Source organism: Nicotiana tabacum, chromosome 3, assembly GCF_000715075.1.
Source record: "Nicotiana tabacum cultivar K326 chromosome 3, ASM71507v2, whole genome shotgun sequence".
NCBI classification, from domain to species: Eukaryota; Viridiplantae; Streptophyta; class Magnoliopsida; order Solanales; family Solanaceae; genus Nicotiana; species Nicotiana tabacum.
In genome coordinates, this window is record NC_134082.1 from 13,176,908 (window position 1) to 13,248,996 (window position 72,089).

At 38.5% G+C, this 72,089-nt stretch overlaps 3 protein-coding genes across 4 annotated transcripts; all 3 read left to right on the top strand.

Annotated features, from left to right (window-relative positions):
* The first annotated feature begins 27,896 nt into the window (after positions 1 to 27,896).
* Positions 27,897 to 29,726, top strand: LOC107795036 (E3 ubiquitin-protein ligase RDUF1-like). Its single transcript, XM_016617601.2, has one exon. It carries the CDS (start codon positions 28,216 to 28,218, stop codon positions 29,365 to 29,367), a length of 1,152 nt encoding a protein of 383 aa, XP_016473087.1. The 5' UTR covers positions 27,897 to 28,215; the 3' UTR covers positions 29,368 to 29,726.
* Positions 29,727 to 34,384: 4,658 nt separating this feature from the next.
* LOC107795035 (E3 ubiquitin-protein ligase SDIR1-like) lies at positions 34,385 to 43,167 on the top strand. 2 transcript variants are annotated; one of them, XM_016617600.2, is made up of 10 exons: positions 34,385 to 34,697; positions 37,552 to 37,738; positions 39,075 to 39,597; positions 39,757 to 39,811; positions 39,905 to 39,957; positions 40,072 to 40,300; positions 40,456 to 40,570; positions 41,922 to 41,970; positions 42,425 to 42,541; positions 42,842 to 43,167. In XM_016617600.2, exons 4-10 carry the CDS (start codon positions 39,769 to 39,771, stop codon positions 42,965 to 42,967), a joined length of 732 nt encoding a protein of 243 aa, XP_016473086.1. In that variant the 5' UTR covers positions 34,385 to 34,697; positions 37,552 to 37,738; positions 39,075 to 39,597; positions 39,757 to 39,768; the 3' UTR covers positions 42,968 to 43,167. The 2 variants fall into 2 exon arrangements, with proteins under 2 accessions (XP_016473086.1, XP_016473085.1); XM_016617599.2 differs by having other exon boundaries at positions 34,386 to 34,697; positions 39,075 to 39,186.
* A 3,558-nt stretch (positions 43,168 to 46,725) lies between these two features.
* LOC107795034 (zinc transporter 2-like) lies at positions 46,726 to 49,293 on the top strand. The gene is made up of 3 exons (XM_016617597.2): positions 46,726 to 47,156; positions 47,491 to 47,721; positions 48,642 to 49,293. Exons 1-3 carry the CDS (start codon positions 46,781 to 46,783, stop codon positions 49,031 to 49,033), a joined length of 999 nt encoding a protein of 332 aa, XP_016473083.1. The 5' UTR covers positions 46,726 to 46,780; the 3' UTR covers positions 49,034 to 49,293.
* The last annotated feature ends 22,796 nt before the right edge of the window (positions 49,294 to 72,089 follow it).

Below are 72,089 nucleotides of genomic sequence, written 5' to 3' on the forward strand. Positions count from 1 at the left end.
CATACATCAACTCGATCATGTGAGTCTCGTGATGCGCTGGCAGTGGGTTCTGATTGATGTTAGGTGCCTTCGGCGTCTGGACCTCGATTTTGTTAGCATCAATGAGGTCTTGTATCGCCTGCTTCAGTCTCCAACATTTTTTAGTTTCATGTCCCAGCATTCCTGAGCAGTACTCACAGCTTATTGACCTGTTCACATTTTGGGATGGGGGGTTTTGCTCTCTAGGTTCGACAGGACTCACCAAACCCAACCGTCTCAATTTGTGGAATACGGCGGTATAGGACTCTCCCAGCTCAGTAAAGGCTCTATGTTTCTGTAGCCTATCATTCTTAGCAGCTTGACTCCCTCGAAAGCCTGTCCCTGGAGGGTTCCTGTATGCTCTGGGTGGAGGGTAGGTACTTTGTGGTGGTGGGTAGGTATTATGTGGAGCTGGGTATGTATTGTGGGGAGCTGGCGCACGCCATTGTGGGCGAACCGGAGGTTGGGTGTATGTCTGGGCTTGATGGACGGTGAAATGCGGTTCTTGGGGTGGATAGTAGTGATATGGTGGGTTGTATGGGTAGCTTGGCCTGTGAGGTCTGGGTTGGTTGTAGTGTGGCTTGCCAGACCCGGACCAACTGCCTGCCTCGATTGTGGCAATTTCTTCTTTCTTTCTTCTCAGCGCACCTCCCGTGCCGTTCTGAATAGCCTAGGTCGTTGCCTTGAGTGCTGAGTAATTCAGGATTTTGTCAGACCTCAGACCCACTTCTATCATGACCCCTATCTTCACCACCTCGTTGAAGGATTTTCCAACCGTCGTCACCAAGTGACCAAAGTAGGTTGGATCCAATGTTTGCAAGAAATAGTCCACTATCTCTCCCTCTCTCATGGGAGGATCGACTCTGGCCGCTTGCTCTCTCCAACGGAACCCGAACTCGCGAAAACTTTCCCCGGGTTTCTTCCCGGTCCTCAACAACATGAGACGATCAGGGACTATCTCGAGATTGTATTGGAAATGACCTGCGAAAGCCTGCGCCAGATCATCCCAGGTGTACCATCTGCTGGCATCCTGCCTGGTATACCATTCTAGTGCCGATCCGCTCAGACTTTGGCCGAAATAAGCTATCAACAGCTCATCTTTGCTGCCTGCCCCCCTCATTTTGCTGCAGAAACCCCGCAAATGTGCCATGGGGTCACCGTGCCCTTCATATAAATCAAACTTAGGCATTTTGAATCCAACCGGGAGTTGGACATCTAGGAAAGGGCATAGATCTTTGTAGGCCACACTGACCTGTTTACCCAATCCGTGCAGGTTCCTGAAGGACTGCTCCAGGATTTTGAATTTTCTCAATACCTCATCTTGTTCTGGGGCTTTAACCGGCTTTTTAATTTCTGCCGGTACCTCCAAATGCGGATTGTAGGCATGTGGTTCGGGGGCATGGAATGTAGGCTCAGGGGGATAGTATTGCGTATCAGGAGCCTGAAACAATGGTTCGCTGTCCATTCTTTGTAGGGTGGCTGATGTGGGTCCCACATAAGTGGGAACATTTGGTGTTGGGAGAGGTTGATGCAGTGGTGGAGCTTGTGAATCGTGGGGGCTTCTTTCTTGATGATAACGGGGATTTGTGAGGCTTGTTGAAGGGCCGGAGTGATGGTATTCCGGCATGTGCCCCAGTGGCTCAGGGTTCTTTTGCGCTTTGGCTAAAGCTAGCTGCATTGCATTCATCTCTAGTCCCATCCTTTCAATCTTTTCCATCGCTTCTTTTAACAATTGGCTCATCGGCCTTTCTCCCTCGGTACTATTCTCTGAAGTAGTCATGCTTGTTGCTACTGGTCCTTTGGATCTGGTTTGGTAAGGGTGTGTTGCCAGAATTCTTTAACAACTAACTATCTGGATCCAGACAACAACAAACTTTGTTAGCGTTAGATATTAACAGATTTGATAACAACACATTGAGGATGCAATGCTCCTAGACAGTTAACCGTTTCTAACATGCTTTGCTTTAAACAACATGCGTCATTCCGGCTTGCTCATTTGTCCCTCTAAAGTACTTTGGAAACCCTGTATTTTACTTTATTTTTGTATTTTCTTCTTTTTTCTCCCTTTCTTTCTTTCTTTATTAAAGGCGGTCGAATCTTATGTGGATTGCCTATGTATCACGTCCCCGCATGAATCAGATCGGCGTAGTTCTGCCATAAAGTAAAGAAACACAAAATTCTTTTGGAATCATTAAATTCATTCTCAAAATTTTGCTATTACAAATTACTTCAAACAAGGAACAGCAATGGTACAGACTCCACAGTTCTTAACCCGATTTGACTAAAAGAAAAGAAAACAACATATGAGAAAGCAACAAAGTCAAATAAACAAGACTCGACCAAAGATTAATTTTCCAACTTAGGGGCTCGCGAGGCATCATTCGACCTTTCCGCGGCCCTTGGTGTGAGGTCTCTCTACAAGCTTTTCAACTCGTTCATAATCCGGTGGACGCAGCCCATGACGGAAATAAGGAGGGTCTTCTGAGGTATTTGCTCGCATGCTAGGCATTTCATGTAGATGTAATGCCCAATTTCGTCGATCCTTCTTCGAATGTTGTTCCTTTCAACGAACAATTGCTTGATTCCTCGGTTCTTCAATCCCAGTGCCTGAGCATTGTTGGCAAGTCGATCCTGGAACAACTCCATTTGTCTTTCCATGTAGGCCATTGCATCGTAACAATGTCTTCTGTCGGCCTGGGCATCTCGTGCTTGTTTGATGATCCGATCATGAAGAGTGGAGTTCGTTTTCCTTAATATCCCGATGCTCATTTCATAATCCCTTATGACCTGTTGCAGACGCTGCCTCCGGGCCATTGTGCATTTTGCCCATCTGACCTTCATCCTTGCTACGCAAGCTTCTGATTGTTCTAATTTTCCTTGGCTTTGGATGACCTGATTTCTCAAACTTGCTATCAATCTTTCGTCGGAGCAATGCTTCTGTCGGTCGATGTTACTCTTACTGGCTTGGCGAATGCGGGCTTTTAGTGTCTGGTTTTCTTGGGCTAACTTGTTCTTCTCAACCCGCTCGGAGGCGATTTGCACGTTGTTCTCAAATACAAGCTTTTCAACTTGTTGTTTTAGCTTCCCAATTTCAGCTCGGTAACCTTCCTCTCTTTTTAACCAGCCCCATTGTGCATGTGATGATTCCTCAAAGTCTTGGATCTGAGCTCTCTTAGTTGGTCTCTGGTGCTCAAGCTCTCTTCGGTACCACGTGAGGTATTTTGGCGACACTTTGCCCTTGGCCCTGTCTCGTACACAAGTATCTACCTTCAGGGTTTGACATTCATTCCAGATTCGCCGAACGATCGCCTCAAGGAACTGCCCACCAGGCCCGATTTCGATCACCTGACTACTGAGATCCTCTTCTTTTGGGATTATTTGGTATCGTCCCAACTGTCTCAACACTCTGCATGGTGCGTAGGGCTGGATACTTTGGAGACCCATCAACAGTAAATAAGATTTGGTGGCTGACATGTGTATGACTTCCTCTATGGGTAACCATTCGAATGTCCACTCTATCTGGTTTGCTGAAATAGAGCGCAGTAGCGTGACCCATTCGGCGACCCCTTCCGGCAATCTGAAACCGCCGATCCTGGTGGGAAACTCTTCTATACAAGTCTTTTGTGATGACCCATATTTCAGCAATTGAGGGTGATGACATATATGCTCTATCATTCACATTTGCAGTAGTATGTTACATCCTTCGAAGAAAACCCCTCCGGTTTTGCAAACGGTGAGTGCGTGGAAAATATCTGCTATTATCATTGGTGCTAGAGTGTTGTTTTCTTGCTTGAGCAAAGTGCTGACGACCCCAACGATTTGTATGTTAATTTTCCCATCCTTTCTAGGGAACACCAGAAAACCTAGAAAGGCTATCATGAAAGCAATACATCTATGCCACTCCCATTTCAAACGGCTTTCCCCACTGCAAATATTATTCTCGGGATTGTTGAACCCTCTCAGATGACCGTACCTGTCATACAAAAATGCAAAACTACAAAACCCTTTTGATAATTCTGGGTTATGTACCGTTCTGCGGATCTTTACGATGTCCAGGAATTTGTGTATGGTTACGGTCCTTGGTGCAATGAGATACTGCTCTTTCATAGGGATGTTAGGACATCCAATGTACCCTGCCAACTCCTCTAGTGTCGGGGTGAGTTCGAAATCTGAGAAGTGAAATACGTTGTGAGCCGAGTCCCAAAATGAAATTAGAGCCCTGATAACGTCCCCTCGTGGATCGATGTCCAGCAATCCAACCAAATTTCCCAAGTATATTTTGACCGTATCTTGCCCTGATCCTCCCAAGTCGTTCCACCACATGCGTAAGCCCAGAGGAACTTTGTTTATAATGGCCTCAGATGAACTCCTACTTGTGCTCATTCTGCACATTTATTAAGGTGATTTTAGACAAGAAAGAAAAGATTTTATTTCGACTCCAATTTGACTCCAAACATTTTTTTTAAAAGAAATAATATGTGTATATACATACATGGGTATATATATATATAATTATTGGTAAAACAAAATCGGGGAGTTGGACCCGATAAGGGTTGCCTACGTATCCCACATCCGGTGAGAATCAAACCGACGTAGTTCGGGTAAGAAATTTATCACGGTTTTCAAAAATATTTGGACACTGCCTTTCAAGCGAGAATTTTTGAAATTCCTTTTTTTCCTTTTTTTTTATTTCATTATTTATTTATTTATTTATTTCAAAATTCCCGTTACCACCTGTCGGTCAACATGCAAATTTGAAGCAAATTAATGCGATAACAGACAAAATGCCACATGATGGTCTCCCTTTTGTTTTGTTTCAGGTTGCTATTCCTGGACGGGCCCAACCCCTGTGTTGAGCCCCCTAAGTCAAATGCAACGTGATGCAAATAAGCGTTTTCCTACTAGGGATGAAGTTATGTTTTACTAAGCTTCAAACTGGGCTTTGTTCTAGACCTGGCTTACACGAGCGGACAACTCGAGTCGAGGAGGGGGCTACGTACCGGGGACCCGCGAGGTCGTCCGGCTTTGTAACTTATCCGAGCCTCTTTCTACTTGGGTATTGACACTAACAAAATAGGGAGTCTCGACCAGCGAGCTTCTCCCCGGAGGTAAGAAGAGAAGGGTTTCGGCACAGTTTATATACAGTTCAAATAATATCAAAGCGGTAAAAGCAGCATTTAGCACATTAGGCTCAAACATGTAAAAATCAGATAAAACCAAATATAACAATTTATCTAAGCTCGAATTTATAACCCTGAACCAGTGGTTCTGGGTTTTTCCCCAGCGGAGTCGCCAGAGCTGTCACACCTCCTTTTTCCGCACCCGCGAAGGTGCAAGGGAGTTTTTTCCAATTAAAGGACAATCGAAAAGGGATTTGTTTATTTATTTCAGAGTCGCCACTTGGGAGATTTAGGGTGTCCCAAGTCACCAATTTTAATCCCGAATCGAGGAAAAGAATGACTCCATATTACAGTCTGCGTACCAGAAATCCGGATAAGGAATTCTGTTAACCCGAGAGAAGGTGTTAGGCATTCCCGAGTTTCGTGGTTCTAGCACGGTCACTCAACTGTTATATTCGGCTTGATTATCTGATTTTATACAAATATGAACTTATGTGCCAATTTTATCTTTTAACCGTTTTTATCATTTAATGTTATTTTTATCAAGAATTGCAACATCGTGGAAAACACACCTCGAACCACGTTACAATCAATGTACCCGTGGTTAAAGCTACGTTTCAACTCTGTTGAGATTGGGATTTGGGTCACATAAATGTGCACCCGAGTTTAGGAAGATAATATTATTAAATACGCGCCTAAAGCAACTAGCGTATTGTTATTTTGGGAAAAGGCCGTGAAATTCGCTAAACGGTCTGTCCCGAATTCTAAGTATTTTAATATATACATTTAGAGGGCCCCGCAGCTTGTGCATTTTTGTTTGTCGAGGCTCGTCTCATTCATTATTTTTAAAAGAATTTGCAACGTCATGGAAATGCATCTCAGACCACGTCACAATCAATGTACCCGTGATTAGAGACACATTTCGATTTCGTTGAGATTTGGATTTGGGTCACATAGATGTGCACCCGAGTTTAAGGAAATAACATTATTAAATACGCGCCTAAAATGACTAGCGTATCATTATTTCAAGGAGGCCGTGGAATTTTGCTAAGCGGTCCATCCCGAAGTCTAAGAGATTTTAAAACAAATATTTACTGAGGGCCCCGCGATTTTTGTATATATTTTTTTTTCCGGCGAGACTCATCTTATTTTTATTTTTAAAGATAAACCTACAGCAACTACATTTTCTATTAATTTCGTCTCTAAACTAAAAGAAAAACTCTTAATTAATTACATGCTAAAAACGTGGCTTATTAGTTATTAGTTTATGGTTGATACAAATGGAAAATTGCAACGGAGTTTGTACAAAGAGATATTGCTTTTGTTCTCTATTCTATTATTCAAGAAAAATTGAAACATGAGATTAACGTACAATGATATCGAAGCAGATTATTTTAGGCGAAGAGATTAGACATATTCGGCCTTATTCATTGACGGGCATACGTACGAGGTTCAGTTAATTATTCCTTACATGCTTGATACTTGCAAACGAAGCAACTGAAACGAACCTATCTAACTTAATGTGATATTACTACATGTTTGACTACACGATTTTTCCTTTTGCTTTAACCCAGATTGCCCAGTGCATTCGAATTATGCATTACCAACTGATGAGTTAAGGTGAAGCTAATGCGAATAATGCATTTCAATTCAACAGACCCTATGTGAAACCATTGTTGGCCGAGTATCGTTGCTATCCAGCTAGCTTCTTCCTGACTTATATACAACAATAGATTACCAGACTAAATTCCTTATAGACTGAAAACTGTTTTATTACATAGTTTGAAAGTCAGACTTTACATGTTAAACACACAAATATTCTAAACTACAAGCAACAGAATAAAGGTAACCATGTTAATGTTTAGACTACCACACTCTTTATGCCCTTATTCAGCTCCAAACTCATCATTACATTAGTGAATTTAGAATGTGTACCTGGATGTTAGGACAATAAGAAGAGGAAGAGAAAAAGTATCAGCAGAAGGCAACCAAACAGCAACAACACAGCCACAACAATCAACAACAATGTCGCCAATAGTCCACAGACAACCAATCAGCAGTTTCAAACGACGAAACCCACAGTGGTTGAGCACCAGACAATCAATCCCAGAAACAGAGTAGTGAGGCAGTCGGGAAAACCAGAATATTTGATGCAATAGCAACAGAAATTCAATAAACACAAAAGCTCAGCAAACAACCAACAAAGCTTTGATAATCAGTGAGACCAATACTCAAATCCACAACATATAGAAACTCAGAATAGTAGTAATCCCAACAGAAAACAAACAGAATCTCCTAATGGAATAGTAACAGCCCCAGTTAGAACAACTGACTTGGCCAAGACAGCTTAACCAACTTAATTTCTTATGCAGCTTTGGACAGTGTTTAGTTACAGTGTTCTAAAAATTTCTTCCTGTTTTTCTTTCAGTTTTTCTAAGAAAAAAACCTCTCTCCAGACTCAAAATTCTCCTCCTTTTTCTGATGGAAGGTCTGCCGCTTTTATAGCCTAACCTCAGCACTTTACAGTGTGTTGGACAACTCAGAATTCCCCCTCCTTGCTGTTTTTCCACTCAACTATTTAAAATAACCAAACCTCCCATGAGATCCCCTGACAGCCCCTCTCTATCTGGTTGTTAAAGTGGCCTAATCTCTTATTTATTTAGCAAAGCATGGGCAGCAGGAATATAATCTGACAGCACATGCTGTCCAATTATTTAAATTCCTTAATCAGCTGACCAAGCACATGCTGCCCAAAATCTGAACCAAGTAAACATGCCATCCATTTAAGACCAAAGTCTGAACTGCCATTATAACACACCCCTAAATGTTTTCTGATTCAAATTGAACAAATCAATAGGCAACATACTTCAGTTCCTAATTGAATTCAAATACGACCACAGCAGAACACAAACAACATGAATCAAATTGTTACCATTTAATGGCTGAAACTAATTGACGACATACATCGACTCGACTATATTAATTGTGATACAGGACAAGCAATCAACCCAACAAAACAACACAAAACAAAGTGTAACAACGTTCTTGGCAATTTGCAACGATACAGGAAAATAAACGGGCATTATTGGTTTGACGAATACCAACTGAATTGAAATAAGCACACTACCACATGAACTTAACATAACAGAATAAACTAAACAAAAGGTCTTGTATAGATGGGGAGACAAACTGATAACAGAAATCCCAGAGCTAGACAAACAACTAAACATGCTAATAAATTAATCTAAATAACAAAATGGACGATAAAAGGGACAAATGAACAAACCTGAAAAACTTTAAACATAGCTGAACCCAGGCCCGGGCTTGATTTGCTCGTTTGAAGTCGAACAAATCCTAACCGAGGTGTTCTCGATCGAGAACACTTCGATTAGGGTCTACTAGACCCCAAACTTGTTTACAGACCCCACAAAATATTTGTGTTCTAGGGTTCGATTTTTTTTCCAGATTTGATTTTTTGGATTTGTGGGTAGAATCGGACCAAACCAAGTATGGTTTGGTCACGAGGGTGGTCGGGGGAGTGCCTGGCATGCATTTGGGGTGGTTTGGTGTAGATCGAGTTTTGTCTCGAATCTTCGAATGAAGATTCGAGAAGGCGGGGGAGGATTCGAGCCAAGCTGTTGGTGGATTTGGATTCAGGGGGTTGAGGTGGTTCTAGGGCGTAAAGGGGGTGGTCACCGGCGTCCTTGTTGCCGGGTTTAAGGGTGAGGGAAAAGGGGCGGCGTTAGGGTTTCATGGGGCTCGGGTCTGGTGAAGAAGACGACTGAAGGGGTGCTTGGATAGGGGGCAGGGTATGATATGGAGGCTTTTATACGGGGTGGATGGTTGGGTCTTGGCTGTTAGATCAGATGATCTCAACGGCTTGGATCCAACGATGAGGGACGGGACGGGGTCGTTGGGTATGGAAACGGGGTCGTTTGGTTTAAGTGAGGGGTTGGGTTGGTCCGGGGTTAACTGGGTCAGGTTTGGAAACGGGTCGAGAAAAGGGGTCTAGGGCCGTTGGATTGGATTGGTTGGAACGGCTGAGATGAGCCGTCCTTAAAACGACGTAGTCTTGGTGTTGAACTACGTCGTTTTGATGGCCTGGGGACGGGTTGCTTGGGCTGCTTTTTGGGCTTAAAACATTTAAAACAAGTAGGCCCAAATCCGATTTTCTGAATAATTTGCACTCTTTTCTTTTGTTTTCTAATTTTAAACACAATTAAAAATAAAATGAAATAAAGACACTCATTAATTAATACTTAACACATTTATCACACATATGTTAAAAAAAATTAAAATAGGTTAAATCACATCCTAGAATAAAAGATGCATATTTTTTGTGAATTTTCTTTTAATTTTCTTGTAATGACCGACTCACGGTTCAGTTACACATATAAGATTAAATAAAAAAAAATGGACAGAACCACAAATGACTACCAGCACATGTCACGTAAAATCGGAAAACTGTACAGCGAGGCCATTTATCATTATTTTTTGATTTCTTTTTGGAGTGAGCGTCCGTGAAGCAAAAATCACGTGCTTACAGTTGTCATTTTCCACCTTCAATTTTTGCGGTCCGCAATGTAATTGTGCAGGCGCAGAGCACCTTTTTACTTCAGCAACCATAATTATGCGGTCCACATAATACAATTGCAGTCTGCAATTCTTTCCACATGTAACCAAATTTCTGGGCACAATTCTTGTAAAGCACGCGCATCCCTGCAACACACTCCAAATCCAGTTAGCACAAAAATAGAATCTAACTAAAAAGATGAAAAAGAAAAGAAAAGAAACATGGGTTGTCTCCCAAGAAGCGTCTGATTTAACGTCGCGGCACGACGCAGATTACCATCATTTGAAATGAATCACCACCACAATGTTGCCATCACCAACTTTTCCCAAATAGTGCTTCACTCAGTGACCATTGACTCGGAATACCTTATTGTTTTTGTTCTTCAAGTCCAATGTACCAAAAGGCGTCACACCCACAATTTCAAAGGGACCACTCCATTTAGACTTTAGCTTTCCGAGAAACATCCTCAACCGTGAGTTGAACAACAACACAAGATTTCCCTATTTGAATTCCTTGTTCTAAATGTACTTGTCATGAAGATATTTCATCTTCTCTTAGTATGAGGACGAACTTGTGTATGCATAGTATTGGAACTCATCCAATTCATTCAAATGTGCCACCCTCAAGTTAACGGCTACATCCTATCAAGATTCAACTTTTTAGAGCTCACATGGTTTTATGCTCAAGTTTCACTGGAAGATGACATGCTTTTCCAAACACCAACCGGTATGAGGACATTCCGATATGCATTTTGAAAGTTGTCCGATAAGCCCATAGATCAGTGTCAAGTTTCTTGGGCCAATCCATCCGGTTAGTATTCACTGTTTTGGATAAAATATTCTGATAGGGAGTCATGACTTTATGAGTGACACCATACTTGGTAAGTAAGGTTTCGAAGGATTTGTTGCAAAAATGTGACCCTCATCGCTTATGATAGCCCGCGAAGTGCCAAACATTGTGAAAATGTTCTTTTTCAAGAATGCTACCACACTTCTCGCCTCATTGTTGGGTAGGCTATGGCCTTAACCCATTTGGACACATAATCAACTGCAACCAAGATATAGGTGTTTCCACAAGAACTCACAAAAGGACCCATGAAGTCATTACCCCACACATCGAAAATATCAATCTCCAAAATAGTGGTGAGGGGCATTTCATTTTTCTTTGAGATTCCATCGGCCCTTTAACATTCATCACATCATTTCACTAGATCATTTCCATCCTTGTAAAGAGTGGGCCAATAAAAACCGCAACTTAGCACTTTGGCTGTCGTTCTTGCTCCACCATGTTAACCACCATATGGCTAAGAATGACAAGCCCCAAGAATTTTACATTGCTCTTCTTCCGGTACACATCTTCTAATCACCCAATCTATACAAATCAGAAAAGGTACGATTCATTCTAATAATAGTCTTCACAATCCCATTTGAGCTTCTTCCTTTGGTTTGAAGATAACTCATATGGGATGATACCACTCACAAGGAAATTTTCTAGATCCACGAACCATCACACATCTTTCATTGAAATAGCCAAAATTTGCTCATCGGGGAGGGAGTAATTGATTTCAAGGCCATCATGCGGCCTCACTTCCTTCTCCAAATGAGACAAGTGGCTTGCCACTTGATTTTCACTCCCTTTTCGATCTTGGATGTCAATCAAACTCTTACAACAAAAGTATCCATCTCATCAACCGAGATTAGAATCTTTCTTGCTCATAAGATAATGAAGTGCCACATGATCTGTGTGGACAATCACTTTTGCACCCATCAAGTACGGGCGGAACTTCTCAATAGCAAACACAATGGCAATGAGCTCTTTCTTCGTAACGGTATAGTTGAATTAGTCATTATTCATGGTATTACTAGCATAGTAGACTAGATGAAAAATCTTGTTGATGCGTTTCCCCAAAACATCCCCTACCGCTACGTCACTAGCATATCATATAAGCTCAAAAGGAATACTCCAATTTGGAGTGGTGATAATAGGAGTAGTTGACAAATTGAATTTTAACAATTCAAAGGCTCTCGTGCAATCATCATTGAAGTGAAACTTAGCATCTTTCTCTAAAAGCTTACACAATAGGTTCACCACTTTAGAGAAATCCTTGATAAAATGCTAGTAAAACCCTGCGTGGCCTAAGAAACTCCGCACGCCTTTCACCAAAGTTGGAGGTGGAAGTTTAGAAATCACCTCAATCTTTGCCTTGTTGACTTCAATTCCATTCTTTGAAATTTTGTGGCCAAGGACAATGCCTTCCTCGACCATGAAATGATATTTCTCCCAATTTAGCACCAAATTTGTTTCTTCACATCTTGCCAACATTTTATCCAAGTTTGCGAGACAATCATCAAAAGAATTCTCAACCACCAAGAAGTCATCCATGAAAACTTCAAGGTAATTCTCCACCATGTCCGTGAAGATAGCCATCATACACCTTTAAAAAGTCATTGGTGCATTGCACAAATCAAATGGCATCCACTTGAAAGCGAAAGTATCATAGGGACATGTAAAGGTTGTTTTCTCTTGATCCTCCGGAGCAATAAGAATTTGGTTGTTGCTGGAATACCCATCAAGAAAATAATAGAAAGCGCGGCCGGCCAATCTATCAAGCATTTGATCTAGGAAAGGAAGTGGAAAATGGTCCTTCCTTGTGACTTTGTTGAGCTTACGATAGTTTATACACAGTCTCCACCCGGTCATCGTTATTGTAGGAATCAACTCATTCTTGTCATTGGTGACCACCGTCATGCCCCCTTCTTTGGGCCACATTGAACTGGAGAAGTCCTCAAACTATCGAAAATAGGGTAGACAACCCCGACATCCAACCACTTGATGATCTCCTTTTTGACAACCTCTTGCATGGCTTCATTGAGTCTCCTTTGATATTCAATAGGTGGTCTGGAACCTTCCTCCAAGTTAATCTTGTGCATGCAAAATGCGGGCTTATCCCTCAAATATCCACCAATGTCCATCCAATAGCTTTTTTCCTCTTTTATAGCACCACCAATGTAGAATCTACCTGCACGTTAATCAAACAAGAGGAAAGAATAACCGGTAAAGTAGAAGAAGGGCCAAGAAATTCATACAGGAGATGTGGAGGCAATGGCTTTAACTCCAAGATAGGAGGCTCTTCGATTGAAGGCTTTGTAGGAGGAGGAGTCCTATTTTCAAGATCCTAGGACAGTTTTCGAGTTTCATAGATGTACGACCCCATTCCTTGTAGAGAGTTCACATATTCCACAAAGCCATCCATCTCGTCATCATCAAAGTTGAGCAAGACAGCCTCCAACATATCACCAACATTTATCATAACACTTGTTTCATCTACAATCACATCGGTTACTAAGTCTACAAAAGAGCACACTTCATTGCTATTGGGTTTCCTCATGGACTTACACACATGGAAAATTACTTTTTCATCACTAACCCGGAAAGAAGTTCTCCGGCTTCAACATCACAAAGAGCCTTCCCCGTAGCAATGAAAGGTCTACCAAGAATAATCGGCACCTCATAATCAACCTCACAATCTAGAATGACAAAATCCGCCGGGAGACTGAATTTATCAACACGAACCAAAACATCCTCAGTCACTCCCAAGGGTCTCTTCATAGTGTGATCGGCCATTTGCAATCTCATAGAGGTGGACCTTGGTTGCCCAATTCCCAATGTCTTGAAAATCGAATAGGGCATCAAATTTATACTTGCCCCAATATCACAAAGAGCTATTGCAAACTCGGTACTTCCAATTGTACATCGTGAAAGCACTGGGATCCTCCAACTTGGGAGCCATTGAATGCACAATTGCACTCACTTGATGAGTGACTTTGATAGTTTTAAAATTCATCGACCGCTTCTTTGTCACAAGATCTTTCATGAACTTTGCATAACCGGGCATTTACTTCAAGGCTTCAACTAATGGCACATTGATTGAGAGACTCTTCATCATTTGGATAAACTTCTTGAATTGGTTTTCACCATTTTTCTTTGCAAGTATTTGAGGGTATGGAGGTGGAGGCTTAGGCAATGGTGCCTTAGCCTTTTGCACTACCAGTTCTGGCATGTCAATAATGTGATCCCTAGATAGGTTCACCTCCTCTTGAGTCTCTTCCACACTATCATCAGTATCAATCCGAACCTCATCTTTAGATTGCTCAACATTGTTCGGGATCTCTTCTTCTTGTACTACTTGCTCTTCATCCACAAGTTGCCTTTGGCTTGAGGTGGGTGCATTCCCACCTTTTCTACTTCTTGTAGTAATGGATATGATATGGCCCTTGTTGTTTCCACCCTTTGGGTTCACCATTGTATCACTTGATAGTGCCCCCTTAAGACGAGTATTTAGAGCTTGAGAGATTTGCCCCATTTGAACTTCCAAGTTGCAGATTGATGTATTGTGTGAGGCAATTTGGACATCGGAATCGATATTCTTCTCCATCATTTGCTTGAACATATTCTCAATACACCCCATTTCATTGTTGGAAGAACCTGGACCATGGGAATGATAAGGCAGCGGGTTGCTCGGTTGTTGATACATCTGGGGACTTTGAAACCCCGACCCTCGGTTGCCTTGATTATTGTTTCATCCCCCTTGATTGTTACCTCCCCAATTTCCTTGATTGTTGCCACTCCAATTTCCTTGATTTTTGTTTTTATACCAATTCCTTTAATTGTTGCCACCACTCTAATTACCAATGCTAGAATCTCATCTCTAAGAGTAGCCATATGCCCGGAAGAGAAGAACTTGTCAATAAATATTTCCGCCAACTCATCCCAAGTACGAATGGAATGGTTTGGCAATCATTCCAACTCCCCATAGAGATAAGGGAAAAAGCCTTAGCCTCAAAGCATCCTCGGAGATGTTTGTTTATTTACTCCCCCAAAAAGTGTCCACAAACCCCTTCAAGTGTTTGTATGCATTTTGACTTGGACCCCCGATGAAGAAACCTCGTTGCTTTAGCAAAGTGAGTATCACATTGGTGATTTGAAAGTTGCCCGCCCTAATACGAGGAGGGACTATTGCACTTGCATACCCTTCAATCGGCAACACTCGGTGTGGAGCCGCTCGTGATAGAGGTGGGGGTGGAACTGGTACATTGTCATGAGGCGCCCGACCCCTTATATTTGCTTGAGGTTCAAGAGGAACCTCTTCAACTTGGTCATCCTCAATGTCCGCATCCCCCAAAGGCATGTTCCCAAGTTCATTGTTGTTCACCGCCATAATTGTACCTACAACTGATTCACACAAATTAGTAATACGGAAGGAAAAGAAGATAATCCACATACAAATTCAAATATATAGCTAATACCATTTTTATCTCCCTGACAACGGCGCCAAAAATTGATCACGTCCAAATGCATGCCTTTAAAGAGGTATGATACGGTCGTTTACAATAATAAAATCCAACAAAGAGTCAGGATCAAATCCTCAGGGATCTAAGATGGGAGTTACGAGTATATCTAGATTGCGCTTCCACAAACGGATTTTTGTTTCTACTTCTAAAATTAAGCTAACGATTGCAAATTTAAAGATATAAAACTACAGATGATTGGTTTTTGAATGTTTTCTAAATATATAAAAGGCCTACGGTTGTGACCATGACCTAGGTGTTTGCCTAATGGGATAAAAACTGTTATGCTTGTTTTATTGACTAGGGTGTATTATAGCTCATAGCACTACGTTGCCCACTCAATACCTCTCGGTCAGAGAGTGGTTTTTTCCAATTTGGCTTTCTTAAGACCAAATGAGTATCTACCAAAACGATTGATAAGAGCTCAAGTCGGGTTGTTATTATCTCTAGGTTGAACCCTTTAATTGGGTTAGTCAATCTCTCAATTGGCCCAATTCCTTGTTAGCTAAGTTAACCTAGACTGGGTCCCTCTTTCTCAAGAAGAGACTAAGTCAAATAGGCATGAATCAATGTTTGCAACCATTAATTCTACAATTGAAGCATAAACTAAGCTAAATAATAAACACTCATTCATAAACAAGCATAAAATTAATCACCCATATGGTTTACACACTAGGGTTGGGTCACAATCCTAGTAAAAATCTAGCTACTCATAGTCGTTACCATTTTTCCCCTAAGAGTTATTCTATATAAAATCGATCTATCGGGAAGGCTGGCCAAGTAGTCCATCGAGCTAAGCGATCACGATATCATGTATCAACCACGAACAACGATAAAATCGCAAGTGCTCGCCGGCTTTGCCACAGACTTCAGTGCAAAAATAATGCCTAAAGCTGATAAGGAAGCCATATGAGCCTCTACCCAATACACCGATGATGCGTCTAACGCCTCCAGATCCGGATTGGGAGTCGTACTCGAGATCCCTACTGGCAAAGTAATTTGATAGTCCATAAGATGCCCAAATATGACTAACAACGAGGCCCAGTATAAGGCCGTAATTGCAGGATTGAGGCTAGCACTCAAGCATGGGGCAAAGAAGTAGAAACTCCGTTGTGATTCCCAACTCATAATCAACGAGGTCACAGGGACTTTTCAAATCAAAGAACAAAGGTTGCAAAAATATCAAACCAAGATCTATAAGATGTTGCCTGAGTTCGATGAATGCCAGCTCGTCCAGATCCTGTATACATAGAATGACGAGGCAGACGGCCTCGGCAAATTAGTCCCAAAAGCATCACGGTCGGGGATAAAAACATAGGTCACCTCCTCAACTCATCGCTAGACCAAATCAAGGTAAAATCTGTAACCCTAGTTTGGGATTGGTGTAACCATATTATCGCCTATTTGTAGGATGACGCACTCCCAAACGACAAAAAGGAAGCCAAGAAACTAAGAATGCAAACAGCCAGATACAATCTCCTCCATAGCGACCTGTACAAGAGGATATGTGGCGGCGCTCTAGCAAAATGTTTAGGCCCAAACCAAAGCCAGTGCGCCCTCGAAGAAGTCTATGAAGGCCATTGTGGCACTCACTCTGGCAATCGAGCACTCGTTAGGTGTCTCATACGGGCATCATACTATTGGCCTACTATGAAAAAGGACACTTTAGAGTTCGTGAAGAAATATGAGCAATGTCAGAAATACGCCCCAATAATCCACCAAGCAGGCGAACATCTCCACTCAGTCACCTCTCCGTGGCCGTTCATCAAATGGGGAATGGACGTCATAGGCCCCTGCCAGCAGGGCGAGGTAATGTACGATTCGTTTTAGATTTAACTAACTATTCTCTAAATGGGTGGAAGCAGGAGCGTTCGCCCAAATACGCGAACAAGAGGTAATCACCTTTATATGGAGGAACATCATTTGCCGATTCGGCCTACCCAAGGAGATCAGCTGCGACAACGGACCCTAGTTCACATTAAAGAAGACTGCCAAATTCTTCGAGAAAAAGAATACTAAGATGATACTTTCAACCCCGTATCATCCAGTGGGTAACGGCCAGGCAGAATCCTCCAAAAAGTCAATATTAAACATCATGAAGAAAATGCTCGAAGATGCCAAGGGACTGTGGCCGGAGATATTGCCAGAAGTATTATGGGCGTATAGAACTAATCTGAAGACAAGCACAGGAGAGACGTCTTGCTCTTTGGTCTATGGGAGGAGGCAGCCATATTATTCGAAGTCGGAGAGCCCAGCCTAAGGTACTCCCACAAAAAAGGTACTAGTAATGATGAGATTAGAAGGAAGGAACACGATGAAATCGATGAACGAAGAGATATGGCGTACATAAGGATGGTCGCCCAAAATCAGCAAGCAGAACACTATTACAAAAAAAAGGTTCGGCCGCTCAGAGTCGGGGACTACATACTCAAAGTCAAAACTCAAGCAAAGAAAGACCCATGGGAAGGCAAACTGGGAACAAACTAGGACGGCCCGAACAAAATTACAGCCAAAGCAAACAAGGGTTCGTTCCAATTAGAGACAATAGAAGGAAAGCAATTACCGAACAATTGGAACATCAGCCACCTCAAATACTTTAACTTCTAGAGAGGAGAAGTTTCCCCGAGCCGTACTCTTCTTACTTCACTTGGGTTTTGCCCCATTAGGGTTTTCTCAAGGAGGTTTTTAATAAGGCGACAAAGGGGACACTTCGAGTTGAAGAATGCGAGGAAAGGACATTGTTTCTCTTTCATTACCCGACTCCTCAATACTCTCCAAGTCAAACAATGATAGGACTAGATATACTTGGACTGGAACGTGAGACAACACCCAAAATTTGTAACTTTCTCCAATCATGTAATCATAGCACCAACATCAAAGTAATAAGAAACTTGTGTTTATCATAAATGCCTTTCGGCCTTCGGCCGTATCTTAATAAAAGGTTAAGTTCGACCCAGTTTGAACAACACCTTTTGACCCTCGGTCTCATCTTAATAAAATGTTAAGTTCGACTCATCTCAAACAACACATATCGGCCCTCGGCCGCGATTAATAAAAGGTTAAGTTAGATCCCGCTCGAACAATACCTATTGGCCCTCGATCTCGATTAACGAAAGTTTAAATTTGACCCCGATCGAATAACACCTATAGGTCCTCGCTCACGATTAACAAAGGTTAAGTTTGACCCAGCTCGAACAACACTTATCAGCCCTCGACCGCGGTTAACGAAAGGTTAAGTTCAACCCCGCTCGAACAACACCTATCGACCCTCGATCGCGATTAACGAAAGGTTAAGCTCAATCCAACTCAAACAAAACCTATCGGCCCTCGGCCACGATTAACGAAAGGTTAAGTTCCACCTCGCTGGAACAACACTTATCAACCCTCGACCGAGATTAACTAAAGGTTAAGTTTGACCCCGCTCAAAAAACACATATAGGCCCTCAATCGTGATTAACAAAAGGTTAAGTTTGACCCCACTCGAACAATGCCTATCGGCCCTCGGCTGTACTTTAATAAAAGGATAAATTCAATCCCGTTCGAACGATACCTACCAGCCCTCGGCGGCGAATTATAAAGGCTAAAATTCGACCAAGTTCGAATTACACCTATCGACCCTCGACCACGTTTCAATAGAAAGTTAAACAAATAAGAAGCTAGGTCCAACCAAGTTCAAACCTAATTGATCGTCCCGTAGACATACTCGACCTGTACGGACAAAGGGATAATTCGACCTGTAACTACTCGACTCAAAGACTTCGATATTTTCAAGAACGCCGACAAAAGTATGAAGGAGCAAAACACGCAAAGTGCATAAACTAACCACGACAAATAACAACGGTGCAAATGAAAGCAAAACAACCTGACATTTATACACAAAGGTTTCTTACAAAGGCTCTCAAAGACGCCAGCAAAAATACACAAAAAATGATAAAAAAAACAATTGCAGCCCATCGCCTTCACGACCCATAACATTCTCATCCTCGAGGATATCTACTACATCCTCATCGTCCTCATCTTCTTTACCGGGACGAGGCATAGTCGGGTCGTAGCCACAAGCAACCCGAGCCTCGCAAGCCTTGACCCAGGCATCCTTAAAGTCCGCGACAAGAATGGAATCCGCCATATGCAACTCACAAAGCACATCTAATCAGTCCTCATCGTTCCACTATTCATACAGCTCGCAAGAAACATTGGGGAAGCCAGAAGTCGTAGATGAAGAAGGTCGTGCAAGAAGCTGGGCCTTCTCGACCTCCAGGGTGGCAACTCGATCATAAAGATCGAAGGTCTCTTTCTCCAACTCTCCAATAATTTCATCAAGCTACTCCTCTTTAAGTCTCTTCACCAACAAGTCATTTTCTCGCTTAGAAAGGAGGGTTAGATTCACCACTTCAAGGAACTCCACCATCTTCTGAGCCTCCGACCGAGCAAACATCGCCTTATCGAGCTCCTCCTACTTCTCGGTGACCTTGATACTAAGAGCATCTGCCTTGAACTGGAACTCCTTGAGTTGGCCTTGCAGCAAGACCGCTTGGGCTTGAAGATTACTTCATTGGGCCTCTTCTCCCGGCAATCACTCTCTATCTCCAGAATAACCGTCTACAAACAAAGAAAAAGAATAACTTACGGAAGAAAATGAATCATAAGGAAAAGAACAGACGTCAGTCGTACTTACCCGGAGATCAAGACCAACAATATTATTCGATAGAATGTTGTCATTTATCGTCTTAAGGGTCATATCCTCAATCTCAGAACAAAGAGGACTGAGGGCAGGAACTATTTCCTCGATATTTACAAGAAGATTACGATCTGTGGGGATCACAATAGTCCTGGAGCCTCCTTCCAACCTCACTTCGAGTTGGGTAAGTCCCTCATCGATCATCCTCAATTCGTCAAGGTCCATGTCGGAGTCGGATCCAACATCCTCCTCATCAACGGCTTTCTCTTTGTCATTAGCCGCAGATAGGAAATCCACTGTGACCCCAAAAAATGAGGCCTCTTCTTGCCGCAGAAGGGCAAGTCCATCATTATGCACCTCACCTTTGACCGCATCCCCCACGGGATGCATCAATGCACTCACGTTCAACTCTTCCAAGTGCGATACTTCAGGACCTGCCTCGGGGCTCTCTCCAACGTACACGGTGTCCGTCTCTCAAAGAACGAAGCCGCATTCTTCAAAGTCCACGGCTACCGGCCTTTTTCCCTTGCACCACGGCTCTCCTCTTATGGGGCATTAGACCACCGTCATCAGCGGAGATGTCATCCTCATCAACCAGCGAAAGGAGTTGAGAAACATAAGTAGCATATGAAACAGAGATGGGCTCTCGAACTACGGCAGCTAAGGTTGGGACCGATACGGAAGGCGTTGTAGTCGCAACAGGGGCAGAAGCTGAAGGTGTAGCAGTCTTCCTCCGGAAAGAGGGCATTGGCACCATTGGCGCCTCGACTTCTCCAAAAAGATTCCCTGCCTGGGAAAAAGATGCAACATTGAGTTAGAAGGATGAATCCGCACACAACAAGAAGCGAAGCGGCTACGATCTAAGAACAGAAATTACCCGTTGAAGGAAGAACCGGTTTAAATCTCTTGAAAAAACTCGTCCAATCACGGATTCCACGATATGTGGGACGAGTCACTCAACCCAATCAGAGATGTGTGCAACCAAAAGAGGAGGCTAGCTATTGGCTGCAAGAGAGAAAAATGAGAAATTAGAACTCAGAACCAAACAAAACGAAAAAAAACAAGGAACTTACGAGTATAGTTCCAAGCCTCAGGAAAGCCGTTGACATTGGCCAGGACGTCCTAAGTTCTGACGAAGAAGAAGTTAAACCAGAATTGAAGACTAGCCTTGTTATCTATCTTCAACACCAAACATTTGCCTCCATGGTGGCGAAGGTTCAACATCGTTCCCATATAGAAGTCAGGGGCGAATAGATGTACTAAGTGTCGCAATGTCAGTTCGACCCCAGCCAACTCGGCAAACTTAGTCAGCATCTTGATAATCTTGTAGCCATACGACACAAGCTAAGCAGGACAAATGTCGTAGTTATGACAAAATTCCTCCACCAATGCAAGGAGGGGGAAAGAATAGCCGATGAGGAAGGGGTAGGTGTAAAGAGCGCAATACCCAGGGCGATGAACCTGTATCACATCCCCTTCGGCCGGGACCAGCTCGACATGGTTTGGAAGGTCGAATTTGGCATTGAGTTCCGCCAATTCCTTAGGAGTCATCGTCGATTGAAAGACTCCAGGCACGACGCCAGGTACTTTGGTGAGGTTGGACCTAGAGTCAGGATTGCAGGGGATTATTCCTCCACTGACGGGAATGCTTCATCCTCAACAATAGCGGAAACGCTCTTCCCATGGAAGGGAAACACCACTGTCAAGAGAGCAACATGACTCCCTTTGCCAGCGTCAGAAGATATGTTTGACATGATTCAAGGTAGTGAAAGTAACAAATGGGAGAGGATGAAAAATGGTGTAGGTCAATGAAATAGAGAAAGGAGATTCAGAGAAGAGAAAAGCAGGAAAAAAGTTGGTGCTTCGAAACATTAGAAGAATAAAACTTCAAAAGTAGATCTAAGAATCCCTATTTATAAAAGTTAGGGAACCAAAATAAAAAACGGTTCATCATAATTGGCACCAAAATCAAAATAGCAGGTCTAATCAAGGGTCATACACGAAACGAAGCTACGCATTGGGAATATGCGTTATCAATGACGCATGATATCATGACGTCATTCTAACCCTTGGACAAGGTAACTCCAACAAATCACCCGGGAAAGTTGAAGCATTTGAATTATGCGGCTCACAAAGGGCTACGTTGCCCCTTCACTACAACAACTATGGCTCGTATAGTCTGCTTGATAAGCTCGACCACAAACGACATTATCCGCTCATCAAACTCGTATGCGAGGTCGACCTCAATAAGCGGAGGGACTAACTGTATGGGTCAAAAATTATCTTTAATATGCTTGATTCATGATAGTATTGGTAAGGCATTCACATGCTGCCATCCGTAACCTATGTGACTCAAATAGACCTGCCCAAGGACGAGGTGGTTCAAGATGCAACGAAGGTCGCAGTCGAAGAGTCATCAAAGATCAAGGTCGAGGCCGAACATCCTTGCCAGAGTTATAACGATTAGTTTTAAGATAGGATATTAAAGGGAATATTCTAGTGGATATTCTTTACACATGTACTATTAGGGATTTTTAGGAACTTGTTCCCTATAAATAGAAAGAGATACAATGATAGAGGATATGTGATATTCATTTGTAAAAACACATGTGGCTTTATAGAGAGAATCCGGTCCTATTGCAAGCATACAAAAATAACTTTTTTACTAAGATTCTTGTCTAACATTTTCATTGGATCCAAGAACAACCTAAGTGTTCAAAGGCTTAACAATCATTCATCATTGTCAGAAAGAATATCCACTAATCTCACCCCTTTTCAGGTGACTCATACGTTTTATTTACTTAAATGACATTTATTGCTAATTATTACTATTTAATGGCATATTCTATCTTTTTAGATCATTGAATATTGTTATCATTATTTATATTCATTATCATCTAGACAAAATATGACACCGATAACTTTATTTTTTGAATATTATTTTTAACTAAGATTAACTCTTTTTCATATAAATCTAATTTGTTGAAGCATAATCTATATTTTTGATCTGTGTATCGATCACTTGTTAGTCAAAAGTCGCTTATGACTTTTTACTTATTATAAACACTCTTGATTCGATCAAAATTTTATTAATTTATCCATAATTTCCTTTTGAAATCCCTGAGACATTATTCCCCAAAAAAACACTGCTAACTCTATCTCCATTTCATTTCTGCCATCTGTCTTTTCCATATAGAAATACTTTCAAATTTTTTTTTTTTTTGTAAATAGTTTTAAAAACATTTTAGTCTTTTTAATAAAAAAATATTTATCTCCATGTTTTTATTAAATATTCCAACAGATTCCTAGACATTTTTAATGTATAGATTTTCTCAAACAGATACCAACTGAGTGAATCACCAATTATAAAAATGTCCTTCAAATTCAAAACCACGAGCCAGTCTAGTTGTTTGGTATCAGTCTTACCTGACCTATCGCTTGAGTAGAATTATCAAAATCAAATTAAAAGGATCTTTCAATAGAAATTATTATTGACAAAGATACAAAGATTGTAGTACATAGTAATAGTCAAGTTGCACAATTTTATTGGGGGAGTAAACATGCAATACCCAAAGATATTGACCATCCAACAAAAATTAAGACGCCAAGAGGTCGTTTGATACGTGAGATAAAAGATAATACTCTCGGAGTGGTTGAATTTTTTATTTTAGATTAATAATTCCTGAATTATTAATCCCCCATTTGGGTATTTGTTTTGTCCCACAGATTAAAATTATAAAGATGTCCTTCTCCAAGGCTCTTCCCCCAAAGTTTAAACAATCCAGGGTTAAAATTAAAAATAAATGTTTATCCCAACTTACCTATAATACGCCGAACACTTTTTTTTATTATACAATATATATTTTATTTTCAGTCCAATAAACCAAACATCTTCCAATAAAAATATATTTACTAAATAATTATAATCCGGGATATCTTATTTTCCTACCAAACAACCCCCAAAAATCTTCATTATCTTTAGTTCTCTAATAAAAAATTTATAATGATAAACTCTTAACTTTAAGTCAAATGTTTAACATGGGAGTCGAAATTTTAGCAGTTTTTTCCTTCTTTTTTTTTTTGGGTTGACAATGACATACTATTACACGTTGGGACATGTGGACACAGGTCAATGTGCAACTTGTAATGTAATTGCTGTATGCTGTATGCTGTATTTACTTCATCATCTCCTTACTATGGAGTCATGGACGAACGCGGCTTCTTTCTTGGCAGGAAAAAGGGGAAATCTCGTGTGCCCACTTATAAATTAATTAAAAAAAATTATAACTTTACAAAAAATTTATTATGTTAATTTATAGATCTCACGAGTTAATGTTACTGGTCTTATAACTAAAATAACATTTGTAATGGACCTACAAAATTAAATCTCTCGAGAAAAAGTAATCTTGTACTCATATTATCTGTCTTTTAAGATTTTGAAATATTTCATAAAAAGATATTTAACAATATTAATCATAAAAATATTACTCTATCTAATAACAATTAACCTTTTCTTGCATGACTTACTTAATTAATAATTCACTAATTAAAATAATAAGGATAGAAAAGATGATTATAATAATTTTTTGTTTCCCATAGCGTTAAATAATTTGAAAGAATCAATTTGTCAAAACACTAATATTTGGAAGGAGTAGTACTAATTATCAGCCAATTAAAACAAAATCTTAGATATTGGCTGCTATATAAAAGCCATTGCTCCCAAGATGCTGCAGCAATATTGAGGTAAATGACAAATTTAATTTAACCCCCCCAAGGACAAATATGATATCGAAATCTGTAATTTAAGAAATTAAATAAATCTAAAAGCTTTAAAGTTATGGTAACTTTTGTACATTAATTTAAAAGCAAGTGGAGAAAATTAATTTGAGATTAGAATGATATTGTTTGAAGAAGAAATGGGCACTGGGTAAACCTAATTCCTGTATCATAAATAGCCCGCAAATTATACATGAGGTAAATTATACTAAGTAAGCCCGGTACAACGAGCTTGATCTAGAAAGTATGCAAATGGATATCCCATTTAAAAAGTTTCATGGTCAACCAACTCGACTATTCTTGTTAGGATATACTATTAACCATGCGGTTTAGCTATAGTATTGTGTTTTATTTTTATGAAACAATTGTTTATTTGATTTATTCGATTCAATAAAGCATTATTTAAATAGATCATTTGTTACATGTGTGTCTTTTTAGTTATGCAGTAGACAATCTAGCGTATGAAGTCTTAGCTCATGCACAGAAGATTAAATTATCAGTTCTCATAATTAATAAATTATGTTCACAATCGAAGATATTGTTGGGCAAAATATCTTGATAATTGTAGCACAAGATTAAAGTACAATTTATCTTGATTATAGGAGCGGTTTTACTCCAACTTCTTACGCTAGTATACTTAGTGTATTTTGAATGGACCAAGTAGAGAAAAGATATTTTTTTACTGAATATATATAAAATATTTCTCTGATTCATTAAATGAGCTTATACTCCTAATCTTGATATAATTATTATGATCAATGTGATTTGTTTATTGTTTTGATTTATCAAAAAGTACAACTCTATTCAGTTAGTGTATGCCTAATAGATTGGACAATAACGAATATCATTTGTGAAATAACAATTACTATTTGATAGAATCCATTACTCGACTTTGAGTTTGGTGATAACCCTTTATGTAAGCTTATCAGTTTTTATGTGAAAACCTGACAGGTGAATTTTGTATCCGTCATATGGAATAGTTTAAGCGGAATTATAAAGGATTTAATTAGTTGATTAAATTAAATTATTAGTGATTTAATTTAATTAACTGGCATTTGTAAACTTAAGAAGGGGAGTTAAAATAAGTATTAGTGAATTTCGAAATTTATATTGAGAAGTTCAATTGCAGTTTTTAGTGGAATAAACTGCGATTAATTATAGTAGGATTTAGGTAGCCTCTTATTAATTATGTGGTCCCTGCTATACATAGTAAAAACCTTGACATACTTGGGGAAAAAGTTATCTGTTTGAGTTACAGTAGGATATATTCTACTACACTAGCAGAATCCTACAGGATTTTTAGCATATTTTTTGGCTTAATTTTAGGTCTACAAATAGAAGACCAGTTTCACCTATTAACTCACTCTTTAGAATTGTATTATTTATCCACTCAAATAATTTTGTCCAAGATTTTACGAGGAGCATAGTAAAAAACCGCAGTCCTGGATTCTTGTTCTGTAAAGGGCTTGTGTAACAATTTCAAAAGAGTGCTTAAATCATTATCTAATTTAGATATTTGTAATACCTAAATTTTATGCTTGTTTCCGTTGCGCATGTTCTAACCATTACGAGGGGTTATATTATAAGATATATAGCTTGTTTGGCCAAGCTTATTTTTGGCCAAAAGCACTTTTAGCCTCAATTTGAGGTGTTTGACCAAGCTTCCGGAAGGAAAAAAGTGCTTTTGAGGAGAAGCAGAATCAGTTTTGGAGAAACAGAAAAAAAATAGTTTCTCTCCAAAATTACTTTTTTGAGAAACACTTTTGAGAAAAATACACTTAGAAACAGTTTTTTAAAGCTTGGTCAAACACTAATTGCTGCTCAGAAGTGCTTTTCAAACTAATTAGCTAAACACAAACTGCTTCTTATCCAAAGTACTTTTAAGAAAAGCACTTTAAAAAAAAATACTTCTCAAGATAAGTTAAATTTTGCAGCTTGGCCAAACGGACTAATATTCTTGTCATATTAGTTCTAGACGTATTTTAAATGGCATACAGATTGGGATTGATGGTGAAATTGACGAAGACTTTAGGGGAATTTAAGCTAAATTACACAAATGGAGCGCGTAAATTATAAGGAATCTAAATTGACACTTGTTTAAACTCCCCGACTAATATTGTGAAATAAATAAAGAATAAATCAACGACTATACGGACCGAAATTATTTCAAATTCGGCGTTCGGAAATTCAGTGGATTTCTTGTCAGGTCAACGTTCTTCCTAGACGTCTCTAGACTGGCTTCATGAATTTGCCAAATGCTCCCTTCTCAGTCTTGTTTTCTTCTATATTGCGATTTGGTGCCTAATTATATAGTTAAAATAGCACGTGCTAGTCAGTTTTCGGATTGATCATTTAAAAATAATCCGCGTTTGTTAAGTTATTTAAAAAATAGCTATTATTTTGCTGTAACAGAGACTGATCCAACATAATATATTGGAGTTTGGTGCAATGGATCAACTTCCAGCAATTATATAACATTTCTTGTTTAAGTTGAGTTTTAACTCTAATCTCTCATATTTTTTATTCAGTTTGTTAGATCGTTGTGTCAAATCCTTGATGCTATCATATTTACCATATTAACAACATTCAACTATTAGTATACTCCACAAATTTCACTGAAGGATGTGGTGGGACGATAATAGTCACTCCTCCATCAGTGAAATATACATTATTTATTACAAATATTGCTAAACATAATACTATGTTGGCCCCGGGCGTAGCACGGGCTTCCCCTACTCTAGTATATTGTTATAATTCAACTTGTAAGTAAGTTTGAGTTTGGATTTGTGAGAATCTATATCCGAATTCACACTCAAAATTACTCAATTAACTTTTGTAATCCGAAAAGATTTAAACAAATTAAAACAGAAGGTTCATTTTTTTTATTGCAAATATTTTTTTCCATTAACTAAGAGCCCGTTTGGCCATGAAATTTATTTTACTTTTTTTCAAAATCAGTATTTGGTCATAAAATTTTTAATTTTTACTTTAAGATGAATTTTGAAATTTTCTGAAATTTTGAAAAACTCCAAAAAACTATTTTTTAAATTTTTTCACTCAGATCACTCATAAAAATTCAAAAATAACCCAAAATTATATTCATCCCAAACACAACTCTAATTTTCAAATAACATTTTCACTTAAATTTTTTTTTATATTTGTTTTTCGAAATTTTACAATTCTTATGTCAAGCACCCACCAAATATTGTTCAAACGTTAAAGACAAAGAACGGAAAAGAGTAATGCTCCTTAAAATGGTGATCAGTCAACTAACGCCGTTAATCTCTCTGTTGCCAGTTGCCATGTACACCTTCCCACTCTACTGATTATGCCACCACTCCCGTTAACAAACCCCGCTCCATTCAACGCGTGGACCACACGCCTACAGTAAAAACCAAAAAAAGAATACAACGCTCCTTCCTCCGCCGTTCACACCCCCCATCATTACCCCCGCCCCCAAAACCTACCCAACCCACCCCCCACGCTTCTTCGTTTTTATAAACTCAAAAACTCTTTTCTCTTTTCTTCTTTATTATAGCTTTCACATTCTTCAACGCTCCCCTCAAGTTTTCCTCTTTTTATACTTCAGACCGAGCTTTTTATTCCGGTGAAAACTCCAAATCATCAAATTCGGGTTCTGATTAATCGGATCTAGTTAACTGGGTTTATTATCGGATCGAGTTCGGATCTCCGGTCTAGCAGATGTCTTCATCGTATTGGTGTTACCGGTGTACGCGATTTGTTAGGGTTTCAGCTGGGAGCGACGTTGTTTGTCCGTACTGTGATAGTGGATTTATTGAAGCTGCTGAGGCTAGTAATATTGGATCGTCGCCGGAAACTCGCCGGCGATTGAACGGGCGGCCAGAATCGGAACGTAGTGTTAACATGGGATCTCGCCGGAGCCGGCGTAATCGCGGCGGAGACAGATCTCCGTTCAATCCGGTTATTGTTCTTCGTAGTCCGTCGGAAACTTTAGCCGGAGATGATGAAGCTGCAGGAGAGGAGCGGAGTTACGAGCTTTATTATGACGACGGCGAAGGTTCTGGTCTCCGGCCGTTACCTCCGACGATGTCAGAGTTTTTAATGGGGTCTGGATTTGACCGGTTGCTCGATCAGCTAGCGCAAATCGAGGTGAACGGATTTGGCCGGCCGGAGAATCCGCCGGCTTCGAAATCGGCGATTGAATCGATGCCGATCTTAGAAATAGCATCTCATCACGTGAATACAGAAGAGCATTGCGCCGTTTGTAAAGAAGCTTTTGTTTTAGGCTCTGAAGCACGTGAAATGCCATGTAAACACATCTACCATACCGACTGTATTCTCCCGTGGCTGTCGCTACGCAATTCGTGTCCCGTCTGCCGGCACGAAATACCGGCTGAATCGCCGGAAACTACAACCTCCGGCGACTTTGTTCGATCGAGAAACGATGAAGAAGCGATGGGATTGACGATATGGAGACTCCCCGGAGGTGGATTCGCCGTGGGGAGATTTGCCGGCGGAAGACTGGGAGCGGAAAGAGAACTTCCGGTAGTGTATACAGAAATGGACGGCGGGTTTAACAATGGGGTGCCTAGAAGAATAGCTTGGAGATCAAGGAGGAGTAATACAAGTCGAAATGGCGGTGGAATAAGCCGAATTTTCGGCAATGTTGCATCGTTTTTTAGAAGATTATCGCCTTCTTCTCAACGGCGGAGAGCGCTCGAAATACATTCGAGCAGCTCGGATTCATCCGGGTCCGGATCTAATGTTTTTCGGAGTCGGAGCGTTTCAAGCACTTCAGTATTCAGTAGATATTTGAGGAGGAGCAGTAGAACTTGGGTACCGGAAGAGAGTAATGGAGTAACCAGATGGTAATTATTTTGGAAAAAAATGAAAAATATATCAATTTTCAATTATTATTTACTGAGCAAAAGCACTAAGAAAACAGAAAAATCGTCATAGAGCAGTCGATTAGAGGTCGAACACAACTTATCGAGAAATATGGCATAATTTCTCGAGGATTATCTATCGAGTTTCAAACAGTTGGCGAGACGATTTTCGGTGATAAGAGAATTATTGTATAATTTTTCTAATTTATCTTGGGTTCATTTTGTGACAATGAAATGTAGAAAGTTGGCCATTTTGGAGGAAATCTGTAAATAGAGAAGGCTTTGATCTGGAATTCAATATACTTTTTATTAGTAATATAGAAAGATAAATGTAGGCTCTTTAAATGGTTTATTTTTATTTATTTTGGTAGCAAGTGCAAGAAAGTTTAGCTGTGAAGAGTCTTTTTGGATTAGTCAATCTAAACTTTTCTCTGTATTTTTCTTGTCTAAGCTACTTGGAGAAACTTTTATGTGAATTTGCAGCTTTGCATGGGACCATTTTCTTACTGCTACTATACTCAAAGAACGAAAACTGTGCTAATAATTTAAATTTCTTGATTTTATGGTCATTTAAATAACCATCGTACTTTCTTTTATTTAAATTAGACTGATTTTCTAACTGGGTTTGTCTCTGCCATTAAATTCTTCTTTCTTCTGCCTTTAATTCGGACTTTTCCTAGTTTGGGCAGTGAAAGTCACATTTCAGACCAAAAAGAAAAAGAGACAATACTTATAACTAAATAAAAAAGAGAATACTTTTGGCATGCGAAATAAACAATGATGTTTAATTTGTGCAAGTTTTGGTGGGCAAAATCATTTTTTTGTGCTGGTGAAAGGCATCAACTATTTGGTGTGAAATACTATTCATTTTATGGCTCTAAGTTTTGGTGGATAAAACTACCTGTACCTATGCTGTTGAAAGATAATATATATATTTAGTGAATTAGTCAAAATACGCCCACAAAACTAACCATATACTTAATAAAATAATCAAAATACGTGCAATCTATACAGAAAATACTGTCATCAGAAAAGAAAAAGAAGCAGCTCATAGTCCAAGGGTGATGCTGGAAGATATCAAATTTCTATGCTGATTTTCTTCTTACCTAATCTAATTCTTGTCTCTACCATATTTGAAATCTCTTTAACGTAATGAGGTTTACTGAAGATTGGCTGGAAATTAGTGGCAGTTTAACTTTTGAAAAGATGTTCCCAAAGGGAAAACAGCCAAATATACCCCTCTGCTTCCCGATATTATCTACATTTAACTTCTGTTATACTATTTGGTCAAATTTATTCTTATTATTATATTATTCGGCGATATTTATCCGTACCATCATCAGCAGACTTTTAAAAATTACCCCTTAATGTTAGGTAATCCAAAATTTCACAATTTTCTTTTATTTAAATTAGTTATTATTTTCTTGCTCTACTATTTTCAGAAATTATTATTGATGTGATTGTTAAAGATACTAGACTATACAAATTATTCATGAATATTTTTTGTTATCAATGCACCAACTTCTCTTCTTGTGATAATGAATTTGGAATTAGTTTAAAAGTTTGGTGATGGTAGGGGTAAATTTGACCGAATAGCATAGCATATGTTAAATATATCCAAAATTAAAGCGGTATATTTGGGTCTTTTCCCCACGGTAAACCTTTGCTTTTGTTTTTTTTATAAAAAAAAAGTCTTGGGATGAGAAAAAAAAGTGAAAATGATGCTGAGCTTTCAATGAAACAACCTCATTGGATAGACAAATATCTTGAAATTGGAGGTTGTTTCAAGGAAATTACAATAACAATAGCATAGAAAAGCTTCACCACATATTCAGATTTCAGGCTAAGCAGTTCGAGGTTTTTGTTTGGGCCACTGTTTTTATTTGTACAAAAGCTACTCGGTATTAGACTTGAAAACCATTATTTTTTGTCTTTCCAAAATCTATAGAAAATTGACAAGTAATTCTTCATTTCGTTTTATATAATCATGTTCCATCGAAAACGTAATATGGTATTTTATACATAAGTTAAACTTATATTGTACTCGAGCAAAAATATTCTTAATGCCTACTCAGAGACGAATTCAAAATTGTAAGTTTATAGATTTTAAATTCTAAAATAGATTGTTTACTTAGGTTATATACACAGTAAGTAGATATCTTAGCGCAAATACAATGATCTTCAATATTGTCATTTCCATTCTTTTAAAAGAACCATTAAAGGGTTGGGATGGTTGAAATTGTTTTACTCTTAATTAATAGTCTCGAATTTGAGCTCCAAAAGTGAGCGTTGAATACCTCTCGATGAACCTACCTAGCACGAATTGAACTAATCGGGTAAGTGAATTTCAGATACCTAAAGTCTCAACCATCTTTTTTATACGTAAACCATTAAAGGGCAGTCCGGTGCACAAGACATTCCGTATTTACACAGAATCTGGGAAATGACCGTACATAAGAGGTGTGATATGGACAACCTATATTAATACAAACACTAATAGCTACTTTTATGGCTCGAATCCGTGAACTAAGGTTAGACAAAGACAATTTTGCCGATGCTTCAAACCTTTGAGTAAGTAAGCAATTCAAGGTAAAAAACTAAAAATAAAAATGTTGAGGGGGTAACGTGTACATAGGAGGTTCCCAATTTTGCATCTTTTTACAATTGAAAAGAGTATTATGTACGTTGAAGAGGAAGTGGGGCCTAATTCCAATTAAGCCCATGAAAGTTGGAATGTGAAATGGGGTACTGTCCTTTTCTTTGAATAGAGAGAGAGTTTTAATGGAGTGTTTTGACTAAAGAATTATGAAGTTATTATTTTTTTTGATTTCCATCCGGTGTTCGGTATTTATACTGGGGCCCGATTAAATCTTGATTTGCACCGGAAAGCCCCACATTATGGGAGTAAAGTGCTCCTTAACAAATACAACTCTATATTCAGGGGCTCAAACCCGAGATCTCCGGTTAAAGATGGAGGAGTACTTACCACTCCACCACAATCCTCGTTGGTACGAAGTTATTTTCATACACATGACAAAATAGGCTTTGGATCCCTTCAATATACAGTTGGATTTTTGCGCGTGAAATTTGACTCTACTTTTGGTTGCCTAGTCAGTCAATTGTTCATGTACTTTTCACCTTTTTTTTAATATCAGAAAATATTTTGTATGAACCCAAAACTTTGAATATTTTACACAAATCTTGTAGTCAATGTGTTTCCTTATGAATATATATGCTTATGAATGTGCAAACATAATATGGAGATATTATACACTAAACAATAGTTTTCGGCTTCTGCTTCTAGAAACGTCAAGGTTGTCAATTGCTTTTATATGGTATTTTTTCCCATGTAAATCTACTAGCTCATTGAGAAATTAGGAAGACTGAACTATATTCGTTATAATAATAAATTCAAAGAATTAATTTATATCACACTACTATAACAATAAAATCATTACACTTTATCCATATATAGAGATTGAACTTTATACATTAGAATAATAAATTCACAAAATTAATTTTGTCACAATAAAGTAATTGTACTTATCTTTATAATATATTTACAAAATTAATCTTTATCAAACTAAAGTAACTGAATTTTATCTACTATAACAATAAAGTCATTAAACTTTACCTCCGATAACAATAAAGTTACAAAATTATTTGTTGTCACCTTAAAGTGATTGAATTCAACCCATTATAACAGTAAAGTCAATATTTTTGCTATTATAACAACAAAGTCATATTTTTTTTTATCATATTAAAATGAATGAACTTTCAAGGAAATGGAAAGATTGACAAGAATGTCACACGTTGTATTGGAGCGGAATGAATAAAATAGAATCTTGGATCCGGTGTTCTATGTGATAAGAATATGCCCACAGAACATCGAGGACATGATCATTAATAGGATGATGTAGATGTCGAGAATTAAGGTAGAAAGTTTATGGGCAGACTTGAGTTTTCCGTGTCCACATCACTAGTATTAGTGTTAGTCTTGTAGTTTCTTATTTTTAGATTTCTATTACTACCTATTATTTCTTTTGCTTCGACTTTCTTATACTATCTTGATATTAATAATTCTTGTTGCTAGTGCTTCTTTTTCCACCTGTCATTGAGCCGTAGAAATGTGAGCGACTGGCTGTAGTGGGCACGCGGAGAGGTAGAGGAAGACCTAAGAAGTATTGGGGAGAGGTGATCAGACAGGACATGGCGCGACTTAGGATTACTGAGGACATGGCCCTTGATAGGGAATTATGGAGGTCGAGCATTAAGGTTGTAGGTTAGGGGAGAGTGTGAATATTTCTACAGCGCAATAGAGGGAGACTATCCAGTTAGGAGTTAGACTAGGAATGTCATTGGTCGTCTATTGATGCAGGGCTTTCCCTTCTAGTTGTACTATACCAGCCATCTATTTCGTATTTCGTATTTTGTATCCTGTATTCCATATTTCGTATCTCTTATATATTGTTGTTGTTATTGTTGTTATTTTTATTACGCATTTCTATGGTACTAATATATCATCTCCTATTGCTTTTTTGAGCCGAGGGTCTCCTGGAAACAGCCTCTCTACCCTTCGGGGTAGGGGTAAGGTCTGCGTACATATTACCCTCCCCAGACCCCACTTGTGGGATTATACTGGGTCGTTGTTGTTGTTGTTGTTGTTGTTGTTAAGCACTATCTTAGCTCAAATAGGAAGGATTTTCTGTTCGTTCCAAGTTTACTCAGCCAAACAAGTAGAGAATCGTTTGGTATAAGGTATAAGTAGATATAGTGCTGGTATAAAAATTTAATATCACATTAATAATTTAATTGATTAGCAAACCTGATATAAGTTATCCCGAGATTAAAATTAGTATCGGGATAACTTATACCTTGTAGGGTGGGGTAATTAATGCCGTGTTAACTTATACCTTCTTCTTGGAAATTATGCTATTATCATTTTTAATACAATATTACTAGGATAACTAATCCCAACACAATTTATGCCAAAGTATTCAAACCAAACGACCCTTAATGTAATAAACGTTGTTTTGGTGCAGTAACCAGATTGAAACTCAGAATTCAATTTTTCGCTAATTATGCCGGAGAGTGGAAACAGGATGGCGACGCCAGTGCTCCATTGCTGCATTATACTTCTGCTCTTGGCTTTGGCTCTCATCGTTGTAAAAATCCAATCTTTTTTCCCTTATGATTTGGGGTTTCCAAGTGTTAGTCCCAGATTTCTCTCTGGCGTCACTGATGTGTCTTAGTTGTTGATAAAACTAAAATCAAAATTATGCAAGATCAATGTTCCAATCCCAGAAAAAAGCTTAGGTAATTTCTTTCTATTTTAAGTCTTAATAGACAGGCTACTTTATATTTGTATGGGGACAATGCTAGTGTGTTTTATAGAAATTGTCCTTAAATTATCTACATTGTTGGAGCTCGAGAGGGTGGTTCCGATACCAAGATGCTTGTATGTTAATTTCAAATATGGTTGGGCAGTTTATGCATTTCCAATTTGTTACTTCAAAACATTGGTTGGTAGTTTTGTTTTCTTCTCAGGAAACTGTGAGATAGCTATGAGATGTTAGAGGCTGATCCAGTATATGAAAGTAGTGGATGCACCACTTAATATATAATGTGTTTTATGAAAATTGTCTTTGGATTATCTTACATTATTGGAGCTCGAGGTAGTTGTGCACGTGCACCTACTGCTTATATACTGGTTCCACAACCGAGACGTTTGTATGTTCGTTTCAAATGTCATTTAGCAGTTTATGCATTTTCAATTTGTTACCTTAAACACTTTAGTTACTCGGCTGTGGAACCATTTCTCTTACAAGCTGGTTCCACAACCGAGACGTTTGTATCTTCATTTCAAATGTCGTTTAGCAGTTTATGCATTTTCAATTTGTTACTTCAAACACTTCAGTTACTTGGCCATGTATCTTCCTTTGTGAAACAAATGTGGAAACAACCAACCATCCATTGTTACATTGTGAACGTGAATGGTCCGATGAGATGTCAATATCTAGTCTTCTCGTTGAATTCGATATTGATTAGAGTTGGATGAGATGGTTATATGAATTACAATCAAAATTTGCTAGATTGATATCATTCGTTTATGGAGTTTGTTTCAATAATTATCACACTTTCCTTTATCATTGACACAAATTTTCATTTTATGGCCTTGCCCTGCACGCATGCTGGCTTTGGATGCCTAATTATTTTCTTGCCGGGTTATCATTTGCTTTGAAAATTGAAACAGAATAATTTATTGTAAAGCTGAAAGCAATTATTGAGGAAAATTTTCTCGATCTGTTGGTTTTCTTGACAGTAGACTGTAGGACGTTCAAGGCTGATCTATTATACAAAGGATAGTGGTGCTAAACATTTTCTTTAAGTCATTACTCATTACACACATATATGCTGTTTGAGCCTAAGGCAGTGCTGCGTGCACCCATTGCTTATATTGTGACTCTACTTCTGAGACATTAATATGTTAATTTCAAATGTGGTATGGTAGTTTATGCATTTTCAACATGTTAATTTAACACATTTGTTGCTTCGTCGTGTACATTTATTGTTTAGATTTTAGATTAGCAGCACGTATAATAATGAGATGTCAATGTCTCGTTTTCTAGTTGAATCTAATATTGATTACAGTTCAATGAGATGGTTGTTTGAATTGTAATCAAATTTGCTAGAATGATATAATTCTTTTTATGAAACTTTGTTTCAATAATTGCACTTATTGTTAATGTAGACACACCGTTTCCTTTTTTGGAAATACGAGGGTGAATTTTTCCCTTGGTCCATAGTAAGACGGGTGACAACATTTCTGCTTTGCTGAAATGTAAGCTAATGAACAGCACATTGTTGGTAGTTGTTTTTCTAGTTATTCACATTTGCAAGGTTTTGAACTAACAATACTTGTCTACATTCAAGTGTTTCTTTACTATGAAATCCCATTTGTGAAGAGGAGCTTGGAGATGCTGAATATTAAATAGCATATCAACTTGGGACAAAGGAACTACTTTATCACCTTCAACGCTAATCAATTCTTGCTCGATTGTTTTGATTGAGTTTGATTCCCACTACACCTCGTGCTTGCCCTCCCCCCTCTTTGCATTTGTTAAAGAAAAATCACTTTGTCTTCTATTTATTGTTTGATTATTATTAATTGCTCATCTGCCTGAAAAAAGAGTAAAGGATGCACCACATCTCCTAAGCTGCTCAATGAACTAATTATTAATTGCATGTTCATAGCTCTTCGTGCGCTCTTGCCAAGCATATATGGGAACCACTTTCTCTTTCTGTCTCTTGTTTATCTTTGTATAACAAATTTTCTTGAGGAGAAAAAAGGGAACACAGAGAGGATACGCGGAGATAAACCTTTTCATTTATCTGCTGCTGTTTATCTTATTCGAGCGAGCATGCTTTTACCATTTCTCTTACAAGCTGGAATTTCATCATGTTATTGTATCCTTTTTATTGAAGAGATTGCAAGTATGACAAATGTATACTTACGTTGATAAGTTAATTTATAGTTATTTAATATTGGAGTGAAATAGACCTAGATAGAGTTGAATGGATATAAAGTATCCATACTTTCAAAATAGAAAAAAGAAGATATATAGTATTCATATAGTTGACCCCAACTAAATTGAGATCGAGGCAGTGGAAATAACTGTTTCAACTATTGTTGACTTTTTATCTTATTCGTCTGAGCACAATCCTTGCGGCTTTTAGTAAAAGGGGATAAAATACCGTTTCCTATACATGCGAGTATTCCCACATGTCCTTGTATCTCTTTCAATTAAGAGATTACAAGTGTCACAAATATCAACTAAGATTCATAAGTTAATTTGTGATTATTTAGAATTGGGATGAAATGTATCTGAATAGAATGGGGATATGGAGTATACATATGGCCGAATCTGGCTAATTTGGCATTGAAGCACAGTTGATTGATTGATTGTTGTTTTGATACAATATTTGTATATTCGGAAACACTATTAATTGCCATTTGCCAATACAGGCATTTCTGGTTAGCCATGGTTTGCCATGGAAGACATTGGATTCCATGCTCTAAAAAAATATTATTAGTTTTGTGGAGTAGTTAATTTATCTTCCTAAATCCTGTATTCAATATTCTTATTGCTTATGGAAATTTTCGTGGCAGTTTTACTTCCAAAAGCAATGCTGACATGTCGGCCATTGGTGATCTTGAAGATAAGATTCATGCAAAAGAAACGTTAAAGCAGCGAATCAGACAAAAAGAACAGTGCACCACCACCGACAACATCAATATATATAGTTTAGTTCGGATTCCTCGATGCTGCACTTCTTTGTGGCCTCTGGCGTTGGAGGTACTCTTTCTTTTTCTTTTCAGGTTTACTAGATTTCCATTCCCTTTATTGCTATTCCTCTTTCTCATTTTTTCCTCTTCAATTTTGCCTTACAATTGGTAAATCATCCTATGTTATGCCTGAAGGGTTCTTGTGATTTCTGATTCTTCTAGTTGATTATGTTTGTACTTCATTAACAAATCATTGGGATACTTGAAATTGCTAGTTGCCCTACCTGTGATTTGGCAGTTTCAGTAGTTTACTAGTGGCATGCTACCCCCTCATGCAAGGATTTTTTTTTCCAGAAAAGAACCTGTTTGAGCATGTTGAGTGTCATCATGCACTAGGCGAAGATGGGTGATTGCAGTATAGGACGAAGAAACAGAATCCACAAAACTTAATTAACTCTTGTAGAGTTTTCTTTCGTGCTATTGGTATCTCACAGAAGGGCTCAATTCGTTAAGTTCGGTGAAATCAGAGGTCTTTTATTAGTAAATTCATTGCACGAGGCTAGAAGGTCCATCCCCCCTACACTCTTGCCATTAATTGGATTCTCTTTATGTCCAAACTTCCATACTGAAGATTGAAATACATATTGAAAAAAGGAAACACATTATTTCAATTGAACTTCCTTTTCTTTTTACCGAACTTCTTATTTACCATATCTAAAGCAGGCCAAGCTGCAATGTTTATGAGCTAGTCCCTTCTTATTGTGTAGAAAACCTATCAATTATAGCATTTATTTGAGTATTCCTTGTATCTTAATGGTTAACCAAGTATATCCTTAAAGTAAAAGGATTCATCAACTGTTTCCTTGGTCTGTTCACTGATCCAAATTTAGTTGTTAGAACCTCGTAGTGGACAATTCAAATACCCTAAAGCAAAGATTTTATATATAATTAGTCGCTTGATGTCTCCTATATAAAAGTTGATTATATATTTTTGGCATCCTTCTAGCAGTTTTCCTTTTAGTTGGAGCCTCTGGAATCATCTCTATCCTCATCACTTCGGATTGCATTACATATTTCTAAGTTCTAAAAGAGATGATTTTATTAGTTTGAACTATAAGAAGATAGTTCAGATGTCGAGATTGACTTAACATAAATTGAGGAGGATGAGCGTTCACAGCATAAACTCTTAAACTTCTGTGCTTGAATATGAAATCAGTCTGGTCCTTGTCACTTCTGTCTTATTTTATCTTTACTCATGGCCAACTACTTATCTCAATGTTTAAAGATCTGATATACCTTTTGTGAGATACCAACTGAGGCCGGGATGATCATGCTTTCTTTTGAGAAAAGGGGGTAGTGAGAGGGAGCTTAATATGGGCTAACAATCTTGTACTTTGAACCCACAGACATCTTCGCTCTTAAAGGACGTGAGGAGTCTCATTGTAAGGTTTTCCTGAAGCCTCGACAGATCTTGGCAATTTTGGGCAGTAGCAAGCAACAAGTATTATCTCGACAATGGTAATCATAATTTTCAGAATTAGTAAAATTACAACTCACCATTCATCTCTTCTAGAAGTTATGACGGTGTATATTTAGTATTCTTTGTTTTGACTTGCACTCATCTTTATCAAGTGCTTCCTTTTAGCTCCACAATAGTTTTGACATCTTAAATTAAGCACTGGTATGTTTCTGTGCATTCTTTTGAGCGAGGGTCTTATCGGAAACAACCTCTCTACCTCACACAAGGTAGGAGTAAGGTCTGCACACACACTACCCTCCCTAAATCCCACTTGTGGGATTACACTGGTATGTTGTTGTTGTTGTTGTTGATGTTTCTGTTCATTTGCCATTTGTCTACTTTGAATCAAGCAGTGAAATTCATGCAGCCATGAGTGCAAGATTTGCTGCAGTGTGTCCTTAGTGGCTGTGGTACTACTTGTATTATTCTTATCTTGCATGTTTTCCAGAATGGTGATCCTTTTCGGGTACACCAGAGTAGTTGTTCTTTATACTTGTATAAAGGTCAAGAGAGACTTACTAGTACTTAATCTAGCCTTATCCTGACACTGGAACTTCTTTCCTTACCAGCATAAATTTTTTATGAGTCCAACAAAAACGGCCTGCGTCGTTCTGTCTATCTTAGGTAAAGTTTCTGCGTCTTCTTTTGATTCTTTTCTTGCAAATTTGTTGTGTGATTTCTTTCTACTAATTAGCCATCCCTTAAACTGTTTGGCAGTTCTTTTCCTATACACTTTAAGGCCCGCTGATGACACGTCTATGGTCTTCATGGTAACTTCTGTCCTAATACCTTAGCTGAATATTCTTGAGCATTTCTATTGATTGATTTTAACCATTCTTGGTGGCATAATATTTTGAGGTAATGTTGTTAATTTTCACGTCTAGGGCTGCGTTTTTGTGCATGTAAGCATTATTATGGCATTTGTTATGATATATGAAATTTGTTCTACACGTCGAGCTCGAGGCAGAACAAGTAGTACATCCGTTAACCGCTTGATTGGTTGTGATACACTCCATCACTATGTGCCTTCATCAGAAGCTTTTCCAACCAGAAGAAGATTGCAGGAGCTGAGGCTCCAAGTTGCTCTTCTAGATCGTGAACTTGTTGAGTTTGGTATGTTTGCTATGGCTATCTGTTAAAACTTTTCATAGCAATACTTTTGCTGTCTCTATGTCCTTGGGATCACTATCACAGACTGACCTTTGAAGATTCTTTCAAGCAAATAAAAATGATCTCTTTTCTTATTATATGGTTGTTTCCATGTGCAGAAAACGTAACCTTAAGTGAGTTGCCTTCTGCTATTGTTTTCGGAATTCCTTCCATGAATGAAGAAGAGATAAATGCCTTACCTGTTCACAATTACAAAGGCATTGGTCTAGAGAGGTAAGTTACACGCATTCTAAGTTCATGCCTTTTCTTTTCAAGCCTTGGATTTTCTGGCATTCTTGTGCCCTGAAGAATGACGATTGAACAACTGAAGGTAGCCTGTGATTTAAATTGACAGAACTAGATGGTGACAGAATGGATAAATTGAAAATATGTAATGACATGGGATGAGTGAGTTGCAATTCTATATTTTGTTTTGCTTCATTTTCTTTTTGGTATTTTCTTTGTAGCAGGTAAGGGTGGGAAAAGAAATTGATGGAGAGCTATTGCTTGGATGCAAATTTGTCTTTCAACTGTGTTTGGCACTACAATGTGATGTTTAGTCTTCTGTGGGATTACATGGCTTGGTGCTATTTTGACCAAGGTCCTTTGGTTGAGGCCAGCATGCGCGTTGCTGTTTCTCAGTGGAGGCAGAGAAACATAGCATTGCTGCCATTGACCGATCCTTGGCCTTAGCTGTAGATGCTTCATTCAGAACTAGGCTAATCCTTGTTGAATCCCCATGCCTTTGTGCATCCTATCCTCTGTCTACTACGGTTTAGTCCACAAGTGGTATTTAACTTTTACCACTCTAGAGTCACAGGAAAATATTTAGTCATTTGGATGTCTTAATAGCACGCATTATATGTCAACACTTGCGTGTGTCTCCCAAGCCTGTCATCACTTGGAAATACTGGGGAAGTGCTACTTACTATAAGTGATTATGGAAACTAATATTTACTTTTGGTTAAAAAGTTATTGGCAAAAAGACATAGTTAAAAGAATTACTTTTCTTTTATTTGTGTTCTTGGTCTAGTTGAAGTGTTATTACATGGTAAGCTTATTTTGGTTTGACATAGTCAGGATCAAATTTAAAATAATGGAAATTTAAAGACTAAGTATGAACTCGAATAATGTTGAAGTACAACAGTAATATTCCTCCTGTTTGGATTCCGACTCAGTGATAAGGACACAGCTTGGAATCTGTGGATTGAGCACTGGTCACAAGTTCAAACCCATTTCTTTAATAGGAAGCTTGGTATTTAAGTGGGAACATGACAGAGAGTGGGATGATACTCCCCCGAGTTTCACATCCGTGGACCAACTATGGTTTGGCCAATTAACTCACAGGGGACTTATCAGTTATCCAAATAGAAAAAAGAAAAAGATACTAGTTCATTTGCTGAATTGCATAATTGTTAGAATGTAATGATCCTCCTTCATTTACTCTATTAAAATCCCGCATTCTATCATTATAGTTATTATAATTTACCTCAAACCTAGCCCCCAGGGATTTGGTCTAGTGGTAAGAGCGAAACACTGGTTAGGAACCAGTTGTAATTCGATTCCATATTGGTCTTTCTTGCAGTGAGGATGCACCACTGAAACAAGGCTCATTTTCTGCTGCCTCAGCTAAGGTACTTTCTTTCAGATGCTCAAAGGTTATGCCACAATTGGCTTAGCTATCCATTGTTTTTTTTTTCAGTTGCTTGTTGCCTTCTCTTTGTTGGATAACTATAAATTTGCTTGAGCAGAATAATTATCCGAATCCAGAAGCAGTGACATAAAAAGAAATTCTCCCCCAGCTGGATTTTATTAAGTTTCAAGAGGGGGAAGGGGGAAACAGCTAAAAAATCTCATGATAAATGTGTTTACAGCCCGTGAATGAGAATTTTAACAGTATAAATTTCTAGCTTCACGATATACTCCTATCTGGTCACATTAGATGAATCTTTCCTATGCTGTCTTCCTGTGCTTGCCTTTTCAAAGTCCTTCGTTCACTTGCTTAAAACATAAGATTTGGTCTTAATATTTTCAGTGTGCTCCTTTTAAATGAAGATTATTTATATACTCCCGTCTTAAATGAAGCAGGGATATTGGAGGATAGGTATAACAGAGGATCCCTCATGTGACGAATCGACATGTAATATTTGTTTCCAGCAAGTTATAAAGGGAGACCTTGTTCGTAGCTTGCCATGTTTACATCAGGTTTCTGCCTATTCTATCTGATTTTTTCTTCCTTCCCTCTGAAATACATGATGTACTTCCATTTTCCTAAATCACCTTATGGCAGAGATTGATCTGAATTAAAGCTCTATGTCATTGGTTGTGAATGAATAACTCAATGGAATTGACTGTAATTACCATTGCCTTGTCTTTGATGCTTGAATAATTACTAGAAATACAGTGATTGAGAAAACTGGGCTACTAGTCTCCTAGCAGCAGGGCAAATGTTTCCAAGTTCAGATCTTGGCACTTCCTCTAATTCTAAACCGCATTTTTTGGCAGTTTCATAGGAGATGCATTAACCCGTGGCTCGCAGTGAATGCTTCATGTCCAATCTGTAAATTTATGCTGGGGTCAGGAGCGCAGCAAAGCATCGAGAGTGTGATTAGTGATGATGAAATGGTCTGAGCACTTGAAAAACTTTAAGATATGTTTGAATTCTATTTCCAGTCTGCTTTTGAGAATAAAAGAATTCTTACAAGAATTCTCACTGCAGTTTTAATAACTTGTTGCTGCAGTATGTAAATAAGATAGAAGACTCTACTATGTGTTGCACTTTTCTCTTCGTTTCTAAGTTCTGTGACCCTGAGGGTTCTGTTACTGTGAAATGCATGTTAAAACTTGTCTTAGTAGTAGTAAACCATACTTTTTGCTAATTTTTCATGCTAATCATACACAAAATGTTGCATTAATTGCTTTTCGAGCAATCTCAGAGGAAATTGGTTTTAATTGTACTCTAGGTTTGAGATTGTACTCAGGAACAAGATTAAGCTTTTAAGCATGCAGTGTTTGTTGTCACTGTGAGTTCCGTGGTTATACTGGCACATTACTCTATGCCATTTGTAGCAGAGTCACATATGCTCAAGGGTGGTTGGTTGAACACCTTTAGCCGGAAAAAGTAGACTGTATATAGGGCAAATATTACTTTCTATATTCCTATATATTAAATCTTGAACATCTTTAGCAAAATTTCTGACTTCGTCAATGCATGCCATTGAATGTTTGTTGGCGCAAGAATGGTGGCCTGAGCAATGTTTCTACTTTTGAAGTTACGACTTTCTGCTTGGGAGGTCATGAGGGTGGGAAAATTGTCCCCTTTTTTTTTTCCGCCTAGGAATGTATTCCCTCCGTTCCAGTTTATGTGAACCTAATTCCTTTTTGATCCGTTCCAAAAAGAATGACCTCTTTCTAAATTAAAAATAATTTAGCTTAAACTTCAAATTCTACCTTTAATGAGAATTTTTTATAACCACACAAATACTCTAGACCTCTTTTTGACTTGTTTAGGACCACAAATTCAAAAAGTCTTCATTTTTTTTTAAATTTCGTGCCCAGTCAAACAGGTTCACATAAATTGGAATAGAGGGAGTAATAATTATGTTCACCAGTCAAAACCTCACATTTGTAGAAGATAAAAGTAGCAGAAATAAGGATGCGTAAATGGATGTATGGGCATAGTAATAAAGATAAAATTAGGAATAAAGATATATGGCACAAGGTGGAAGTTGCCTTCGCGACAGACAAGATGGGAGAAGCAAGGTTGAGATAGTTCGTGCATGTGAAGAGGAGGAGCAGAAATACATTGGAGGTGCGAGAGGTTTTGCAATGATAGATCCAAGGAGAGGTAGAGGTAGAGGTAGACCGACGAAGAATTGGAGAGAGGTGATTAGATAGGACATGACACATCTTCGGTTCACCAATGACATCCCTAGATAGGAGAGCATGAATGTCGAGGATTAGGGTAGAAGATTCGTAGGTAATTGAGCGATTTCTCTTTTTTCTATGCGAGAACATGGTTCTAGTTTAGAGAACCTAGTGTGCTCCCTCTTCTCGTTTATCAGTAATATTATTATTATTCTATTATTATCTTATTCTTCAGATTTATTACCACTGTTGTTTCTTTTACTGTAGTTATCTTTACTATTTTGGTTTGAAAATATTTTTTTTTGTTATGAGTCTATCGGAAATAACCACCCTACTTCATACAAGGTACTTGCGGGAATATATTGAGTATGTTACCATTGTTGTTATTTGAATATATTAATTATGAGGCCTTATCTAGGTTGAAGGTTCTGCGTGGCAAACCATGAAATAATTCAAGATAGTAAATTAGCCTTCCATAAAAGAACATGATCTGTATAATAGAGCCAAGACTGCTTGCAGTTGCCGTCATTCATGACGAAACAAGTTTTTTGGACATAGTCTGCATACCCAAATGATTGAACAACATTTCATCCTATAAACTAATGTTATCTCTCAACACGTTGTTTGTTTTCTTCTTTTAGATATAACTTTTGATAGTTTCCAATCTTGAATATGACAGCTCCGATCACATCCATGAATATATAATTTCAAATGATTAATGATTCGGTGAGACGAGTATGCTGATGGCGAATTGCAGGTCTTATGCCTTGGATACATATATAAGATATCGAGTGCAGACTTGGATTCAAAATGGATAATATCACGCTAAGTTAATATTATTTTCGGACTGGTGGAGAGGTGAGGAGTCGGGGCAACCCCTTTGAGAAATCTGTAAACGGTTTTTGCCCCAGCTTATTGGCTAATATGTTACCTTATAAAATAAATAACCCAGTACATAAAGTATCCCGCGTTCAAGTAGGGTACATGGGGCCGTACCCCAAGGGTGATGTAGACAGTCTACTAAGGCTTGCTGCTTCCACGACTCGAACCCGTGACCTATATAGGTCATATTGAGATAACTTTACTGTTTTCTCCAAGATTTCCCTTCCAAGTGCGGCTCAACACTACTAGAAAACTGCCTAAAACCGTCCAGAAATACCGACCGAAGTCGGTCGAAAAACTGAAAAAGCCGACCGATTTCCGACCGACTTTAATCCGTCGAAATTAAGTTGGTTGGTAAAAAATAGCGACCGAAGTCGGTCGCAATTTTCGACCAATTTCAATCGGTAAATTAATTTTCACAAACGACCCAAAAAGAAAAAAATATGCCGCTAGACTATTGGTATATTTTGGTTTAAGATTTTCTTTTAATTTATTTGTACTCTTTAATTGCATTTTCGCGCGAAAATAACCGACCGATTTCGGTCGGTTTTATTAAAAATATAAAATTACCGATCAAAGTCGGTAGTTTTTCAAAAATGACTTCCTGAAATAACCACTGATTTCGGTCGATTTTTTGAATATTAATTTTAATTTATTTTATATGAAAATTCGACCGATTTCAATCGGTTTCTTAAAAAATAAATTTCGCAGGATGCTAAAATAGTTTTTTGAATTTTTGTGAAAAAAAATAGACTGAAGTCGGTCTATTTCGTAAAAAAACCGGTCGGTTTTTCAGTCGATTATTAAAGGTCGTTTGGTTGACTGTGCTCGGTTTTGGCCGAATTTCTAGTAGTGCAACAACAACCGAGGCCATAAAGCAATATATATATATATATATATATATATATATATATATATATATATATATATATATATATATATATGGTAATTATTCCTCTTTTTACTCTTAATAAGATGATTTCTAGGACAGAAATTTCTATGATTTATTTTAAATTACAAGTTTCAAAAGTCTTTCTTTATTTCATAAACTCCATGTCTAATCAAACATTTTTATATAAATTGGGACGAAGAGAGTATAATTTATATAAAAATAAATAAATAAGTTAGATTATAAGATATAATTACGTGACTAACTAATGTATAGAGAAATATAATTCAGTAAAAACATAAAATAAGATTGACATAAAACTATTTTGGTTATATTAATTACCGGAAGAAATTGAGTTATTTAAAAATTAATATATGACAATAGAGAAATAAATTTATCAACAATAAGAAATAATTATATAAATAATATATTGCAATATATAGAGAAATAAGGCCTAAAGTAAGTGCTTCACTTGCTTTAGGGTCCAGCCGCCCCTGTCCCTTTCACTTATATGTTAAACATCATAGAAGTTTATGTTCACCACACTGGCACTGCTATATTATTTAGTTTTCTGGGCAGATGTTACTTAATATAATTAACAATATCCATTAAGTAGTCAACTCCTAAGAAGCCAGCCAGGCCAATCTGCAGTTTTGTACAAACATTTTTGTACTACAATCTCATCCAAAGTCAAATTTGTACTGCAAAAATACTATCATCAAAATTCTCAGTCTAATTATACCTTTTCTTCTTATAGAAGATTAACTAACATAACTAACTTCATAGCACAACACAATAACAAGAAAATGATCATGGCTTCTATCAACAAGTCAACTACTTTGTTATTACCACTAGCTTTGTTCTTGTTCTTGCAATTTTTCACTATCAATGGTCATGGTGGTGCTGATCATGATTCAGATAATGAGAATACAAATTTGCGCGCAAAGGGATTGATTCTTGTTAAAGTTTATTGCTTGATCATAATGTTTGTGAGCACATTTGCTGGTGGAGTTTCGCCATATTTTTATCGATGGAACGAGAGTTTTCTATTGTTAGGGACTCAATTTGCTGGTGGTGTTTTTTTAGGGACTTCTTTGATGCATTTCTTGAGTGATTCTGCTGCAAAGTTTGCTGTACTTACTGAGAAAGAGTACCCCTTTTCCTTCATGTTGGCTTCTGCAGGTTACCTTCTTTTACTTTTTTTTTTAAACTAAAAATAGAAATTATATAGCAACAACAAGTTGGGGACGGCTATATGTCACTTCTACATTTAAGCTTAACTTATATTGTCGCCATACCAAATAAAATAAAAGTGAAAAATAACATTAGAAGTTCTCTAACACTAAAATCTATTCTTAATTAGTCGATATCACATATATGGATCTTATTCTTCCATCATAATCTATCTTTACCTAAGTCTGTATTGACTACAAGAATGAGAGACTTGCAACTAGATAAAATATGTGAATTTTTTTTCATTATGTAATTCTAATAATAAACTGCATTTTTTTGGCAGGCTACCTTCTCACCATGTTTAGTGACTGCATTATCATGTTTGTGACAAAGGGTCATGAATCAAGTGAGGCCAAAGTTGAAGTAGAAGAAGGAAGGTCAGGTAATAATACTGAGGAGGGACATGGGGAAGCAAATCCTTTTCTCAAGACAACTTCACTTGGGGACACAATACTTCTCATTCTTGCATTGTGTTTTCACTCTATTTTTGAAGGCATTGCTGTTGGAGTATCAGGTAATTAATTAAATAAACTACTCCTACTAGTATATGAATTTAGGGAATTGAAATTTTTTGACTTTCATGCATTGTATGGAGGGAGTATTTCTACGGGGTCACCCTACAATAACAACATATCCAATATTATTCGATATATTGAGGTCTGGGAAGGGTAGTGTGTACACATAACTTACACCTACCTTGTAAGGATAGAGAAGCTCTTTCCAATAGATCTTCAGCCCAGGAAAGCATAAGCACCACATTAATGGAAATATAGACAAGAATGAACATTACCAAAAAGCCATACAAAAGCAGAATAAAAATAGCAAGATAGTAAGGTAATCCGCAATGAAAGAAAACAACGGTTAGTCATACAAACTTACTAACAGCAGAAAGCGAAACTGCGTGTCAGTACTACTGTTATGTACACTCTATACTACTTACTATACTACTCTAATCCTCAAACTCCATATTTTTCTATCAAGAGTCATGTCCTCGGTCAACTGGAGCTATGCCATGTCTTGCCATTTTAATTTAATCAGATATAGCAAATTATTTCTTTAACCTAATCTCATGGTGCATATATTTTATATACTATCAGTGCACAAAATATATAATACTCATAAATAAACTTAATTTTACTTGGAAGTAGACCTATTACCAAGATTATTGCCAGGTAAGCTCAATTCTCTAACTATAGCTCTTTTGATTGTGAATAAAATATGGTGTAAATATGTTAGTTGTCTTGTCCTGCATGTGTAACAAATTTCTTGGATATTCTAGGTTAATATTTATTCACAACAATAATATTTATCAGGCTACTGATTATTGTTATCATAAAAATTTATCTGTAATTACCTTATAAATATTCTGATTGTATAAATACTTTAAACCGTCAGTACATAAATTTATTATACTCAATTTGAGAATTGTTTCAGCTACAAAGGGAGAAGCATGGAGAAATTTATGGACAATATCATTACACAAGATATTTGCAGCAATTGCAATGGGAATTGCACTTCTAAGAATGATACCAAAGAGGCCATTTCTACTTACTTGTGCTTACTCTTTTGCCTTTGCTATTTCAAGCCCTATAGGTGTTGGAATAGGAATAGCAATTGATGCTACAAGTGAAGGAAAAACAGCAGATCGGACTTATGCCATTTCCATGGCAATTGCTTGTGGAGTTTTCATATATGTGGCAATAAATCACCTTATATTAAAAGGTTTTAGGCCAAAGAACAAATGTTATTTTGACACTCAATTCTTCAAGTTTTTTGCTGTGTTTTCTGGAGTTGGGACTATTGCTATAGTCATGATATGGGACTAAGATCATTCGTTTTCTTTAATTTTACCGGCTTTGATTTGTTAACCTTTTTGTGTTTTTTCTTCTTTTGAAATTCAATTATGTTATCGGAAACAATCTCTTTACCTTCACAAGGTAGGGATAAGGTCTGCACACGCACTACCTTTTCCAGATCCTACATATGAGATTACACTGAATTTTTTGTTGTTGTTTATTATAAATTCAATTATGTGTGGATGTATTTTTTACAGTATAAAAATAATTGTTGTGTTTTTATATACAGATTTCTTGAGCAGAGATCTTCTCATTTATTGTGCTATCACAAATCATATTCATCAATATACAACCGTTTGAAAGGGAAAAAAATGATGGCTTGCAAAAGGAGATTTTCTCAAAGAAAATAATATTCTTGAACTATTAAGAGAATGGACTATAAGCCTTACTCAACGTCAAAATAGCATGGGCTAGTCAGTTTTTGGACTGATAATTTTAAAATAGCCAGCGTTTGCAAAGTTATTGAAAAATAGCTCCTACTTTGCTGCAACACGAAAAATTCTAATATAATATACTGGAGATTGGTGCACATGTGTATGAACTTTCAGTATATTATGCTGGAACTCCAACACACGGAAAGTTTCAGCATAATATACTGGAGATTGAAGCACTTGTGTATGAACTTCTAGCATAATATGCTGGACCAGTATATTATGCTGGAATAATTTCCGAATTTTAAATAGTGTTTTAGTTCAAATTTATCTTTACATAAAAAGTGGCAAAATTTTGATTATTTTTTAAACTATGACTATTTTTCAATTACCACTTATAAATCTGACTATTTTTGAATTTCACCCTTACTCAACTCAAAGTTAGTTCGATTGAGAATTGACAAAAATCACAAAAACTATGTACTCTAAACCAATAAGACTTTTATACACCCTCGCACTGCTAAGGTAGTGTGAACAACATAATATTGAGGAGTTCGGAACCCAATTGTGATTTTTTTGGACTCAAAATACATAAATAAGTGAAAAAAATTTAATGACCAAAGTATATAAAACGTCCTTTTGAACCACGTTTTATCTTAACATCCGTTTGGAACATTAAGGTAAAACACGTTTAAAAACCGCGTTTTATATACAACGCCTTTTGTAAATATTTTTTACCCCATCTGATTGGACGTTTGTATAAAACGTGATTTATTAATGCGTTTTATATAAAACGCCTTAATAAACCACGTTTTGCCTCTTCATATACCCGTCCCCTTCCCTTCCCCCATGTTCAAACCAGAAGCCCTCATTTTTTATTGGAACATCAGTCCCTCCCCCTCTCCCCCACTCCATTAATGAGATTAAAAACTCGAGTGGATCCCACCCGTCCCATAAAAAGTAAAGATTGTTGGTCCCACATCCTAACTAAGGCCTTCTCTCGTTGTGGTTGCTCGTTTCGGACTAAAATCTTCAATTCTTCAACATTCCAAAGAACATAAATCGAGGTATTTCGATTTAATATTTATCAAAACTCATATAAAAAATGCATATTAGTTGTTTTACATGTGTTCTATGTTGTTTTGTATCTTTTTGCGATTAAGCTGGTATGTTATTTTTATCCGAACATAGATATTAGTGTGCTAAAAAAATGAGAAATCATTATTATTTGTTAAAAAAATGCTATGTAATAAGTTTTCTTTACTGTTGTATATATATTTTCATGAATGTTTTGTGATTAAATGTATTTGTTATTTTTATCTGATTTATATTATTTATTTGCTTAAAGACTAGTAATATAGTGCCCTTTTAGGGTAGTAAAAAGTAGTGCCTTTTAGTGTAGTATCCCTGTAGTTTAAATATCGTAACAAAATAACATGAGAAAAGAACAATATTTTCCGGATATTTTAGTGCTACTGGGCTGCAAATATCGAGCATGGAACCCATATGTGAATATTAAATAAATAATTACTATATAATTATAAAAATTAATTATTTACTTTACAAACAAACATGTAAAATAATAAAACTAATACATACAAGAATTCAGGATATCTTGGTGCTATTGGGCCTCAAATATCGAGCCTGGAACCCATATGTGAATATTTAATAATTAATTATTGCATAATTATAAAAATTAATTATTTAATTTACAAACAAACATGTAAAATAATATAACTAACACATACAAGAATTCAAGATATCTTGGTGCTACTAGGCCTTAAATATCGAGCCTGAAACCCATATGTGAATATTTAATAATTAAATATTGTATAATTATAAAAATTAATTATTTAATTTACAAACAAACATGTAAAATAATAAAACTAGCACATACAAGAATTCAGGATATCTTGGTGCTACCGGGCCTCAAATATCGAGCCTGGAACCCGTATGTGAATATTTAATAATTAAATATTATATAATTATAAAAAATAATTATTTAATTTACAAACAAACATATAAAATTATAAAACTAACATGTAATTGATGTTGTTTAATTTATAGTAGACAACATGGAGGTACCGCCTATTCATCCGGGACCTTCCAGCGATGAGCTACTATCGTTATAGGGCGATCATAGGTCCGCCCACATATGGGAGGGAGGGTTAATGGCCCAGACTCTCCGCATCAGGAGAGTGGACGACATGTGAGACTTTCTGAATGGCAGAGTTCTCCATCCCCGTGTAATCACACGCCTGCAGGAGACGGGCTTCTACAGGATTTTAGAGATTGGGCGGATGCAGCTCGATTGGTCTTTGGTCACGGCCCTGATAGAGCGGTGGCGACCGGAGACGCGTACATTCTACCTGCTCATTGGCGAGGCCACCATCACACTGCAGGTCGTGGAGGTTTTATATGGGCTACCCGTTGATGGACACCCTATTGCTCTGCCACATGGCATGAGAGAGATGACAGGTGTGCAGTACCTGGACATGTTGCAGCGGCTCATTGCTTTCTGGCCATAGGATGAGAATGTACTGGCTGGGGACCAGTCGTTTTCTGTTGGCGACTGACTATTCGACAGTATTTGGAGGTATTGCATCCTAACATCGATGGCGATACACCGGATTATCATGTTTACCGGTATACGCGGTTGCTGCTACTCCTTATGTTTGGAGGGGTCTTGTTCCCAAACACTTCGGGGAACCTAGTCAACTTGAGATTTCTTCATCATCTTGAGCAGCTAGATGATTTATCCCAGTACAGATGGGGTGCTGCTGTTCTCGCCTAATTGTATATGCAGATGTGCCGGGCGAGCAGGGGCACCCAGCGTGACGTTGCTGGATTTTTGCCGCTACTACAGGTGACAACATATTCGAATACTTTATTCATTTTAACATACCTAGTAAAAATATATCTTAAATTTTTCGTCAACTTTTTATGTTACGTTTGGGCCTGAGAGCGGTTCCTGTAGTTGCAGACACCTCTACCACCATTAGATCTGGATGTACCACCTCCGTTGCTCCCTCTAGCTAGGAGGTGGGTTCTCCGGTAGGGATATACACGTGAGTACGAGGCTCGGCATAATCTTTCCTTGTGCAGGGATATCTTGGATTTGTTGGAGGGTGCACAGATAAATGTATATCTAAGTTTACTTGTCATAGCTTCACATGTGTTGCGTATACTCACATTTCCTCTTATTACTTAATAGTTCATTTGGACGCCATACAACAATGCGGTGATAGCTGGCTTGCCCGATTATTGCTCGGCTGGCCAACTTATGTGGTGCTCTTCCGTCCCGTTGATCTGCTTTGATATTGTGGAGCATCTGCCACCGAGCGGGTACTTCTCTAGTTTGGCCATCCGCAGCTCGTACCGATACTGCCCACCTGGCAGGCCATGCATTACCAATGAGATGATCGTTCCAGGATATTTACTTGGGACTGGCGATTTGACCTGATTTCGCCCCCTTCATCGAGTCGGCCGGATACTAAGCATGATTATATGGGCTGGTACCGCGGAGTTACCCAACTTTTTGTTGGGAATCCCATTCATCGAGCTGGCAGTCGGTATGTTCCATATACCGGGAGGCACGAGGCACTGGTATGTTATTTGGTATTCTTATTTATAACTGTGACCCGTAATTTATATTTTACATCTTGTACAGGCTAGTGGCCTACATTTATTCCACCAGTTGGGACTGCATATGCAGCAACATGCGGCATGGGAGCGGCCATTTTGCATGAGTATGGTCGGCAGGTTATAGAGCTGGCTGTCCGGAAACTGCAGAGAGCCCGAAAGGACGAGCACTTAGTGCACATCCCTGCTTATGTGGCACCAGAGCACTACCATCGAGGTAGGCCTGTCCCACGAAGTAGGGGAGCACGAGGCAGGGCTATCCCACGAGGCAGAGGTGCCCCACGAGGCAGGGTTGTCCCACGGGGTCGTGGGGGCTGGCGAGGAGGTGATCCCAGCAAGGGGGCATTGAGGTATCTATTGAGGATGTTACAGCTAATCTACCGGGTGACCTCCATCAGCCAGACGATCATTGCAACAACATGCCATCATTCAGCCTTCAGCTGCCGTTCACTCCAGTGACTTCGCAGGTGACCCCATCAGATCCATTGTTCATCACGGGCACGAGAATTACCGAAGAGGATTGGAAGCAGTACTTTTTAGGCCCATCAACTGCTGTTGAGGATCGACGGACCCGAGATGTGGATGGTGGGCACCGATTGAGTTATGGCTCATCATCGACGGTTACTCGGGATCTTTCACAGGCGCAGGTATGTTTGTATTACTATTAAATTTAAATTTATTTTTATCTCAATGATTCGCTATAAATAACTTTATAATTTTCTTATTAAGGCTTCATCCCCGCCCGTCACGGAGGCCACTTTGTGTGATGCTGACCAGGATGCGACATATGCTTATATTCAGGAGCCCGACGAGACCATGGTAAGACAATTTAAATTTTTTTGACTTAACACGTACATTACTAATATATATTTTCATATACTGAGCTGACTTATTCTTCTGTAAGTTGCTGATGGACCGGCGACCCCTTCTACCGATCCTGCCAGTACTACTGACGATCATGCTGCAACGCATCCTCTGATAACGAGGCGACGTGATGAGGATGATCCTGATAACGTATCCAGGCGGGATGGGATGCGCCTCAGGCCAGCGGCTGCATTGAAGCACACAGGCTGTGGGATACATTGATTTTTTTTTGTATTTTATGTAAATATTAATGTAAATAATAACAATAATTTTTTATGTTTACATTATATGCGCATTATATTTTTATTTTCCCGTTTCTTCTTTATTTTAATACTACAACACAAATACAAACATAGAAACTTAACATAATTTAAATTCAATACAACTAATGAAAACACATGACACGAGAAACACAAAGATAAAGTACTACACTCAACTCATACATGTCATTGTTTAGTCACAACCGCTTATTATTCTCTGCTCCAACCACTTAAATTTCTCTTCCAGCTTATTTCTTTCTTCTTCCACCTCTTTTAGTTTCTCCTTCAACTTCGCAATTTCTCATTTATACATAATCTCATCATCCCACTGTTTTTTTGGTCAAATCATGATAATACTGCAAAGACTCTTTATAGCATTCCTGCTTACAGGGTTCATCAAATCATACCTAAAAATTTCCGTTGTTGCCTCCAAACCTGTTCACACACATCCAGTATGAGCGCCCAACTTGACCATCATCCCAACAGTCCGCCAACATACAACGTTTGCCACATTTGTACATAAATGGGTTCATACATTTGTTAAAGCAAAAAAAGAAACCCTGTTTTTATGAAAAGTTTTGCTATTTATTATGGTTAAGCGTAGAAAATAACTAGAATGCGCCCCTTATTTATAGGCAAGGCAACACATATAACGTAGTATATAACCGCGCTATGCTCACACATAACGTAGTATTTAACCGCGCTATGCTTCACGTATTAAAGATTCTTCCGGATACAAAATAGCTTTTTCGCAGGCGGGTAGCTTTTCAGATTGACAGGACAACGCACAAAATGTAGTATTTAACCGCGCTATATATGCTCACACATAACATAGTATTTAACCGCACTATGCTTCGCGTGTTAAAGATTCTTTTGGATAAAAAAAAGTTTTTTCGCAAGCGGGCAATTTTTTAGATCGACAAGACAACACACAAAACGTAGTATTTAACTGCGCTATGTATTCTCACATATAACGTAGTACTTAACCGCGCTATGCTTCGCGTGTTAAAGATTCTTTCGGATACAAAATAGCTTTTTCGCAGGCGGGTAGCTTTTCAGATCGACAAGACAACACACATAATGTAGTATTTAACCGCAGTATTCACATATTTATCAAACATCTTTCTCCTCTGACAGTGTAGTTTTCTAATAATTTTAGAGTGAAATTCGAAAGTGAACATAAAAATTTTCCATTTTTAATCCAATACTATTTTTGATTACATGAACGGAAGGGAGAAATTCATTAATTTACTCAACTGAAAAATGTTAAATATCAATAAAATTTAACAACAATGGAAACATATTTTATTTGATACATCTTGCAACATAAACAAGTACATACACTTATTACAACCACATTACGAAAACAAAACACTACGTGTATTCTTGGTAGTTGAGCACATTAGATGAACTTCCACCAGGAGATGGATTACCACCGACACCAAACCAGCTGAAGGACATTTACAATGGTCGTGTCCTGTTTGCGAGCATATGCCACATTTACGCGCATAAACGGTGTCACCAACATCCATTCTTTTTTGCACTTTACGCAAATAGTCTTTGTTACACACCATTTTAAATAGTTCCGCGGCCAATAATGCTTAGCACCCACTGGCTGCAACTGCCCACTATATATGTTTAAGTATGCAGCAACACTGTATTGCCTATCAACATAGTTGGTTGGCCCTAAACCTGTATGTTGAAAGCACTTGATGGCATATGAGCACACCATATGGTAGATGAACCATTTCTCACAAAAACACAACCTGCTAGCTTCATTTATGGTGTGTATATTATTCCCCTGGTGTTGATGGATAGCGGCACAAACTTCAAAAATACCCCGGTCATGATCATACTGTAAAAATGAATGCCAATGTGTTCACCTCCTGTATTTCTCAAATATTTTCATTGGTATTGGCATAAATTCAACACCCATCTCTATCAATTCCGATGCACCTCTATGCCTTTCAATAAACCTCTCCGCCATCTATTTGATGACATCCGCACCATGGCAGTGACAGTCAATCCACGTGCAAACTTCAATAACCCGTTGAAAGACTCCGACATATTTGTAGTCAGGGTTCCCCATCGTCTACCACCATCCGCATGCAATGTCCACTTGTGAAGCTCATGTCGCATCAACCAATGATCGGCTCTTTCATCTAACTGCCGGATCGATTCCATGCGCCTCCTGAATTTGCATTGTTGGTGATCAGTTGCAGTCATTCACATTAAATCATGCAAGTCCTTGTTGGGATATTTCTTCTGGAAATTGTCCTTCAGGTGCCTCACATAGTAACAATGGTATGCATAGGGTTTCTGCCATTCAGGGAAATCCTCTACAGAACTTAATACACCACCTTGTCGATCAGATATTAGACAAATACCTGAACGTTATGTGACAACATGCTACTTTAAGTGGTTCAAAATAGCGTCTACGTCTCTTGGCTTTCATTGGCACAAATGACAAAAGCTAGTGGAAATATTTGTCCATTGGCATCTACTGTAACGACGATCAACAACTTACTATCATACTTTCCATAGACATGAGTACCGTCTATGGAAATTACCGAACTACAATGCACAAAACCATCAATTGCTGGCTTAAATTCCCATAACATGTATCTGAATATATATTATGGTATTCTTGCACTCCGCTCAAACTTCCATTCAACAACAGTCCCGGGGTTAAAGTGTTGCATTGCGGCCATGTACCTGGGTAGAGATTTTAAATGACTTATCCCAGTCACCATAAATAATTTCAAATGCACGTTTGCGCCCGAGATATGCCTTTCTTTTGGTAATAGTACACCCATATTCCTGATGGACGGATGTAATACACTCTTTGATCTTGTACCTAATGGACACTTCAATGTGTGGAATCAATTGAAGAGAAATCAAGTCAACATCCAAGTTGAAGTGATTCCCATTGAATGTTTCCATTTTACAATTGTGGGTACCAATATATTTACCCACTTTCCATAATCCTGTTTCCTTTTTGCTCGCACGCAACATCCAACGACAACTTGTAAACCATCTATGGCAAATAACCTTGTATACATCCGTACTTGACTCCCATACCATCATCTCACGACACTCTTTTATGTTGTACATATTTGCCACCTTTCTTAGGCGTGCTTTATCAGGAAAAATAATGCCCTTTGCCAGCACCATTGGTCTAGACTCATCCCACCTTGCTATCCAAATTTCATCAAAATCCCTTGTGAGGGCATCCACATCCGACATACTTGGCAAATGATCAAGGTAGAGAATATGCCTTGAATGAAACGACACCTGGGACTCGTACACTCTTAGTCTAACGGGAGGTGGAGCATTCTCCCTCGTCAAATCAGGTCTAGCATTCTCTTCCTCCTCCTTATCATCCTCATCACCCTCATCAAGGAAGGGTGTGTCATCTCCAGACTCATTGGCATTTTCGTCATAATCACTATTATCTTCCTGACTCTGCGCATCTACCAAATCTCAAGTAAATACTTCGTCTACGGGCAACTGAGTTAGGACAGGACCATCAAGTTGCTCGTTTTCACTACACAAACAACAAAATAATAAGCTACTCAAATTGATAAATACTTTACATATAGCTATATCACTTCACTTACAAGTCGTAATGTGTTGACATTCCATGATGGACATTATCCTGTTAGTGATGACTCCCGGAGGGACTACCATGATCCAACATACCAAAACTATGTATATTCCAACTAGGCATGGGTTCATAACTTATAAAATTCATATATGGACGGTACCCACTGTGGAATATATGGGTGTTAATACAAATTCAATACAACAAAAATAAACATCGTAACACAAAGAAAAATTAAAGTTTACCACTCGCCTTATGGATAATGTAAAGTAGGAGAGAAATTATTTCCTCGTTCCTCATTCGCCCATAGAGATAAGTTTAGATCCGGCCAAACTCTTTCAGCCGGAACCTGTTCGGCTAAAACTGCTCCAGAATAACCATCCGATGATTGAGGGTTATCCCTGCTTTACACAACCTCATTATTGCAAACGTCTTCAACCTTCATGTACATTTTCAATATTTTTATCAAAATAAGTTCCCGGTATTCATCCGGAGTCCCAAAAAAATCTCTCAGAGTTTCATCATCCTCGATGTTAACCTCAGCATAACAAGCAACTCCTTGCGAAGTCACAAAATACGAATATCTCGGTTATTTTAAGATTCACCGAACGTTTGCTCAACCTTATTTTATTACATAACAATGATATCAGTCTATCGTACTCTATTGTAAGGGGCAACTTAACATGACTTTGTAGAGATAAATCTATAGCTCACTGAGTTATTCGCCACCACAACCTTACCCCCCAATATAATGAAACCCTTACTTTTTGCTCTTTAGACATTATGAAAAAAGCTTGAGAATTTAACAAGAAAAAAAATTTATCAGGATTGAGAATATTTCTGAATGAATTTTTGCAAAATCCTTAACGCATTTAAATAAGGCAATGCCCAATCCGGGGGTGGGGGTCAAATTTTTGGAAGTAAAATGCTTTTTAAAAGGGTGGTTTACCTATTTGAATTATTGTTATAGCAGTTAAGCACAAAAGAGTTATTGGCGGGCCCACAAAACAGGTAAAACGTATTTACAAAAGGCGTTTTATATAAAACACAATTTTTAAACGCGCTTTACCTTAACGTCCCAAATAGAGGTTACTTTAATCACCATTTTATCCCACCTATTTATGTATTTTAAGTCCAAAAGAACCACAATTAGGTTCCAGACTCTAATATTGAGGGCCCAACATCGTATAAACCAATAATAGGGAATATGCCTATCTTGGATACCATGTTAGAGAGTAGACACTAAACATAATTCAACCCAAAACTTAACTTATAAAAAGACATGCCGAGAGACACACAAAGACACTAGAGCTCATGCCATCAACAAATGTGGAAATTTACGTACATCTCTCGTTGCATATGCCCTCCCCTTACAAGTAGAGATCATGAGAAGTTGAGAACTTGGAAAAGAAAATTGAGAACTTATTTAATTTCAAAAAATGCCAAGCTAAAGAAAAGTAGAAAGTAAGTGAAAAAGAAGAAGATAGAGAAGTCAAAAGACCTTATTAGGTAATTGAAAACTACTACTTCACTTATTGGTTGTTGCTAATGCATTTCTAACAATCTTAAGTCCACAATTACATCGACACAGTGTATATTGTCAAGGCTCGTCATTTACAACACCATAGTCGGATGCGAATCTACACCATCACGAGTGGGTTTAACTGAATCCACTAGCTTCAACTCAAACTCTTTATAAATGTACTGAAAAACACTAAATATGCCCAAATAATATGTTTTCAACAAAGAAAATCAAAATGGGTTCACAAAATCTCAACTACTCTGTAACGACCAGACCGGTCGTTTTGAGCTTTGGCACTTCGCTCGTTAGTTCTCGGGCATGATTAGCCCCGTGTGATGTATTATGATTTATGTAAATCGTCGGTTTTGGTTTTCAGGGTAATCAGAATGAATTTGGAAGAACAATCCTCAGTTTGAAGCTTAAAAATTTGAAAGGTTTGACCAAGTTTTGACTTTTTAGTATCGATCTCAGATTTAGATTTTTATGATTTGGTTAGCTCTGTTAAGCAATTTTGGACTTGAGAGCGCGTCCGAAATGTATTTTGGAGGTCCGTGGTAGATTTATGCTTGAATTGGCGAAATTGGAAATTTGACATTTTCCGGTCGGCAGCGGAAATTTTTATATCGGGGTGGGAATGGAATTCCGGAAATTGAAGTAGGTCCGTTGTGTCATTTGTGACGTGTGTGCAAAATTTCAGGTCATTCGGACGAGGTTTGATAGACTTTTTGATCGAATTCGGAAGTTTGGATTTCTTAGACTTGAATCCGAGGGAGATTCGATGTTTGATATTGTTTTGAGCGTTCTGAAGGTTGGAACAAGTTTGAATGATGTTATGGGATGTGTTGGCATGTTTGGTTGAGGTCCCGAGGGTCTCGGGTGAGTTTTGGGGTGTTTTCGGACCATTTCTAGGCCATTTCTAGTTGTTGATTTTTGGCTTCGGGGGTGTACAATGCGTTAGCATAGATCTAACCGCGTTAGCATAGAGAAAATTTGGAAAAATGGAGTTGTGCTATGCGATCACGTAAGTCCTCCCACAATCACATAGGGTAAAATCTCTGCTGCACTGACCCGAATTTGGAAGCTTATATCTCACAATCTATAAAGAATTTGAAAATTATCCAAAAATGAAATTGTAGCCCTTGTTATCTAGGTTTTAGAAAGTTAAACCAATTGTAATTTGGAGTTTTGTACAAAATGTTATGACCATTATACTAGAGGCTGTTCGGAAGAGTTGGAGAAGGTTGTTGGAAAGATTTGTTCTATGCGATCACGGGGAAATGGCCGCGATCGCATAGAGTAAAAGAAGGGTTGGATAATTTTGTGCTTCACTATCGTATTAGTTTGTCCGCAATAGCATAGGATAAATGCCTGGACAGATTAAAAAGTACTCTATTTCGAGGATTTCAGCCATTTTTGCATTTTTGGAGATATGGAGCTCGGATTGAGGCAATTTTTGAAGGGATTTTCAGAGGATTGATTGGGGTAAGTGTTTTTCACTCAAATTTGGTTAAATCTCATGATTATATATTGATTCTTATCATTTAATTTGGGAATTTAGGGTAAAAATTGGGGAAAATGGAGGAAGGTTTGGAGAATTGATTTTGGGGATTTGGATGGCCATTTAATGTCAGATTTTGGTGAAATTTATATGGGTATACTTGTGAGCGAATGAGTTTTCCAGTTTTGTGATTTTTATCAGATTTCAAGATGTGAGCCCGGGGGCCGGGTTTGGCCAATTTCGGGATTTTTGTTATAAATTGGATATTTTCGAGTGGGCTTTGTTCCCTTAGCATATTTTGATGGCGTGAATGTGCTTTTGGCTAGATTTGGAGCATTCGGAGGTTGAGTTGAGAGGCAAAGGCATCGCGGGCTAGAGTTTGGACCGGATTGAGGTACGTAATGATTGTAAATGTCTTTCTTGAGGGTATGAAACCCCGGATTTTATATCATTGTGCTACTTTGAGGTGACTCACATGCTAGATGACGAGCGTGGGGTCATGCACTATTGGGGATTGTAACTTAGTCTGTCCCGTACGACTGTTAAGTCACGTATTTGATTAAAACTTGTTTGATATCATTGTGTTTTGGAAATTATTACCATGTTTTGGGCTGAATACCATATTTGGGCCTCGTGCCAACTGTTTTGGACCCTTATGGGCTTTTTACTGCTATTCCTTAATGTTTTGACTTCTTATTTATACTCAGTCATGTTGTATTATATTGTTTTTATAACTTAGGCATATTTACTCCATTTTGATATTTTAAATGATATTTTGGGCTCAGCATCATGTTTTACTATTGCCCGAGTGGCTTGAGGGATTTCTGACTGAGTGAGGTCGAGGGCCTGTGTTGTGAGGATACTATGGGATCGGGCTGCGTGCCGCAGTAGGTTTTTACTGATTCATGGTTATGAGGCCGAGTGCCTGATTTGTTACGCCACATAGTGGCTTGTTATGAGGCCGAGGGCCTATTTGATTATGCCACGAGATGGTTTGTTATTACGCTTGGGCCGTAAGGGGCCCCTCCCGAAGTTTGTACACCCCCAGTGAGCGTAGGTACCCTGAGTGAGTGATATATTAATTATGCCACGAGATGGCTTGATATTGCGCTTGGATTGTAAGGAGCCCCTCCCGGAGTCTGTACACCCCTAGTGAGCGCGGGTACCCAGTGTGAGTGATATGATATAGCCCGAGGGGCTATTGTTGTTTCATATTGTTGCCTGAGGGGTTGTTCTTATCCATGTTTTGCCCGAAGGGTGTTTCTTGATTCATATTATACACGAGGGGCTGATTACGAGTGATTGTGAGGTCGCCCAACGGGCTGGTTCTGTTGATATTATTCCTGAGGGGCGATTTATGGTACATGTTTTGCTCGAGGGGCTGTTTCCATTTTCTATCATTTTTACTCACTGTTTTATCACTCGTTTGAAACTATTGAAGGTTGTTTTAAAAGGTTTTACTGAAACTAAGCTTGATTTACGAAGAAAATGATTTCTATTCTATTTTGGAATGTATTGCATTTGCTGTAGCATTATGACGTGGCTTACGTGTTTTCTACTACTCAGCTTTCATTTACTTTTATTACTTACTGAGTTGGCATACTCACATTACTCCTTGTACCTTGTGTGCAGATTCAGGTATTTCTAAACCCGGTAGCGGATGTTGATTGCTCAGTAGCAGAGTCATCTGAGTTAGCAAGGTAACTGCCCGACGTTCGCAGCCCTGCTCTTCTCCCTCTTGTCTTCCTTAGATTGTTTTTATTATATTTTCAAACTCTTCGTTGTATTCAGACCTTAGTAGATGCTTGTGACTTGTGACACCCAGATGTCAGTCTTGTGTATTATTTTCGCACTATTCATTTAGACTTACATTATGAAACATTTGATTAATTAAAGGCTTAAAAATGATGGTTATTGATTAAATGGTTAATTCGGGAGTTGTGTCGGCTGGCCTAGTTTCACGATAGGCGCCATCATGACCGAATCGATTTTAGGGTCGTGACAAGTTGGTATCAGAGCCTAGGTTACATAGGTCTCATGAGTCATGATCATGTTTAGTAGAGTCTCGCAGATCGGTACGGAGACGTCTGTACTTATCCTCGGGAGGCTACAAAACCTTTAGGAAAAACTTTACATTCTTGAATTCTTATCGCGTGTCCTTGATTCAGCTTGAAATATAACTATTTGAATTCCTGTCACGCGTTCGTATGCACACATGAGCGCACAGTATCGGCTGTGCATCGACGACTTGTGATTCCTTGATCGAGGGGCGAGATGTGATCTTTGTATGTTGGTGTTGGTCTAGTCTGGAGTACTTGAGGCCGGGCCTTGCCTATAGCTTGATCCCTGAGTTATTGATTATGCGAGCACGTGTTTCTAGATTTATATATTCGATAGTGTCCCTATTAAGGGATGTGATGACTGGATAGTTACATGATGAGTGTGATGTGGCTGCGAGATGTGTTCATATGAATTTAATGAGACGAGAAGGGTCTTCTTTGGGGTAGCAAGAACTATCTAGTGCTTGATTTCCATCGTGATTTAATATATAACCCCGAGTTGTGGGTGTGTTGAAGGATCTTTTCATGTTGCCTAGTTGGGAAGTGAAGTAGATTTCATATTGTGATATGAGTTTATACTTAGGAAGATTAAGTGACTGCGTAATTTTTATGACGGCGGAAGGGTATAAAGAGAAGTTAGTTTGAGGTGAAGCAGGTGGGTTGTCTCCTGCTGAGTGTTCTGAAGTTTGTGTGATTCTTATGTTGTTTGTTGGAAGATCTCTTTTACCAGTGAAATATATGTGTTGCAATTTGAATTTGGGTCGCTTAATAGAGTGTGCTTGACTATTACGAGGGTGAATGCGAGATTTGCAGAAGATTTGAAGTACTAGGTGGTCTGTGTTGCACGAGCTTATGAAGGATTGAGTTTAATCTCACTGTGGTATTATGGCAGTATTAGAGTATATGCATTATGAGTTATTGTGTGTTTTGATCTATGGCTTTGAACCAAGTGGGGGAGTCTGCTATTGATTAGTTGATTGCACGGTTATGTGCTATGTTGGTTCCAGTTTGAGGCGTACTAGTGAATCAGTTATGGCTTACGGAGGTTGAGACCGATGATGGCTTGAGTAAAGAAAATTTCAATATAGGTTATGTTATGCTTTATGGACTTACGAGAATCACGGAATGACTTGAGTTGTTATTGGTAAAGGATGTGTGGTGCGTAGAACAAGAAGTTGCTTGGTTGCATTAAGGTAAGGTTACATTCTCAGGTGTCGGAGTGCTAACGGAGCACAGGTCATCCGGTTCGTTTGATCGGTCTAATTGCAGTTTGAGTAGAGTGGATGACTCTCGAGAATGGTTCTAATGGATTCAAGATTTTACATGTAATAATTGGAGATTTTCAGGTTGTTTATTTGGCTAGAAACTGAGGTTTGCATTGAAGGGTGTCAAGACTCGTGGTATTTTAATATCATTATGGATTCTACACATCAGTATTAGGAAGGTGAAGGTAATGGCTTTAGATTTGCAAGAAGTCTCTTCAGAGAAAGTATTTCGAATGTAGTGATTTTGGGGATATTTGAAAGAGTAGTCAGTGGCTTAAGAACTGTAGGACGGTGTGGCTTTATGCTTGGCTCTCGTGTGGCGAGTCTGGGTCGAGGATTGTGGTGTTATAGCGAGAAGAAGTATCAAGTTAAAGGTAAATCAGAAGAAACTTGGATAGATGGGATAACTTAGTAGTAGGCCGGATCGGCGTAGTAAGGATATGACTAGTTCTTTGGGTGCTTATGAGGTAATGAGTTTCTACAAGTGTTTCGCTGCAATGCTCTTGGGTTTTAGTGGCCTGCGTAGCTTGGTTGAGTTAGAAGGATTCAGTCCTGACGGTTTAGTTTTGTGCAAATGAAATTCTGAGAGTTCTTGATGGTTTCTACCACGGTTAAAGATGTATATTTTCTACGAGCGTGAGGAGCATGGGATGTATAGTGATTTTCTTCTAGATAAAAGAGATAACTGATTGGTGTGGCTTGATGAGGGTATACATTTTAGAAAGGGTGATGTGTTTGAGTTGAGGATACTTCATTAGTATTGTGACACTCTCTTGTTGGATCGCCTGCTGATATTCGAGTTTGCTTGGTGGCACAGAAGAATTATAGGAGTACCTCTTGTAGAATGATTGGGTATTGGAGGTGTGTTGTATATTTGAACAGTGGAGTTGAGATCAGATATGGTGATTCGTGTGCTGTATGGATTGGGAGACTGGGAGTACTAAAAACAGGTTAGGTCGTGGTTGTGGACCGCGTATATCGGTCTTGTGTGGTAACTATTGGAGGTTTAGAGACCCGAATGGATCCTTGTTGCTTAGTATGCTAGATTTTGGTGTGATATTGGGTATGGGCTGGTTGTCTTCGTATTGTGTTATTCTGGACTGTTGCGCTATGGTGGCGGCATTGGCTATGCCGGGGATGCCATGGATTGGGTTGTGAGGTTCGACGGGTTATGTTTCCAGTAAGGTAATTTCATTTTTGAAGACCCAACGGATGGTTGGGAAGGGGTTGTCTTTCTTATTTGGCCTTCGTGATGGATGTCAGTGCAGATACTTCTACTATTGATTCAGTTCCGGTGGTGAGGGATTTTTTTCGGATGTGTTTCCTGCCGCCGGGCATGTCGCCGGACAGGGTTGTTGATTTCGGTATTGATTTGGTGTCGTGCACCGTATCGTATGGCACCGACAGAGTTAAAGGAATTGAAGGAGCGACTTCAGGAACTCCTTGATAAGGGGTTCATTGGTAGGCCCATATGGATGTGTGTTCTACATCGAGTCGGCTTGGTTGACTCCGAGTTGTATTGTTGAGGGATGTGTTGATTCAATTGTTATTGAGCTTATTAGTGTTTTGGGGAGATCTATGAATTACCTTTCCATGTTGCAAGGCATTGGGATTTGTTGGTTATAGGCACATGTGGTGGGGTTTTATTGGGGTCTCTCAGTAGAATTCGAGCGGGAAGAGTATTGGATATTTCTCGGTGGATGGAGTATCAGATGTTTCCTTTCGGGTTAGTGTAATGTTATGTCAATTGCTTCGTCGTGGTTATGATGATTTGCTTTGGTTCCATACATCAAATTGTGCGTGGTTGTCGATTTTGAGCATAGTGACTTGAGGTGTTTCATGTGGACCAGTGTTTGGATCAGGTCGCGCATTGCAGCGCAGTTATGTGGCGGTATGACCCTTCGGGTTAGATTCGTATGTTCTGTTTCTACGATGTGTGATGGGTTCTCAGCATTGTGTGTGGTGGTATGGGTGAGCTTGCAGTACAACTCTCTCCTTTGAGTCATTTTTCATGATTTGAGTACGTTTGGATTGTTGCTTATTGGTACGCGGATTGCACAAGTTGTGGATTTAGATTGTATTGATGTGTCATGTCACCAGAGTAGTTGTGTTGGATTAGATGAGATCGTTGGGATCTAGAATGAATACAAACGGATTCGATTTCAACATGTTGGAAGGATAATATCGAGGTTCGGCTCAGAAATTTGCTACGGTCCTTGTTAAATGAGAAGTGGCTTCATGAATGGTTGATCTGAGGAATGGTTATGACTTACTACGTGTTTCAGTTATCATTGACAGTATACTGAAGTGTTGGAATGAGGCTTTATTTGATAAGAGGTATTATCGGTATTCGATTGTTTTGGGCAACTGTTGTGATTAGAAGTTATCGCTACGAGTGTTGGAGTTATGTGGTATATTATGTAATGGCATTTGAGTCTACTGGTATGGTTTGTTTCAGCTTGTTCGGGCTTATTCAGAGTGTAGATGTGCTATTCTGATCTTGTAGATGATTTTAGAAGTAGAAGTGTGGTTCTAAAGTTTATGGGCTAGGTTGGATTGTAAAACTTCAGTTACATTGTGTTATCAGACCTATATGAGATAGGGTGACGTGGGATCACCCCCGAGTATGTGCATGGTAAGGTTACACAACGATTTGATAGTTTTCGAAACAACTCTGGGCACGTTTGAGGATGAACGTATGTTTAAGTGGGGGAGGATGTAACGACTCGACCGATCATTTTGAGCTTTGGAACTTCGCTCGCCAGTTCTCGGGCATGACTAGCACCGTGTAATGTATTATGACTTTTGTAAATCGTCGGTTTTGGTTTTCAGGGTAATCAAAGTGAATTTGGAAGAACAATTCTCAGTTTGAAGCTTAAAAATTTGAAAGGTTTGACCAAGTTTTGACTTTTTAGTATTCGATCTCGGATCTGGATTTTTATGATTTGGTTAGCTCCGTTAGGCGATTTTGGACTTAGGGGCGCGTCCGGAATGTATTTTGGAGGTCCTGGTAGATTTATGCTTGAATTGGCAAAATTGGAAATTTGGCATTTTTCGGTCGGCAGTGGAAATTTTGATATCGAGGTTGGAATGGAATTTCGGAAATTGGAGTAGGTCCGTTGTATCATTTGTGACGTGTGTGCAAAATTTCAGGTCATTCGGACAAGGTTTGATAGACTTTTTGATCGAACTCAAAATTCAGAAGTTTTGGAATTCTTAGGCTTGAATCCGAGGGTGATTTGATGTTGTCTTGAGCGTTCCGAAGGTTGGAACAAGTTTGAATGATGTTATGGGATGTGTTGGCATGTTTGGTTGAGGTCCTGAGGGCCTCGGGTGAGTTTCGAGGTGGTTTCGGACCATTTCTAGTTGTTGGTTTTTGGAGTCAGGGGTGTATAGTGCGTTAGCATAGATCTGACCGCGTTAGCATAGAGAAAATTTGGAAAAATGGAGTTGTGCTATGCGATCACGTAAGTCCTCTCGCCATCGCATAGAGTAAAAACTCTGCTGCACTGACCTGACTTTGGAAGCTTATATCTCACAATCTATAAGGAATTTGAAAATGATCCAAAAATGAAAGTTGTAGCTCTTGATGTCTAGGTTTTAGAGAGTTAAACAATTGTAATTTGGAGTTTTGTACAAAACGTTATGACCATTATGCTAGAGACTGTCCAGAAGAGTTGGAGAAGGCTGTTGGAAAAATGTGTTCTACGCGATCGCGGGGAAATGGCGGTGATTGCATAGGGTAAAAGAAGGGTTGAAAAATTTTGTGCTTCGCTATCACATTAGTTTGTCCGCGATAGCATAAGGTAAATGCCTGGGCAGATTATAAAGTACTCTATTTCGAGGATTTCGGTTATTTTTGTATTTTTGGATATATGGAGCTTGGATTGAGGCGATTTTTGAAGGGATTTGCAGAGGATTGATTGAGGTAAGTGTTCTTCACTCAAATTTGGTTAAATCTCATCATTATGTCTTGATTTTTATCATTTAATTTGGGAATTTGGGGTGAAAATTGGGAAAAATGGAGGAAGGTTTGGAGAGTTGATTTTGGGGATTTGGATGGCCATTTGATGTCAGATTTTGGTGAAATTGATATGGGTAGACTCTTGAGCAAATGGGTTTTCTAGTTTTGTGATTTTTATCAGATTCCGAGATGTGGGCCCAGGGGCTGGGTTTGGCCAATTTCGGGATTTTTTATATAAATTGGATATTTTCGAGTGGGCTTTATTCCTTTAGCATATTTTGATGGCGTGAATCTGCTTTTGGCTAGATTTGGAGCATTCGAGGCCGAGTCGAGATGCAAAGGCATCACGAGCTAGAGTTTGGACCGGATTGAGGTAAGTAATGATTGTAAATGTCTGTCCTGAGGCTATGAAACCCCGGATTTAACATCGTTGTGCTACTTTGAGGTGACGCACACACTAGATGACAAGCGTGGGGTCGTGCACCATTGGGGATTGTGACTTGGTCCGTCCCGTACGACTGTTAAGTCGCATATTTGATTAAAACTTGTTTGATATCATTGTGTTTTGGAAATTATTACCATGTTTTGGGTTGAATACCATATTTGGGCCCCGTGCCAACTGTTTTGGACCCTTATGGGCTTTTTACTACTATTCCTCCATGTTTTGACTTCTTATTTATACTCAGTCATGTTGTATTATATTGTTTTTATAACTCAGCCATATTTACTCCCTTTTGATATTTTAAATGATATTTTGGGCTGAACATCATGTTTTACTATTGCCCGAGTGGCTTGAGAGATTTCTGACTGAGTGAGGCCGAGGGCCTGTGTTGTGAGGATACTATGGGATCGGGCTGCACGCCGTAGTAGGTTTTTACTGATTCATGGTTATGAGGCCGAGGGCCTGATTTGTTACGCCATGTGGTGGCTTTTATGAGGCCGAGGGCCTATTTGATTATGCCACAAGATGGCTTGTAATTGCGTTTGGGCCATAAGGGGCCCCTCCCGAAGTCTATACACCCCTAGTGAGCGCGGGTACCCTGAGTGAGTGATATATTAATTATGCCACGAGATGGCTTGATATTGCGCTTGGGCTGTAAGGAGCCCCACCCGGAGTCTGTACACCCCTAGTGAGCGCGGGTACCTAGTGTGAGTGATATGATGTAGCCCGAGGGGTTGTTGTTGTTTCATATTATTGCCCAAGGGGCTATTCTTGATCCATGTTTTGCCCGAGGGGCGGTTCTTGATTCATGTTATGCCCGAGGGGCTGATTACGAGTGATTGTGAGGTCGCCCGAGGGGCTGGTTCTGTTAATATTATACCTGGGGCGGTTTATGGTACATGTTTTGCCCGATGGGCGATTTACGATTTTATCATTTTTACTCACTATTTCATCACTCGTTTGAAACTATTGAAGGTTATTTTAAAAGGTTTTACTGAAATCGAGCTTGATTTACGAAGAAAATAATTTCTGTACTATTTTGGAATGTACTGCATTTGCTGTAGCGTTATGACATGGCTTACGTGTTTTCTTACTGCTCAACTTTCATTTACTTTTATTACTTACTGAGTTGGCTTACTCACATTACTCCCTACACCTTGTGTGCAGATTCAGGTATTTCTGAACCCGATAGCGAGTGTTGATTGCTCAGTAGCAGAGTCATCTGAGTTAGCAAGGTAGCTGCCCAACGTTCGCAGCCCTGCTCTTCTCCCTCTTCTCTTCCTTAGATTACTTTTAGTAAATTTTCAGAATCTTCGTTGTATTCAGACCTTAGTAGATGCTCGTGACTTGTGACACCCCGATGTCGGGCTTGTGTATTATTTCCGCACTGTTAATTTAGACTTACATTATGAAACATTTGATTAATTAAAGGCTTAAAATGATGGTTATCAATTAAATGGTTAATTCGAGAATTATGTCGGTTGACTTAGTTTCACAATTGGCGCCATCATGACCGGGTCGGTTTTAGGGTCGTGACATACTCTATAAAATTCAAATCTTAAATTCACCTCCAATCATGGTGTGTAGGTAGTTGTATACCTACAAAATGTATCCTAGCTAACATTATCAACATGAATTATAAGTTCTATGCACTAATAGCGTAAAAAAAGAGTTGCTCCATTGAATTACTTAAAAGGTAATTATAGTTAATTCTACATATATGCAAATACTAATAGGTAATCTTAAATCAAATATAAATTTTTTTAAACCATCGTGTCACCTTTATTTTGTATCAGGTAACTTGTCTTATTTTTATGACTACAAATCTAACATCATAGGAGCTTACCTCTAGATATTCTTTGAGATATAACTTAAACTCATCTAAAAGATAATATTATCTAAAATATCATAATATATTAATAGTATAAAATTTATTTACACTATTGGTGCATACTTTTTTAAATTAAAACAGACTTTCCATTTCATCAAAAACTATCTTTACAAAACCAGGTTGATGCTGACCATCAGCCTCCTAATTACAATTACAATTAGCTAAACTAATTACATTTTCACGCAAATTACAACTATTCTACGGATACTTGTTCAATCCTTGAAAAGTTGGTTGCCATTTGCTATTTGATCTTCCTTGTACATGCATGTGTAGGGAAATCTCTCTGCATATCCCATTTGCCACATATCTTCCTTTGTTGAATTTGAGGGAGTTCCTTTATCGCCAAATACAACAAACTACCATGGCAAAAGCTGCAGTAATTATAGCTAATATGCCAGTTTTCCGTTTAGCTATGTTATTGATCCATTCTATCTCTATTTGCCAGCTGCCTATTCTCCTTGTAATTCCCAGCCATTTGAGTATTTGATCCCATATTATATTTGTACGTGAGCATTCGAAAAATAGGTGACTAAATATTTCTATTCTCTTAGCACAAAAGGCACATTCCTACAACACTTGAATCCCAAACTTATGTAGTCTATCCACAATGGCTAGCCTCTGATGAATTGCCAACCGTAAATGAAACTTAAATCTTGGATGGATTTATGGATACATATGTATGCTCTTCCAGCCAACCTTGGAAAATTGAGGCAGCATCTAAATATAGTCTCTCTGAATTTGAAATCTGCCTTGCTTTTCCATATCTGCTAATGCTGTAGTAAGGCTAGTCTGCATTGTGCTCAGCTGTAACAAATCTTTCTTTGCTTTTATGATCTTCCTGACCACCCAAGCTGTTGTTTTACGTGTGTTCATTGTGTCAACTTCCTTCTGCTTTATGTAATAGCAATGAGTCCATTTGATCCATAATGCATCCTTTTTCATTGTCAGTGCCCATAATTATTTCAAGGATTACCGCTTTATTCCATAGCCTCATGTTGATAATATTTAATCCCCCAGCTATTTTTGGTTAATAGACCTTGTCCCAAACTATCGGTGCTTTCCTAGATGTAGCACTTGAGCCAGTCCAAAGGAATGTTCTGCAAATTATTTCAATCATCTTCATAATCGGCAATATGAATATTTGAGCCCAGTAAGTCTGCATGCCAAAGAATACAAACTTAATGAGTTGTACTCTTCCTAGATATGATAGCATCCTAGCTGACCAACAATTAACTCTCTCAGTGATCGTTTCCACAAGTGACAAACATTGATAAATATTTAACTTCTTTGCAAACAAACATTGGTAAATATTTAACTTCTTTGCAAACAATGGAATAGGAATTGATCCCTCTGTATACCATGTTAGGTTGAGCAATGAGACTTTGATCTCCTGGTGTACTCCAGCAATATACATGGAGCTTTTGTCTGCATTTGCCTGAAGGCCAGATGCAGTAGAAAATCTTTGAAAAGTTTCCTGCATTTTGGTTACTGAGGTTATATTTTCCCTACAAAACATAAGTAAGTCGTCAGAAAAACAAATATGAGTCACTCCCAGCTTTTTACATCTTGGATGGTATTTGAATTACTTTGTGGAAGGTAGTTGATTCATCTCTCTTTGTAAATACTCTATTGCAATGAGAAAT

What these genes read in the sequence shown, in the direction of transcription:
- LOC107795036 (XM_016617601.2), top strand. Translation starts at nt 28,216, where the DNA reads ATGTCTTCATCGTATTGGTGTTACCGGTGTACGCGATTTGTTAGGGTT.
- LOC107795035 (XM_016617599.2), top strand. An exon ending in CGTCGTTCTGTCTATCTTAG is followed by an intron (nt 39,812 to 39,904) that starts GTAAAGTTTCTG and finishes ACTGTTTGGCAG; the next exon opens with TTCTTTTCCTATACACTTTA. An exon ending in GCTTGCCATGTTTACATCAG is followed by an intron (nt 42,542 to 42,841) that starts GTTTCTGCCTAT and finishes ATTTTTTGGCAG; the next exon opens with TTTCATAGGAGATGCATTAA.
- LOC107795034 (XM_016617597.2), top strand. Translation starts at nt 46,781, where the DNA reads ATGATCATGGCTTCTATCAACAAGTCAACTACTTTGTTATTACCACTA. An exon ending in CTTCATGTTGGCTTCTGCAG is followed by an intron (nt 47,157 to 47,490) that starts GTTACCTTCTTT and finishes TTTTTTTGGCAG; the next exon opens with GCTACCTTCTCACCATGTTT. An exon ending in CATTGCTGTTGGAGTATCAG is followed by an intron (nt 47,722 to 48,641) that starts GTAATTAATTAA and finishes GAATTGTTTCAG; the next exon opens with CTACAAAGGGAGAAGCATGG.